We start from the raw sequence: 68989 nt of genomic DNA, 5'->3' as shown, positions 1-68989 counted from the left end.
CAAATATTGAGAGGAATAGATAGAGCAGACAGCCAGCGCCACTTTCCCAGGGCACCAATGCTCAATACAAGAGGGCATGGCTTTAAGGTACTGGGTGGGAAGTTCAAGGGAGATGTCAGAGGGAGGTTTTTCACCCAGAGAGTGGTTGGTGCATGGAATGCGCTGCCTGGGGTGGTGGTGGAGGCTGATATGTTGGTCAAGTTCAAGAGATTGTTAGATAAGCACATGGCGGAATTTAAAATAGAGGGATATGTGGGAGGAAGGGGTTAGATAGTCTTAGGTGTGGTTTGAAGGTCAGCACAACATGGTGGGCCGAAGGGCCTGTATTGTGCTGTATTGTTCTATGGTTCTATGGTTCTTAACATAGCAGCTATTTGTCCTACCCCACCTACACCCCTCACTATTTATGGAGATAAGATAACAAGGAACTAATCTAAGAAGGCTGTGAACCCGCTTACATAGGTGCTAGAGATTTGGCTGCCTGAAACACTGATTTTTAAATGTGTGACATTTGATGAGACTATGTCTCTTCATGTATCAAGGAAATCAAGGGATAAAATGGGAAATAAAATGCCTGTAGTGGATCGGTGGTGATATTGCATTGAGGAGCAGGATAAAGGGGTCTGCACAGCCTACTCTTGCTTAGATTCTTACAACTTCCAGTCTATGACATTAAACAGTCCTGTTATGGCCACTAGCATTGATTTTGGTATTGTTTATTTGATACATAATATTACATAGAAAATGTGTTAGGAAAACCAAAGAACATACAGGAAGTCAGATAAAGGAATTTCCTACCAAAATAAATTGATATAAACTTCATTTTTTTAATTTCTGGGTCACTCCAGTTACATATGATAGCTTCTGAATCTCATTGCAACAGTGACAACTTATATTTATATAATGCTTTTAATGTAGTAAAATGTTCCAAGATACTTATAGGGCTCAATCTTGTCATTTCTAATTATAGTCTGAAGCTAATAATTGCTGTTCATCCATGAAGCCCTTGAGGTGTTAATACCACAAGAAATGATATTGATGTTCCATCTAATCATCAATAATTTTAATAGTGGCCCAGCTAAGTTGACATTTCCCAACTTCAGCCAACAGATTCCAAACTGGAACAGCTCTCCTCATTCTCGCAGCTTTCCACGTATGCTCCCAAGGGTCAAAGCAAAGTTGCTTCAATTGTTACATACAATGGTAGGACATAAGAAATGCAAAGGAACTGTTCAATTCCATCTGATGCTGTACAGATTGTGAGAGTTGTTATGAACCAGCAATAAAAGAAACACACTGAGTCATATATGTGTTAAAAACTATGTTATTAATAACTACTTATGATAATAAGAAAAATAAAAGTAAAAATGTTAGAATGTTAGAAGTAAAAATGTTAGATCTTAAACATTAACCCCAAAAACTAAACTCGAAGTGTGTGTGTGGCAAATTCCCAAACTCCAAGTCCAGGAATAGTTTTCAAAGTTAGTTCAGCAAGTCATAAGGTGAAATGTGAGCAAAGGCTTCTTCAACAACCACCGTTGACTGAAGACAAAACATAGAGAGAAAATAGAGAGTAATTACAAAATCCAAATGTTCCACTTTGGAACTCATAGGACACCTCAGTGTCTACTCAGCAGTGACTACTCCACCACTTTCCACTGGGCTATTCCAAAAATCCATACGTGGATTGTAGTGACAGGCACAGTTATTGTTTTTCATCCATTGATAGAGACCAGCAGGCTGGTCTCTCTCTCTCTCTCTTTCTCTCTCTCTATCTCTCCTCTGACTGACTGCTTCAAAAATGTCATTACGTCCTTTATCTTCTGTTGTCGTAACCACGCCACACACACACACACACACACACACACACACACACACACACACACACACACACACACACACACACACACACACACACACACACACACACACACACCACTATGCTCTATCTTAAAGGGACATTCACCAATAGTAACCTAGTCCGTAACAGAGTCATATGTATGACTTCTCTATATGTACAGTGCACTTAAAGGAAATATTTAATTCTATCCTCGTGGTGTATAACTGGATTGAAGACAGCTCTTGTACATGTACAATATACAGAAAACAAAAGGGATACTAGATAGTTTGTATGTCACAGTGACGACACCTGTATATGTACAGTAACTGCAGAGAAGAAGAATGATTTAAGTCTGCTGGTAATATATATCTTGCCCCGAATGCCAATTCCTGTACAGTTACATACAAAGCAGGTTCAAAAAACTTAAGATCAAAAAGAACTATAGATGCTAGAAATCTGACACAAATACAGAAAAATTGCTGGAAGTGACAGATCAGGCAGCACCTAAGAGAGAGAGGTTTCATATTTAAGGTTGAAGACCCTTCATCAGAATTGGGAAAGAGAAAAATGCAGAGAAGGCGGGAGAGCAATGGATAGGACACAGGGAATATCTGTGGGTGGGTGAGGCCAGTAAAATGGGCAGATGGGGGCTATTAGATGGTGTTGTGTTGTGTTGTGGGACATGTCCAGCAAGTCAGGCTGTACCAGTGGAGAGAAAAAATCTGAGCCAATATCACAGATGGATGGCTTACAGCAGAAATGGCCAGTCAGAGAAGGTGAGTTACCTAAAGTTGAAGAATTGGATAATGAGTCCTGCAGGCTGCAATGCAACTAGATGAAAAATAAGTTGTTCCCTCAAACTTGTGTTAGGCCTTGTTGTAACAGTACAGGAGGCCCGAGACAGATAGGTCAGAGTGAGAGTGGGATGGAGAATTAAAGTGGCGGAGAACCATAAGCTCAGTGTCACTCCTGGGGATCGAGTGCAAGTGTTCTGCAAACTGATGACCCAACTTGTGACTGGTCTCTGCAACTCAGAGACCACACTGTGAACACCAAATGCAGTGCACTAGATTTAAAGAAATGCAAGTGAATCATTGCTTCATCTGGAAAGACTTTCTGGGTCCCTTAATGATGGGAACCAAAGAGGTGAAAGGACAGATATTTTGCATCTCCTGCAGTTGTATGGGAATGCGTCATAAGACAAGAAAGTAGTGGGGATGGAAAAGCTGACTGAGAAGTTGCAAAGGAAACGTCCCTTTGAAATTCTGATGGTAGTATCTTGTTGGAGGTGGGGGAAATGATCTGTGAAGGATGATCTGTTGAAAGTGGAGGCTGATAAAATGGAAGGTGATGACCAAGGGAACTCTGTCCTTACTTTGTCCAGGAGGATAGAGTGTGAAGGCAGAATTGTGGGAAATAGATGGGATCTGATTAAGGGCTCGGTCCACTATGATAGATAGGAAACCATGGCTCAGGATGAAGAAAGATTTTTCAGAGGCACCTGTTTGGAAAATACATATCTGTTCCTCGATGTTACAAGTCATGGATTTGTTTAAGATACTCTGAAATGTTTTATAAGCTGAGTGTAGAAACGCAAATTGATCAAGGTAAAATTTCACACATTCAAGCCAGGCCATTATATAATAAGATGACACTACGCTTTCGTAGCTTGGACTTAACAGCATGGAGGAAGTTTAAGTCCAAACCATGCAGTAAAGTGACAAGGATTAAGAATCGTCATAGTTCCCTTTTTTTTCATCTTTTCTTCAAATATAGAAGCATTGTTTTAGGAGATTTTATCATCCAATCTATAGTAGTGTGGCCATAGGGATGTGGTGCATTCTACATCAGATGTGTACGTGGGTTGTAGTGCATTCTATAGTAGGTATGGTTGAGGGTTTGTGGTGCAGACTGCAGTAGTGTCCAGAAGGATTTTATTTTTAATCTGATTTGTAGAATATGCAGATATGTGCCCCTTCTGTAATGAGTTAAGCTGAGCCACCTTCTCGGGTCATGATGAACATTGTTCTTGGGTGATGATGAGCATTGTTCATGGCTATGATGAGCATCCTTCATCGGTCACTAGTTTGGTAGTTTTGGACCAGATGAGTTGCATGGCCCCATTTCTGTCAGGACAAGTGTTAAATTGTTTTCTCAGTGAAGATTATGTAGTGAATTGGATCCAACACCATTAAAATATATTATGTTATGGATTAGTTCATAGGATACAGCAACACACAATGCTGTTCCCTGTCAGTGCATTGGCCGTGCTTTATCTTAACTGTTCCACAACACCCATTCATGCACAGACCACTGGCTCCCTGGAACATCGACAAGTGTCAACAGGTTGGTGAAGGCGATTTTTCTATCCTTAACTTGGAGTCAACTATGGTTTTCCTGTCATATGTCAAATGATTTTTTCAAGTCACGTGTCGTTGCTTCTGCTCATTATTACACATGATTAGCAATAACACCCAAGGTTCAGCACAGCTGAAATGTGTTCTCCCTTTCTCAAACTTGTTTTTCCACTATTTCCCAATGCAAAATGTTTCTGGCTGACGTCCAGTAAAATCATGCTCATTTTGTACTATTTAATGAAAAACAACATTGAAGTGATTTTAACGAAAATGAAACAAGCAGTCGAATGCTGTGGTTAGAACATGGAACATAGAACAGTACAGCACAGGAGCAGGACATTCGGCCCACCATGTCTGTGCCGACCATGTTGCCAATCGAATCTATTCCCATCTGCCTGCACCTGGTCAATATCCCTCCGTTCCCTGCCTGATTATGTGCCTGTCTAAATGCCTCTTAAATGTTGCTATCATATCTGCCTCCACCACTTCCCCTGGCAGCTCATTCCTGGCACCTACCACCCTCTGCGTAAAAAACTTGCCTTGGAAATTTCCTTTATATTTTCCCCTTCTCACCTTCAAGCTGTGTCTGCTTGCATTTGACATTCTCAACCTGGGGAAGAGACTCAGACGATCAACCCCATCTATGCCTCCCATCATTTTAAATACTTCTATCAGGTCACCCCTTAGTGTCCAGAGGAAACAATCCAAGTTTGTCCAACCTCTCCTGATAACTAATGCTCGCTAATCCAGAAAACATGCTGGTGAACCTGATCTGCACCCTCTGCACAAGCCTCCACATCCTTCCTGTAATACAGTGACTAGAACTGGACACAATAATCCAAATAAGCCCAATCAAAGTTTTATTACAGTTGCAACATGACCTTCTGACTTTTATGCTCAGCATCCTCACCGATGAAGGCTGGTATGCCATATGCCTTCCTTACCACTCTAAATACTTGCATTGTCACTTTCAGGGAGCTATGGACTTGCACCTCAAGATCCCTCTGTACATTAATAGCCTTGAGGGTCCTGCCCTTTACTGTATACTTTCCTTTTACATTTAACCTCCCAAAGTGCAACACCTCACACTTGTCCGGATTAAGCTCCATCTACCATTTTCTGCCCACATTTTCAATTGGTTTATATCCTGGTGAATCCTTTGACTACCTTCATCCCTCTGCTAATTTGTGTGTCATCTGCAAACCTACAAATCAGCCCACCCACATTTTAGTCCAAATTGTTGATATTTTAGCAAATATTTGGTTATTCCAAAGTTTCAAACTATAGCCAGTTAAACCAGGCAGTGGAGGAAGAATGGTCTTCACTGAGCTGGAGATTTAATAAAATGGTTCTGAATGCCCTTGATATTTCTCACAGATACATAACCATCAGAGAGGAGAGAGTGGAAGTGGGAGGGCGATGAGCAGTGGTGTGTGTCAGCAGGCAGAGGGGAGAAAGACAAAAAAGATAGAGAAAAAAGAAAAAAAATGAGAATGCCAGTGGCAATCCAGACAAGCATTCCGGAATATTCCATATTTTGGCCTTCAGGACCCTGCATCCAAACAATATGCAAGATTAGTTAGACCATGGATGGAAGATGTTGAAACAGATGAATATGTGTGTACACTTGAATGTGCTTGACCCAAGCACAAGAAGCAAAGAGGCGTTCACAGCATCATGAGATCCAAGGGCAAAAAGACAGCTTCACTAGTAAGGTACATATCACCAATTATTCACATCATCCTTCAAGAATAAACCCAGAAAATACCTGCAACACTCAACTGGTCAGTTTACATGGTGAAGAGAGAAACAGGTCAAGGCCCTTCATTGATTCCTACTAACAGCACTTCTTTCCCCTTCTGCCTGCCTCACAAAGAGACCTGATGAAATACGTCAGCCCCCGGAGAATCTCAGCCAGACCTCCTTACTTTTGTACTCCAATCCAATAATTACAACTTGTCCAGTATGAACCCGTGCAGCTGGCATTATTTTAGTCTCCATTCTTCATGTGCGAATGTTTGTTTCAACACATGGCCAATGAGATATATCCATGAATGACGACAACTGACCAGAGTATCAATAAAGACTCTTATTTGTCACTCCTGCAAAGTTCTAGAAGGAATGCACTAGATTACAAAGGGTTTGACTTGAATGGGTGAGAACACAACCAGTGTGTGCAGTAGGTGGCTGACCTGCTTCTGTCACTTTACCACCAGTGGAAGGAAAGATCGACACTGATCACGAAAAGACTTCCAAAAAGTAAAAGGACGATAAACTGATGGCTGAATGTACAACGTATTCAAAATAATATCCCTCTGCCAGTGTATATTGGTTTCACAATTTTCCATTACAAGCTTCCAAAGTCAAGATCTTTATGCATTTGGAAAGGCAAGGACTGTTTAGGGAGAGTCAGCATGGCTTTGAGCATAGGAAATCATGAAATCGTGTCTCACGAATTTGGCTGAGTTTTTTGAAGAGGTGACCAAGAAGATAGATGAAGGAAGATGGAGTCTAATTCAGGTGTTGCTATTTGGTAGGACAAACCAGGGCAGGACTTGTACAGTAAACAGTAATGCCCTGGGGAGTGTTGTAAAACGGAGAGACCTTGGGGTGCAGGTACGTAGTTCATTGAACGTGGTGACACAAGTAGAGAGTATGATGAAGAAAGTGTTTGTCACACTTGCCTTAATCAGTCAGTGTACTGAATGCAGGAGTTGGGATGTTATTTTACAGCTGTATGTTACAGATTAGGTTACTATTGGTGAATGCCCCTTTAAGACATAGCACAGTAGTGTGTGTGTGTGTGTGTGTGTGTGTGTGTGTGTGTGTGTGTGTGTGTGTGTGTGTGTGTGTGTGTGTGTGTGTGTGTGTGTGTGTGTGGGGCGTGATTACGACAACAGGAGATAAGGACGTGATGATGTTTTTGGAGCAGACCATCAGAGAAGAGAGATGAGAGAGAGAGACACTGTCTGCTGGTCTCTGTATCGATGGATGAAAAACAGTAACTGTGTCTGTCACTACACTCCACATATGGATTTTTGGAATAATCGAATGGAGTCCACTTTGTGGTTAACCTGTAGAAGGAAACAGGAATTTGTGTGGACAGCCACATCTCGAATGCCTTTTGGGGTGGCAGGTACTTCGGAACAAAGGAATAGAGATGATCAGTGATTGAGGTGTCATTTGAGTTCCATCGTGGAACATTTGGATTTTGTAATTACTCTCTATTTACTCTCTACATTTTCTCTTCAGTCAACGGTGTTTTCGCAGAACACTTTGCTCAGGTTTCACCTTACGGCTTGCTGAACTGAACTTTGAAAACTATTCCTAGACTTGGAGTTTGGGAATTTGCCACACACACACTTTGAGTTTAGTTTTTGGGGTTAATGTTTAAGATCTAACATTTTTACTTCTAACATTCAAACATGTTTACTTTTATTTTTCTTATTATCATAAGCAGTTATTAATAAAATAGTTTTTAACACTTATACATGTCTCAGTGTGTTTCTTTTGTTGCTGGTACGTGACATGTACAAGACATAGATAAGGACACATTTGGAGCATTGCCTGTAGTTCTGGTTCCCCTGCTATAGGAAAGGTCATTACGAGGACGTTACCAGGACAGGAGGGCTTGGGTTATAAGGACAGGCTGGATAGGCTGGAACCTTTTTTGCTGGAGTTTAGAAGTTTGAGGGGCGACTTTAAAGAGGTTTATCAAATCATCAGGGGCATAGATAAGATGAATAGCCAAAGTCTTTTCCCCACGGTCAGGGAGTCTATAACTGGAACGTCTTCAAAATAATATCCATTCATTAGTTGATTATGGTTTAACCATTTTCCATTACAACCTTCCAGATGTCATGTTACCTCTTTTAAATTTATAGTAATGTGCAAAAGTTTCAGATTTGTAGCAATTTAATGAACTGTTACTCTTGCTGTAAGAGATGCCTGACTGAAGCTGATTATGAATCTTACTCGCACTTTTAATTATCACACGTAAACTAAGCAGGGACAGGAAATCAGGGACACTTTGTTCTTTTATTGTCCAATGAAGATCTCGAGAGCTTCTGTGTGACAGCGACTGATGGACAATCATATCTCAAGCTTGGCAATAGCTTGAAGTGAGCTGTAAGCCAGTGAGTTCTCTGACTCTGTGCTCCTCGTCCTTTTCAATCATTTCCCCACATCCCAAAGTTAAAGGTCATCTCTGTTTTATCAGTCTGTTCCTCAGCATTGATATATTTCTTTGACTACAAACAATTTCATTTCTCATGTCATCTCTTTTTTGCACGTGTTCTGTCTTGAATTATGTCATATTGGTCATGGGAATCTTCCTATGTGATTGGTCGTCCTTTACTGTGTCAGCACAAGTGCACAATGATCATGCTTCCAAATACAACAACAATTAACATTTTGACAAAACTAAATGCAGCAAAACAGGATCCCTGATTATCTTTTTCCCTGATCCCTGATTCCCTTGGTCAAGATATTTTCAGCTGAAAGGCCTGTCGAATGCTGGTGCTTTCCTGTTCTACGGTGAGTTGACTGTGGAACAACAACTGCATGTTCACTGCCAACTGCCCTCACTACTAAGATACATCACACAAACCTGAGGGCAGAAATTGGTGTTTGATTCCAGTTGAAATTACACAAGTGAATTGGAGTGTATCCAGATGAGAAAAACAGTTGTTAGAATACTAGGTCTAAAAGTGAATGCATCATGATTTGCAATTGTGCTCAAAGGAGTTTTATTTATTTTTAGACTGTAATTTTGGAAAACCTGTCAATTTAATTTTGTCACTCATTGTACATTTCAGATCCTAAATCAGTCTGTAGTATTGTAGGATTGAATTAAATTTTTTAATTATTTGGACAATGGAACTGGAAAAAATATTCAATTAATGATCCACTCCCAGCAACAACTTTTTTTTCTTGCCAGAATTCATGTAATTCCAGACATGAGCTCCATATGTAGCTGAGATGGTACTCTCTATATCCACCTTTTTCCAGTGAGCATAATACCTTTCCCAAGCCGGATATGGGACTGGGTAGAACCGTTTTGTGATCTATAAAGGGATGCCATTGCATTCCTTGCCAATGAAGGCCCCTGGGGTATCAATGTTGCACCATTTCTTCAGCACATGGGTAATCAGTCAAGGACCTTGTTGACCCCAAAGATCTCCAGTGTAATGGGCCACAAAATCTTCCATGCAATTCCACAGAAAAGGATGGTGCTTATGATGAAAACCCATTGCCCCATTGCTGACAGTTCCAGTGATCTCTGGACATGTAAAGTTATCAAATGGCGTAGACCTCAATGATATTATGTCAGTATCCAGGTAGATACCCCCATATTTCCAGAGCAATGCTAACTTGCAGCCGTCGGCAAGTACGTGGATCCAGTACCTCTCCTTTTCCGGATTTACCTGTGGTATAATGAAGAAAGAAAAGTTTAATTCTTTATCTTAATTTCTACTCTTTCTAAACATTTCTTCTCCAGTCTTTGTGTCTCTTCCCAAAGCTAAAGACCATTTGGCCAGAGGGCCCAGCTTGCAGTTAGTGCAGTCAGCACACAAAGACACTATAACCAGTACTCTAAAGGAGCCCGTGAAATGTTCACTCAACACAATCCCACACTGCAGAAAGGAAATGTTCCTTCCAAAGAACCATGTCATAACCCATCACACTTGTCCTTCAATCCATGTTATTCTTGCAGCTCTACTCCTTGGGAACATAGAACACTACAGCTCAGTACAGGCTCTTTGGCCCACAATGTTGTGACGACATTTTATCCTGCTCTAAGATCTATCTAACCCTTCCCTCCCACATTGTCCCCTATTTTTCCAGCATTCCTGTGTCTATCTAAGAGTCTCTTAAATGTCCTCAGTGTATCTGCCCCGACAAACTCTGCTGGCGGTGCGTTCAACACATTCAACACTCTCTGTGTAAAAAATTTACCCCTGACATCCCCCTTATACCTTAGTCCAATCACCTTAAAATTATGCCCTCTCGTTAATGTCGCCCTGGGAAAAAAATCTCTGACTGTCCAGTCGATAAGCCACTCTAAACTCTCTTCCTCTTTGTTCACTGGATAGAGAGTAATAGTACTGTACAGATAGAAACAAGCCCTTCAGCCCATCCTGTCCATCCCTACATAGCACGCATCGATACTAATCCCATTTGGAGACAATCTGAGAGTCATAGAAAAATACATCACAGCAAGAAGACCTTCACCCAAGTTGTCCATGCCAACCAAAGTACCTACTTGGCAGATTCCCATTTGCCTGCAATTGGCACACATCCCTCTAAACCTTCCCTATGCATGTTACCTGCATTAGCTCCATTGCCTTCCAAACATTGGCAATTCAAGTGCTTGTCTGGATGCCTTTTAAATATTGTGAGAGTTCCTGGCTCCAAGACCTTCTCATTCCAGATTGCAACCACTCTCCAACCTTGAACCTATGCCCTCCTGTCTCAGGGACCCCCACCATGGGAAAGAGAGTTTTATTATCTCCCCAATCTATCTCCCTGATAATGTTGTATAACTCCATTGGTTCACCCATCCTCCACTTCAGGGTGACCAAACAGCCTATCCAATCTCTCCTTGAACTGAAATGTTCCAATCCAGCCTGGTGAATCTCCCCTGCACCCTCTCCAGCACAATCACATCCTTCCTGTAGTGTGGTGACCAGAGCTGTACACAGTACTCCAGGTGTGGCGTCATCCAAATTATGTAAACTTTTTGGGATTTTTGGATTTGTACCCCAAGGTCCCTTTGTTCATCAACGCTCCCTGGCATCCTATTATTAACTGTATTTGTCCTACCCTTGTTTGCCCTCCCAAAATGCATCACCTCACATTTGTCAGGATTAAGTTCCGTTGGCAATAGCTCCGCCCAACTTTCTAGCTGATCCGTACCACGCTGTAGCTTTACACAACCCTGCTCACTATCTACAATACCATTTTCATATCATCAGCAAACTTACTAATCATACCTTCTAAATTCACATCCAAGTCATTAATGTATGTCACAAACATCAAAGGTCCCAGCACTGATTCTTCTCACAGACTATCAATCAGAAAAGCAATCTTCCACCACCAACCTCTGTCTACCATTACAAAGCCAAATTTAAATCTATTTTGCCAGCTTGCCTGCATCCCATGAGCTTGAACCTCTTGGATCAGCCTGCCATGTAGGACCTTGTCAAATGTCTTACTAAAGTCCATGTGGACACAATCTACTGCACTGGCCTTGTCAATATGTTTATCTTTAATAAAATCCTGATAAAATTAATGAGATAGGATTTCCCATCTACAAAGCCTTGTTGACGATCCCAATCAATCCCAATCTCTCCATGTGTAGATATATCATGATCCTCTGAAATTTATTTACAATAGCTGGCCTCTCACTGATGTAAGATTCACTGCCCTTCTTGAACAAAGGAACATTTGTTATCCTCCAGTTATCTCTCATCTCAGCTATGACTAACAAAGATGCAAAAATCTCTATCAGGGCCCCAACATGTGGTGCATAGTCAACAACTCAGTTATGCAATGTAAGAGGAGACAGAAAGCTCTGATAAGCAATGATTTCCCCTCCACCTCCAAACAGGACATTTCTCTCATTGACTGGGTGACTCCACAGCATCCCTCCACCTCTTTCAGCATCCAACAGTGACAACAATGTTCACGGCATCTTCACTCAGTCCACTGCTACTGGGCTCAGAGACACAGATGCTCAAAATGAATCCCTCATCCTCAGAGAGCAGCACCCTCACTTCACTACAGCCCCACTCTCCAAATGAGATGGTTCCAACACACACTTGATGGCAGAAAAATCCACAAAGACAAAATATTTCTTAAGTGCTGGAACTTTTGAAAAACATTGGGATGGATAACTCACCAGGGCTGGATGGGATATATCCAAGGTTATGACAGGAAGCGAGGAAAGAATTTGTTGCGCGCTTGGCAATGATCTTTGCATCCTCACTGGCCACAGGAGTAGTGCCAGATGATTGGAGAGTGGCAAATGTTGTTCCTTTGTTCAAGAAAGGGTGTAGTGATAACCCTGGGAATTACAGGGCAGTGAGTCTTACTTCAGTGCTGGGTAAATTACTGGAAAAGATTCTTAGAGACAGGATTTATGGGCATTTGGAGAAGCAAAGGCTGATTTGGGGCAGTCAGCATGGTTTTGTGAGGGGCAGGTCGTGCCTCACGAGCCTGATTGAATTCTTTGAGGATGTGACAAAGCACATTGATGAAGGTACAGCAGTGGATGTAGTGTACATGGATTTTAGTAAGGCGTTTGATAAGGTTCCTCATGGAAAGCTCATTTAGGAAGTCAGGAGGCATGGGATCCAGGGAAACTTGGCTGTGTGGATTCAGAATTGGCTCGGCCATAGAAGACCCTCTGTGGTTGTAGATGGAGCGTATTCTGCCTGGAGGTCGGTGACCAGTGGTGTTCGGCAGGGATCTGTTGTGGGACCCCTGTTCTTTGTGATTTTTATAAATGACCTGGATGAGGATGTGGATGGGTGGGGTAGTAAGTTTGCAGATGACACAAAGGTTGGTGGTGTTGTGGATAGTGAAGAAGGTTGCTGTAGGTTACAAGAGGACATTGATAGGATGCAGAGCTGGGCTGAGAAGTGGCAGATGGAGTTCAGCCTGGAAAAGTGTGAAGTGATACACTTTGGAAGATCGAATTTGAAGGCAGAATACAAGGTTAAAGGCAAGTCTCTTAGCAGTGTGGAGGACCAGAGGAATCTTGGGGTCCAGGTCCATAGATCCCTCAAGGTTGCCACGCAGGTTGATCAGGTTATTAAGAAGGCGTATGGTGTGTTGTCCTTCATTAGTTGAGGTATTGAGTTAGGCAGGCACATGATACATAGACACTGTCATTCTTTGATAGGCACATGAATGATAGAAAAATGGAGGGCTATGTGGGAGGAAATGGCTAGATGGATCTTAGAGCAGGATAAAATGCCGGTACAACATTGTGGACCAAGGGACTGTACTTCGCTATAATGTTCTATGTTCTATGTAAGTGGTGAGAGGCTAAGAGGAGGTAATCTGTGCAACCCTGGTGTCATTTTAGATGAATTCATTGTCTTCCAGCAATTAAGAAGAAAAATGATCGTTATTGCAAGAAGATTTGAATACAAGAGTAGAATTGTCTAGGATAGGGCTTTAAACAAAACAGCAAGGGCTGGGTTCAACAAATTGGAAGAGCATGGATAAAGTAAAAGGGAAGGAGTGTGCAGGGGAGGTTGCTGAAGGTTCCTTGTCCTCATCTTCCACCTCTTCAGCCTCCACATTCAATGGATCATCCTCCTTAATTTCAGACACATCCAGCGAGATGCCACCACCAGACATCTCTTTCTCTTCCTCACTGTATTCTAAACGGACTGTTGTCTCTGCAATATTCTGGCACAGTCTCTTTTATCACTAGTACTCATTTCCCATCTCAAAGAACTTTTGTACGTAACCCATGCCCTTATAGAATTTCCTTTCCTATCCTCCAGGGACCTAATCATTCCTTCCAGGAGAAACAACAAATTACTTGGATTTCTGTCAATTTAGAACATTGCATTCAGGATGCACCTTCTGTTCTCTACACTGGAGAATCCAAAGCCAGGTTAGATAGAATATCCCTGCTCAGTCTGCAATTCAGACCCAGAGTTTCCAGTTTAATTTCCTATCTGTACAGCACTGCCTTCTGTTAAAATACTCAATGCTCCTCCATCCAATGTGTCTATCAACATGTCTGCGCTGCCTCCAACATCTGGCCTGTAGTTCCAGCTGGTGCCCCACAACCAACTTGACCACCAACTGGTAGCACACCTCTGCAAGTCTTTCCTTTTCTGTAGTTTCCCAGATCCCCAGCAAGCATCTAAAGTTCAGTGTGCAGTGGATACAGTCAGAACTGCCAAGTGACTGAGTTACCCTATGTATAGTACAGCAAAATAATGGAGCATTGTGAATGGCCAGCAATCTTTCTGAGGCAGCAAAATGAGACCAGCTTCAGCAATCCCAGTCAGCATCACAAGGGCTGTCGTCAGTCTGTGTGCACACTTCACGTCTAAGTCTGGTGTGCATGGTATGTATTGTAACCAGCAGTGCTAATTCAAATGACATGAGCTGTGAATTTTTTGTAGCATTACTGTACTCTCACCACTGGGGCACAAAACCACTGAAATTCAAAGACACAGAACTGAATACGCAAGTCTACATCCAATATCTCAGCAGTCATAACATTGTAGGATTGTTATGGCAGAGAAGGAGACTATTCAGCCCATTGTGCCCAGCCCAGTAATCATCTCTGTGAATCTCCTCTGTACCATCTTCAGCACAATCACATCTTTTCTGTAGTGTGGTGACGAGAATTGCATACAGTACTCCAGACACGTGCTCCATAGGTCACTAAGAAGGTCTGCTCTCTATCCATGCTGCATTACTTTATCACCAGCTTATCTATCCATTCTGCAACTTCTAGGATCTGTGGACTGTAGCCCCAGGTCCCTCTGTTTATCAACACTCCCTAGGGCCCTACCATTAACTGTATATGTCCTACCTTTGTTTACCCTCCCAGAAATGCATCACCTCACACTTGTCAGGATTGAACTCCATTTGCAATCGTTCTGCCCAACCTTCCAGCTCCGTCCCATGGTTCCCATCTACCCACCATCCCTCCCTTATTTGGTTCCACACTTTGCCTTCCTGTCTCATCTATCTCTATTACCATCCTCTGCCTTCTATTACCACCAGTACTTATTTTCCTTCTCACAGCACCTTTGCATGTATATAAAGGAGAAACTTGCTTGCTGCACTTTGGTCATACGAGAGGGGAAGTCATTGCTTATACAACTCCCTGGTCTATTCTCCAAGTACCCAATTACTCTTTTCAGTTGAAAGAGCAAATTACTTGTATTTCTGCCAATTTTAGTGCAATCCATTCACAATCCAAAGCCAGGTTAGATGACTGTTACACAAAGCATCTCTGCTCAGTCTGCAATTGAGCCACAGAGTTTTGAGTTTAATTTTTAAGTTACTTTAATTTTTGTCCCCTTGCTCTGTGCAGTACAATAATCAACGCTCTTCCTTCCTTGGTGTCCATGAGCATGTCTGCCCTGCCTCCAATACTCAGCTTGCAGTAAACTGCCCTCAGAAATTTCACACAGGTTTAAGAAAAGTAAGCAAAATGGTGAACAATATTTATCTGTGTGGCTGAGACTTTCACTGCACTCAGTACTTCTGATCAGGTAATGTAGAAAATATTCCATTTCCCATCATTTCCACAGACACACAACATTCATGATGCCATTTATAAAAAGTTAATTTGAGCCAAACACTAAATTTACTAAATGAAATCATTTCTTGTTACTGGTTACCTTTTGATACCAGCCTTTCAATGGAGTGTCTTCAAACAGTTCAGTGGAATTTAAGGGTAGAATGACAATATTCTTCATTGAGGAGAGCAAAGGGATGCCTCTGTACTCAGGCTGTGGATACTGGCTCAAGTTGCCACTGAATCCCTTCAAGAAGTAGTAGTCGGGTTTGTCTGGGTTTAGACGAGCATCAGACTCCACTGAGCATACCATCAACGGCGTCATGAAGTTACATGAGATTTTTCCTAATTTACTGTTGTTCAACATGTAATGTTGTTGTTTCATTGTTACTGATCATGTTGATTTCTTTAGTACTTTTTATGATAAACATGGTTGGAGAAACAAAAGTAAAGCTATGTCTGTTCTGTATTCACTCTCTAGTTGAAGGTATCAAAAGGACTCAAGGTTACGACAAATAAAACGCATTTTCCCAAAATAATATGATACCACAATATAATTACAAAGGAAAGATGTTAAAAATCATTGCCACTCAACTGTAGGAATGTGGCTGAGTCTGTGACGCTGTTCTGTGAGTCTGTTCTGTGAGTCTGGTCGGATGTTCTAGATGAGAGTTACTTAATTTCATGAACTTTGAATTAATTTGCAAAGTTCCTGAGTGTGATACTTCCAGGAAGCATGAAGTAAAAATGAGCAGTCACGTAAAGTGACAATCAGAAGAAAGTAACAAATAACAAAAAACCATTGGAAATAAACAGCAGGTCTGGAAGCAACATTTCCAGTCAATAACATTCCATGAGAATTGGTGATGTGAAAAGAGAAAATGCTGATGAAGGATCATTGACTTCAAACACTAACTCTGTTTCTCTCTCCACGGTAGTTGCCTGACTTGCTGAGGATTTCCAGCATTTTCAGTTTTAAATTTGGATTTCTGGCAGTTCCTCTTGTGAATACACCTGATATTGGACCTTGGTCCTTGACAGCGGTTATGACCCTCCCTTATGGTAAACATTCCACAGTTTCCATTCATATACAAACCAAATTAAATTAGACTCACTTATTAGTATCCTTTTTTACAAAACAAGGCCCTGATTTTAATTCCCACTGCCACCATTCCTTCTGCTTCTCACATCCTCCCAGCCCACCTTTTCCCTCTGTTTTTGTGCTGCAAAAGAGAACCATTCCTAAATTATACTTCACACTGAATACAGGTCCCAAATGCAACCACAATAACTTCTCCAAAAGGATTTGCCTCTGTTTTTGTGCTGCAAAAGAGAACCATTCCTGAAGTATTCTTCACACTGAATACAGGTCCCAAATGCAACCACAATAATTTCTCCAAAAGGATTTGCTCCTTTTAAAGGGAGATGAGTTGAGGAAAAATACCAAATGTATGAATCTATTCTCAGCTGTTTAAACCCTCGGGAAGGAGGTACAGAGGCCTGAACTCCCACACCACCAGGTTCAAGAACAACTACTTATCTTCAACTATTCGGTTCTTGAATCAACCGGGAAAACCTTAGTCACCTCTACAGTTTAGCAACTGTAGAGGTGACTAAAATGGACTTTTTTTTGTTCTAATTGCATCTTTCTTCTTGTAAAATTATGTATAATTTCTGTTTTTGTTTTTCTTGTGAATGCTGCTTATGTGATGCTATGTGCCTGTGATGTTGCTCCAAGTAAGTTTTTCATTCCACCTGTGCATACATGTATTTGTGCATATGACAATAAACTCAACTTTGACCTTGAATAATTCTGGTGAAGGCCAATATGTAATTCTTTTGTTGTGATTCCCAAAATTGAACATTTGCTCCAGATAGGGTCTGACTTTGGCTCTGTACAACTGAAGCATAAATTTATTTGATTATCAGATTTGGGGGTGGGGGGGGGTTGGTTGAGAGGGGGAATAGATCCCAGTCTCATGCATTGACCTATCAATGGATTGGAAACTCATGTTCTTGACTTTCAGGAGCATTGAGACGGGTAGATTTTCATTATAGGATTCTCAAAGCATATCTGATTTGTGGAAGATTTTCTTTTGAAAGTTTAGCCCATTAGTTGATGGAACAGAACCACAAAAAAAGTACATGATCAAAGAGGTGATCTTCTCCTTGTCCACCTTTGTAATTTGTAAACTCAGTGGGAAAGTAAATAAAATGGACTATGAAATGGATTACCCATGAGATATTTTCTGAAAGACTGTGACAGCACTTAAGTGGCATCCATTAACAGTGGAAGCTGAGCCCATGGAGCTGGGTGTGGTTGCCATAACCTCTTCAGTGCAGCTGGAAGCTTTGAGTGTTTCAAGTGAGGTTTGGTAGATAGCAAGTTGAAACAAAACAAAACACGTCAGATGGATGATTAATCCTGTTTACGCCAGGTGAAGCTTTCCATCCTAAATCTTTTCTTATGATTGAAGTGTTTTGTTTTATTTCAACTTAGTGAAGCAAGGCAGTAGATTTTCTGATCAGCTACTCCTCATTGTTAGGTGTTATTTGTAACTCATTAGTAAAAGGGGTTGGTCTCTCAAGAAATTTCTTCTCCACAAAAAAGTGCAGTTGTTGATGTAACAGAAATGAAAGAGGCATAGCTTTTAATATTCCTATATTGACCAAGTCCTTGTACTGTACCATCATTTGGATGGCTATTTAATTTCCTGGAACAGCCAGCCGAATATCAAATTCCTTTGTCGTTCTATGGAAGGTAACAAGGAATATGAGTATATGGAACTGGATTTCCTCCACTGGCACAGGAAATGCCAGCCAGTTCTAAATTTTTTATCTATGTCGGAGACACAAGTTGCAATCCTTTGAGCTGTTGGTCTGGGGTAGACGTTCCAGGATAAAGATGCTGTTCACAGAAAGAAAGAATATGCCTGAGTCAGGATGATGCAATAATATTCCCATCCTTTCCTTTGTGACAACTGAGGCTAATATGTGCATCTGTTGAATTAATCTTGAAATATTACTGCATCAGATTCTGTAGATCATGCACAAAACTAACTCCAACATCCTGATAGTAGATGACCTGAATTGTTATCTTTGGATGTGTCACCAATAAGTGAATTGCTTTGTCCTGATTACAATCAATCATTTTGAGTTGCAGCAGCACCCACTTGGGAATCATATTCATATCCATCATGATGATATCATGATATCCATCCATTCATATCCATCTATGAGGGAATCATAGTCATATCCATCATATTCCTGTCTTAAGCTTAGTAAACAAAGGAAGCCTTAAGGGATCAATCAGTTATTAGCCTCTGCCCTACTGTTGTAGCCACACTGCAGTCACAGCTGGTCCCATTGGGTAGGTAAATCCATGCATTCAACATCACAACCTACCATTATCCCTCTCACCACCCCAATTCTCCAATACCAAGGTAGTTCTAGCAGAAGATTCTGAAATGGTTGTTTACATGTCCAATTGAAAAACTTATAAGTTCTCTGGAAAAAGATACAGCTCTTTTGCTCTGTATGGATCAGTATTACCTGAAAATACCACAGCTTCTGTGTGTGCAAGAAACACTAGTATCAAATGGAACAACCCTACTCAATAAGCAGCATTTTGTTTCAGTCTCTCCTTTAGATTCCTCATCGAGATGGTGCACTGCTGCCTCCAGTCGTCACAGATAAAAATATTTAGCGCTTAAATTACTGACTCAAATGAAGGAAACAAGTTTTTTTTAAAAAAATGACAAGGTAGAAATTCATCTTTGGTTACTAAATAGATTTTATGGTGTTAGCCACCCATTGTACTCTACTCCCAGAATTAATGTTGCTGAAGTATTGGCCACAGACTGTATTCCCCTGGCAAAGTTCTTTTCTATTAACTACAATGAATGACTGACATCATAGCAGTTTTTGCCTCTGTTGACTAAAAATGATTTTCTACCCCAGTTTCTGTAATTTTAGAGTGAAGAGATGAACTAAACATGTTTTTCACATAGTTAAGTCACTTTGTAAGTGATGTGAACTGTGGCAACAAGGGAGTTAACAGGTAGCTGAAGAAATATGCACCACTAAATCCTTGTGTACTGATGTAATGCTCACCGGCCTATGATATCCTGATTCATCCCTATTGCCCTTCTTAAACAAAGGCATTACATCAGAGGTACTCATTTAGTACCTCACCCACTTCCTCAAGCTCCAGGCATAAGTTCCCTCCTTTGTTCTTGAATGGCCCTGCCCTCTCTCAAGTTACCCTCTTGTTTTTAATGTATATGTAAAATGCCTTGGGATTTGGTACAGAGATCAGTAGATGCTTGGATATAAAGGGAATCAAGGGATATCTGATCGTGCAGGAAAGTTGCACTGAGGCAGAAGATCAGTCATGATCTTGATGAATGGCAGAACAGGCTAGAAGGGCTGAATGGCCTACTCCTCCTAGTACATGATACAGACTCGTGAATTTGCTGGAAAATAAGGCCAAGCACCTTTGTAGAACTGGAGTGGTGTTGTATATAGTTCCCACTAACCTTCCATGTCTGGTGGTGTCTGCCTTGTCAATTAAAGGAAAGCATTCTACATCCCTTCTTAATTACCTTATTGATCTGTTCTGTACTGTTTAAAGATCTGTGGACATATTATATATTCCAAGGTCCCTCTATTCCTCCATTCCTCTCAGAATGTTTTCATTTATTGTCTGTTCCCTTCCTTGTTGGACCTCCTCCAATGCATTACCTCACACGTGTCTGGATTAATTCCATTTGTCACTTTTCTGCTCAGGTGATCTCCCCATCCATATATCTACCTGCTCTCTGATATCATCATTCCCTCTCCAACTGCACTCTTTTAATAAGAACAGTGACCACCCCAAAGCTTGCTATCCACAGAACTCTCTTCTCTACAGATGGATCACAATGATAACAGCTATTGCTGAAACTCCGAAATCCAGAGATCTTCCAGCTGGTGATACCTCCTGTGTTCTCCCAGGACACAGGAAACATCCCAGAATTCCCATCTGTCATAGGATAGTCTGTGGTGTGAGGTTGCTGCCCGTGCCTCTGTTTATCAGATAAACTCATCTGGCAGAAATGAACCTTCACAAATGCTCTCAACAACAACCTAAAACCAATGGCTTCCCTTGGAATGACGTCAATCAGATCTTCAACTCATTTTGTGGTCTGGCTCTGTATCCACTCTCAGCTCTCACATTCTCGGCTCTCTCCAGTCTGACTGATCCTTAATGTTTAAAATGCTAGCACTGCACCTCTTCACTGCAGCAAACTAACTGCGTAAATAACGCTGATGGGCAACTTGCCTACTACTGACAAAGAGTGTGAAAGAAACTACAAATTATGAAAGTTAATGAAATAGGACATCGGCAAAAGTAACTACACTGGGAAAACTTCCAAAGATCTGATTAATATACAGCTAACGATATGTATCAAGCAACAGTAGGCTATCTGTCCAAACGACTGAGTAAGTATCATTAAGAATGCAGTCTCAAAGTCAAAAATTATGTGGCAAAATATAATTGAAATGGCTTATTCATTCCCTCTCTCTCTCTCTCTCTCTCTCTTCTTTTTGTATCTTTATCTCTTTCTCTCGATCTTTCTTCCTTTCTCCCTTTCTTTGTCCCCTCTAGTGGCTGACACCCACGACTGCTCATCCCTCCTCCCTTCTCCCACTCTTTGCCCTTTGATGGTTAATGTATCCATGAGGAACATCAGAAGCATTCAGAACCACATTATAAAATCATCAGCTGCTTTCCTGCAGGCTCCCAGCCGATGGTCTCAGTGAAGACCATCCCTTCTGCTCTGTCTGCCTCAGCTGCCTGCAGTTTGAAACTTTGGAACAGCCTCAACATTGAACCACTTGCTTCTCTTTCATCAACCTCACCTGTTAATCTACATTAAATGGCACAAACTGAGCATGATTTCACTGGCATCAGCAGGAAATATTTTGCATTGGAAGATAGTGAAAGAACAAGTTTGAACAAGAGCTTCAAGTATGGAGAACACTATGCTGAACCTTTGGTGTTATTGCAAATCATTCTTAATAATGAACTGTCCTAATGGGATGGGACATGGAAAAATCATTTGACATATGACAGGAAAATCATAGTTGATTCCAAATGCAAAAAGTGCTATCACCCACCTGTTGAAATCTGTCTGTTATTCCGATTTTAAGTTCCCACTCCTGCCTGCTGCAAAGTCACACAGTGCCACAGATTAATTCAGTAAAAACGTGTTTATTTGCAGTGTACCGCCAGGGAGAAGTCTCGTCAACACTCGTTGAGAGTCGTTATTCGAGGTCTCCGCAATACAAAGGAGCAGACAGTAACTTATACAGACATTGTCACGCACACTCAATGAATGTGGCTCCGGGAGTTTTGACCAGGCTCCTGAGATTCAAAGACAGACATTGCACTTACTGTTCAGTATAATTGATTTACAATCAAGAGATTCAAAGACAGGTATCACATTCATTGTTTAGGACAAACCTCCCACTTACTGTTTAATACAACCATCACCCTTATTGTTTAGTATAATTGGCCTGCAATAAAGTTCCGGACACAGTAGTTACCACCTGGTAGAAGAATAAATGGTGTCTTTTGACTCTACTGAGGCTGCTGCATTTTGACTTTGTATAAGAGAACTTTGTTTGCAGTCAACAGTAAATTTTGGCTTGGAGCTAGAAGGTCTGCAGAAGACTGCTGAAATCAGACTTTGAAATAAAACAGGGTGCGAGGTCAGCCTTGAGAAGTCAGCCTTGAAAGGTCAGCCTCTCTCAAACTATATCATGTTTAAACTTGGAAAAAATTAGGAGTGGTACTGTTGATCCTTTGCTTAAATTTGAAGATATTTGGAGTCCATTTATTCAATATTTTCACATGATGTAGATCCCCTTTCAATAACTTTCCAACTTGGAGGAACGGACTTGACGACATAATATTGCTCTGTTTCTACTGAGAAATTTTAGCCCAGTTTTTTTTCTCTTTTTTTTGTTGTTTGTTTTCTTTTTAAAGTTTTTTTTGATTAGTTTATATTGTTTATAATTTTTTTATTGATTTGGGTTTTTTAAAAAATTTATATAATATATCTTTTTCTTTCCTTTCTTTTATATTATATTCATTTACTAAGAGATCATTGGATCTACAGATTTTTTATATTTTATTGTTTTTTATGATTATATATGCTATGATTGTTATCCTGATCTCTTTGTATTACATGTGCAAATATTGATGCCATATATCAATCTGTATTAATTTGAAAACTAATAAAAAGATTGAAAAAGAAAGAAAGGTCAGCCTTGAGCGCACTGATAAAGGGAACTGACTGGTGTTGTTCTTTGTTTTATCTTGATCTGTGTGATACATTAAGTTCTTAAGTGTGTAGCAACCATAACTGGGAATAGTCACGTGATATAGCTGTTGTTTTAACATATAAAATAAGCTTGTAAGCTTCTGTATGTTAGTCTGGGTGACAGTGGAGATTGCTGCCCACTCTCCATGGTACTGTGTTAAATAAAGCCTTTGAATGAAACTTGGAGTTATCTTCTCTTATTGTAGATTAAATTAGAGTGTTTATGACAAATTGGCGTAGTCGGCAGGATCTCTAGTTTAAAAATGGGATCCAAACAATTATTAGAAGTAAGAAAGAATGAAAACGGAGATTGTTCTAGCTGAAATGGGGACAATCCCGAAGCCAAGATGCCAGGAAGGCTGAGGCAAATACGGCAGCCTGAGTAACCCGGCCGGTGACTCAGTCCAACAAAGCAAGACGCTTCCCTCCCTCAGAGAAAGGGAAGGCGAAAGGCCAAGACGCCAGTATTGGAAAAGCTGAGGCCGAATAGTGAGGACTGGGAAGAGTAAAAAAGGTGCCGAAAATAGAATAGAATAGAGATAAGTAAGAGAAACGAGGCCTAACTCCGACAGTCGTGAAGAGGCAACACTGGTGAGCGCTCATTGTATATAAGGTAAAGTTAAGCCGCGGATGATTTTCCTGTTGTGTAATAACTTACGATTACAGAAACCAAGATGGGAACCCGAAGAAGTCGACTGGGCGTTGTTCACCCTGGTCCTGCTTGGCGAGAAACTCCTTCCAAGGTAAAAAGTAGACCGAGGGAGGATGGCCAGCTTCACGTGAGTAAAAAAGTAGATAAGCGAATAAAAAGAATGATAAGATCAAGACAAAAAGTGGGAGATCCGCTTGTTCCACCCGGATCCCCAGCAGACACTGTTATCAAGGAAACTGTAGATGATCGGAATGCGGTAACATTTAGTAGTGACTTATACGGATGGTCCCATGGTAAATGGCCATATGGGGGGAGCTTTAATTTAAAGTTAATTGCCGATTGGGAGGACAGTGTAAGAAGCGAGGCTGGGGACCCCACCTGGGATAAGGACTACATGTTGAGATGTTTCAAAAAATGTATTGAAGTAGCCAAGCACCACCAACCTCCCAAGAAAAAACCCGAAAAGGAGCAACCAAAAATGGGCTCTTATCCTAGACTCACTACCCCGGTGAGCGCCCCTTCGGGCCCTGATAGTGAGATAGATTTGATATTAATGACTGCTGCTCTGCCACGCCCCACACCAGGGATTAACCCACCACACCCAGATCCGAACAGGCAGCCTCCTCCATAGCAGCAACCACCCGGTCCACCAGGACCTGGGGGGGAAGCAGAAGAAGCTGGAGGCCAGCAGGGAGCAGTAGGAAGAGAAGGGGACAGGTATAATCTTAGAGAAAGAGCGAAAAGAGGCGAGAGTGATACTCGAGCCTCAACTCTGGCCTACAAAGTTTGAAAGACAACACCTGCCCAGGGAAGATTCTTTTCTCCTCCCAGGGGTATTAGCAAGGATACCCGAGGACTTATGGGCAAAACATAAGAATCACGTCAGAAAAGTCTGCACTGCCCCTGAACACAAAGTGACCCTTAAGAAAGGTGTCCCACTCCCGTGCATTAGACAATACCGCATGACGCCAGAGGCGGAAAAAGGTATCGCGCCAATGATTGACTCCCTATTGAGACAGGGTGTGCTTATTCTGACACAGAGTCTGTGCAATTCTACCTATTCCCAAGATGGGCCGAGAAAATGAGTGGTGGTTTGTGCAAGATCTGCGAGCTATCAATAAAATCGTCGTTCCAATAGCTCCATTGGTCCCTGATACCAATGTAATACTTACTTCCGTCCCGGCAGAGGCGAGCACGTTTACAGTAGTGGATCTATGTTCAGCTTTCTTTTCCATACCTTTACATAAAGGTAGTCAGTACCTCTTTGCTTTCACATACAAAGACCAACAATACACCTGGACCCGCCTGCCTCAAGGTTATACGGAAGCCCTGCAATTTATGCAGCTGCTGTAAAAAATGACCTAGACGAGTGCCCGCTCCCTGAAGGATCCACTCTGATACGATATGCCGATGATATTCTAATAGCTTCAACAACTGGACCCCAGTGTTTGACAGACTCTTTAACATTGTTTGAACATCTGGCGAAGCGAGGTCATCGTGTGTCATTGGAAAAGATACAGTTTTGTCAGGAAACAGTCCGATATCTGGGATTCCAGCTCAGTAAAGGCAGGTGAAAACTGGGGGCAAGACAGAATAAAAGCAGTCAACCAGGTCCCAATCCCCAGGACAAAAAAGGACGTTCTCTCTTTTCTGGGAATGATAGGATATTGCAGGCAGTGGATCCCTGAGTACCGAGAAAAAGATGCAGTGCTGCAGTTGGCAAAATTGCAGACTGATCTGCCTATCGTTGAGTAGGCACCCAAAAGGGAGATGGCCTTTCATGATTTAAAACAGGCTCTGATCACAGCACCCGCATTGGGGTTGCCTAACTATAACAAGCCTTTTCAATTATACATAAATGAGTCGAGCAGTTTCGCAACAGGCATCTTGTTCCAGGAGCATGGAGGGTGTAAAAGATCTGTAGCCTATTATTCAGCAGCATTGCCAGCCATTATAAAAGGAGTGCCAGCTTGTCTGCGTGCGGTAGCTGCCACTGCTGTAATTGTGGAAAAATCTCTCCCTATTGTGCTGGATCACCCATGTACAGTATGTGTGCCACATGCCGTAATATTATTGCTGAACTCAGCCACAACTCAGCACTTTACCACAGCTAGACGAACGGGATATGAAGTGATACTGCTCTCCCGATCTAATTACACATACAAGCGTTCGCCGGCCATTAACCCAGCTTCGTTCGTCCCGCTACCCTCCTCACAGCACGATATGGACTATCACGACTGCCTGCTGGCAGTGGAGGCCACTACCACCCCTCGGCCCGATCTGAGGAGTGCACCCATCAACAACCCCGATTTAATCCTTTTCACTGATGGTTCCTCGCATGGACCACGCAATAATTTACTGTTAGCTGGATATGCCGTAGTTACACCCTATAAAATAATGGAAGCTTATGCACTGCCAGTTGGGACTTCCGCTCAGGTGGCAGCACTCTTGGTGGTTACCCGTGCCTGCATTTTGGCAGCAGGCAAGACCGCCAATATCTATACTGACTCTTGCTATGCCTTTGGGGTGGTCCATGACTTTGGTCAGATATGGAAAAATGGAGGCTTTATTACCTTCTCTGGGGAAACCATTAAGCGTACCTCTCTGATTCTTAATTTATTAGATGCCATTCAACTCCCACAGGCTTTGGCTGTCATCAAATGTGAGGCTCATACCTCAGCTGATGATGAAGGATCAAAAGGCAACAGATTTGCCAACGTAGTAGCTAGGAGCGTTGCTGCCGAACAATATCTCATGTTGCAGGCAGCTCGCACCGAAATGGGGGGGCAGGGTCTCCCTGAATGTATCAGTAACAAGCTGTTGCAAACAGCCCAAAATCAGGCTACCCAGCAGGAAAAACGCTACTGGCAGAAAAATGGTTGCCACCCTGACCCAACTGTTTGGCGTCACCCTGATGTACGAATCGTCTGCCCCCGCAACTTGTTTTTGCCCCTGGCTCACCTGACCCATGGTCAGGCTCACATGAGCAAAGGAGGGATGCAACATGCCATTACACAACAGTGGGATGCTCCGGGGATAACGGTAACAATAGAAAAAGTCGCTAGAACTTGTTTCTCAACAAAACAATAAAGGAAAAACACCCGCTAAATTTGACCACTTGCCCCAACCTGAGATGCCATTCGAAAATCTGCAAATAGACTTTATGCATATGCCCCCAGTAAAAGGATTTAAGTATATACTTGTCATAGTAGATATGTTCTCTAGACGGGTAGAAGCATACCTCACAAGGAGGGACGATGCTAGAACTGTGGTAAATGCAGTAATGAAGGAAATTATCCCTAGATTTGGAATTCCCTTGGGAATGAATAGTGATAGGGGAACCCAATTTGTAAACAAATTGGTAACAGGACTAACAGAGGTCTTAGGCTTCCAGTGGAAATTACACATCCCCTACCGACCCCAATCGCCAGGAATGGTAGAGCGAGTAAATGGCGAGGTAAAAGCAGCCTTGGAAGAGGTTTGCCAACAACATGGGTTGGGGTGGCCTGAGGTGCTACCTCTTGTAATGTATACCTTGTGCAACCGAAAGAATAGAAATACTGGGTTGAACCCTCATGAGGTTTTAATGGGAAGGCCCATGACAACAGGTACAAAACTCCCTATGACCCCAGAAAAAGTAGCCTTAATCTGGAACGATGAAAAAACGTTGAGATATGCTCAAACCCTGTGCAGGGAAGTAGGTAAGCTACACGAGGGAGTACGACAGGCCCAGGCCCCGCTGACGGAAGGTAATATGCATCAGTTTAAGCCGGGAGACAAAATATATGTAAAAAATATGAACAAAGATTCTTTTTCTCCTTGGTGGAAAGGCCCCTACCTAGTACTGCTAACGACTCAAACAGCTGTCAAAGTGAAAGAGAAACCATACTACGAGTCAGATGAATGACTGAAATGAGATCAACCCAGAAAGTTATTACCACATTGGTCCTTTCGCCAGCTACAGTTGCTCCACGGTGCTTGGCTATGAATATGTTTTTGCGAATGGTGTATGAATATGCTAACAGAAGTAGTGTGTCTATACCAATGCATGGAGGAGGAGAAAGGAGTATCCAGCTGATCTCTATACCTCTGAATGAGACAGAGACGGAGGCATTCAGTTCAATAACGACCCGCTTCCACAGCTGGTTCTTTGGCAAAACCTTGAATTTGACAAGTGGTATAGTTAAGATGGGAGCATACAGTCCGAGCAGCTTGAGGCCAGATAACGGCACGACCCATCACCGTTTCTCTGTGGAAGGAGGAACGAAAGGATGTTTTGAGGGATGGTGGTTTCCGGAGTATAATTTAAGTAAGAGTGATCCGCCTGTATTACATGTGATCCCACGATCAGTGAACACGTGCTGGTGTAAGGAACAGAGGGAAGGAAAAGCAGTAGGGAGAGCAAAGTGCAGGAATCAGAGTACAGAATGGGTATATGGAGAAAGTACAATGAAGGGAGTCCCCTGGGCTTTAAATGGGACCTATTGGATATGTGGAAATAGGGCATATCCCTGGTTGCCACGGAACTGGAAAAGTTGCTGTTACTTGGGGTACGTAGCGCCTCTCATGTATCATGTGATTCAGTTGGGTGAAAAGCCAAAACGCCCAAGAGATAGGAGAGCAATTATGGAACTAGAGCAATTTGGGATGATAGCTTTTCCTAGGTATGGAACTGGAAAAGCGGCCAGGGAATTGATCAATATGGTATCTGCATTAGAAAAACTAGCTAACGATACTGCTGAGGGGTTTGAAGAAACACAGCAGGCCTTATCTGCTGTAACAGCTGAATTGGTTGCTACTAGGACTGAGGCCCTGCAGAATAGGATGGCCTTAGATTTTATCTTGGCTGAGGGAGGAGGCACTTGTGCCATTGTGGGCCAGGAATGCTGCACCTATGTGCCTGATGAGTCAGAAAACATTAGGCACCTGACAGATTATATCAAGGATTCAGCAGAGAAAATTAAGAAAATTGGAAAGCAGTTTCACAACTATAATCCCCCTGGTAGTAGCTGGTGGCCCTTTGGAAGTTTGTGCCAGACCCTGACGCATTATGGAATAATCCAGATTATTGTAGTTATCTGCGTAGTGTCTGTGTGATTTCTATGTGTTCTGTTGCCCTCTTACATGTACCCACGGGTTAGAAGTTCGTGAAAGAGATGATGATAGTTACGATGAGGAGGAATGTTTGAAGATGCAACCGTACCCCCGTAGGGTATGAATCTCCTTTTCAGCAAGAGGAAGAAGACTGTTGATCCAGAGGATCAACAAGGAGGGATTGTAGAAGAATAAATGGTGTCTTTTGACTATACTGAGGCTGATGCATATTTGACTTGGTATAAGAGAACTATTTTTGCAGACAACGGTAAATTTTTGCTTGGAGCCAGAAGGTCTGCAGAAGACTGCTGAAACCAGACTTTGAAATAAAACAGGGTGCGAAGTCAGCCTTGAGAGGTCAGATTTGAGGCACTGATAAGGGAAACTGATTGGTGGTGTTCTTTGTTTTATCTTGATCTATGTGATACATTGATTAAGTTCTTAAGTGTATAGCAACCGTAACTGGAATAGTCACGTGATATAGATGTTGTTTTAACATATAAAATAAGCTTGTAACCTTCTGTATGTTAGTCTGGGTGACAGTGGAGATTGCTGCCCACTCTCCATGGTGCCATATTAATAATGCCTTGGAACAAAACTCGGAGTTATCGTCTCTTATTGTAGATTAGAGTGTTTACGACACACCTAGTCCTGAGTCAGGGGTTTACTTGCGTGGTATTTTTTTCATTAGTTATATGTACAATCACAATTTCTTAACCCTTTACTCCCTCATATCATGATAACCTAGAGGGGTGCCGAGAACGGGGCTGAGAGTTTATTAATAAGGACCTTGCAACAAGTATTTAAACAGGCCAGCACCACACAGCATACTATAATAATAACGATTAACCCTACTGCTCCATGCAGCAGGTATAATGTCCATGATGCTCCTAGTAGCCACCCCAACCAACCCTCCCCTCCTGTCAGTCCCTGCCTAAAGCTATCTACTTGCTTCTGAATGTCTTGAATGGCATGGGAAATGTTGTAGGACTCATCTCTCACATCGGTGACACATTTGTCCCCTACTATGAGATATACTCCTCCTTGCTGAGCCAACTGGTAGTCCACAGCATACTGGGTCTGTTGGGCATAAAGTCGAAGTTCCGCCATTTCCTGGTTCACTGCCTCCAGGCCCTTTATGGTACTCTTTCTCAGCACAGCCAGTCCACAAATAGGGTAGTTCCAGTTCTTTGCAGCTATATTTCCTGCCAAACCCCCCCCCCCCAAAGAGAGAGTACTCAGAAACCCATAGCCTAATGACAATAAGGGAGATCTCATCGTAACAGAATCCCTCCAGTCTTCACAGAACTCCTCAATTACTGACCGCGCCACAAGTCTTCGTCAGACATGAGCCTTCTGGGGGCAGGGGACCATAACCGGCCCGATCGTTCCTATTGCAAACCAGGCTGGCAGAGTGGGGGTGGCAGTAGTATAAGTACCATTGAAAAGGAACATATACCCATCCTTGGCCCGGTAACAGGTTACATTACCCGTTTGCTGTGGACTGGTCATCTGAGAATACCAAGAGATTCCAGCAACATTTCTTCCATGATTTTTCAGGTAATTTTCCCTGGTTAGCCATTCCAAAGAGACATTAGACAATTTTACGTGGGTTCTGTTCTCCTTCCCACAAACCCATCTCTCCCCTGCAAGTAATTTAATACACCTAGTGGTGGCACATTCACACCTAAACCATCCTCCCTAAATTCACATATTCTCTCTGTACAAGTGGTGGTGGCACATGATATCGTGTGCTGTACAATAGCTATCCAACAACCCCATCCTTTACCGTTGAAGTAATGGGGGAAGGACTGGTAGCTAGCCGTGCTACTAAGAGCTGTTATTGTTCTTTGCAAGCATTTACCCAGCAACACCCTCCAGTAAGTTCCTGTTTCTGAGTATTCGTATTTTAAGAGAGACCTGGGGCTCCAACTTGTTGTGGCTACAAAATGACCTTCCACTGATTCTGCCAGGGGGTAGCAAATGGTGCGATTTCCATGTAGTTGCATACGTGCTTTGTAAAACAAATTTTCCTCTAATGCCAATGCAAGAGTACCGGTAATGGTAAGGAGTCCAAATCTAAGAAACATCATTTTCCTTCTGCTGGCCATCGTTTACAGTCACACAGATGAATCCAGCATTCCTGGCCCTGTACTTTCACAGCTGTAGGAGCTTGGATTAGTATCTGGAGGGGGCCTTTCCACCGAGGTCCCAATTTAGGGCGTTCCCAATCTCTTATCAGTACCAAACCTCCAATTTGAAGGTCAGGCAACCCCATATCCTGTCCTTCCAGTGGTTTAAAGGCACTCTCCACCTGTGAATGAAGAAACTTTAAAGAGGACGTAAGCTGTCTGAAGTACCTTTGTAGTTCATTCCCCATGGGTGGGGGGCTGGGTGCCAGCATCCCATGGGGTTCTTCCCGGATGTCCATAGACAATTTTGGCAGCTGACACCCTGGTGGCCGAGTGGGGGGTAATTCTCATGTGGTATAATGCTAATGGGAGAACCTTCAGCCAATTTAGACCTGTCTCTGATACTAATTTAGTTAATTTATTCTTCAGGGTGCCGTTAGCTCATTCCACTATACCTGCTGCCTGAGGGTGGTAGGTGCAATGGAACTGTTGTTTGATATGCAGTGCCTTGCACGACTCCTTATTTATTCTCCCTATGAAGTGGGGACCATTGTCTGAACTTATCTTCGGGGTACCCCAAACCTTGGTATGGTCTCTGTAAGCAATAACTTCACCACCATTGAGGCCTTATGGTTGGTGGTTGGAAAAGCTTCAATCCATCTACTAAATACATCAACAATAATAAGACAGTACGTATAACAATGTACCCGCGATAATTCAATAAAATCAAGTTGTATACATTCAAAAGGACCCCCTGGCAAGGGGTTTTTGCCTGGGGTGCACCTCACCCCTTTCCTGGCATTGGTTTGTTGGCCAATGTCTTGACATACATACTTGACTGACTGGAGTAGTCCAGAGGCCATGTGGTGCAGAGTGCGTACACCCATGTGCCTTCCATACTTGTTTTTCTGAGTCAGGGGCGCCCCCCTGTAAGCGCTGCACAGTGACCATGTCTGGGGTGCCCTGCGTTGTTATTGTTGGCTTACAAGCAGCTGCCTGTTTTTCCGCAGTCGAAACGATATTAGTCCCCTGTTGTGCTGCCAATTTAGCCTCTGCATCTGCCCTGTTATTGCCCTGTGTTACTAGGGAGGCGTCTGAGAGGTGAGCCGAGCATTTAATGATGGCCAGTTTATTAGGGAGGAGGATGGCTTGGAGGAGGTTCTTTATGTAAGCCGTATTCTGTATGCGGCTACCTGTAGAGGTCAGAAATCCCCTGTGTGCCCAGAGTTGGCCAAAATCATGGGCGACTGCAAAAGCATAGCGGGAATCAGTAAAGATATTAGCTACTTTGTCCTTGGCTAAAATACGAACTCTGGTCAGGGAAAAGAGTTCTGCTTTTTGGGCAGAGACTGGGGGCTGCAAAGACGCAGAATCCACAACGTGGGAGTCGTCTACTATGGCGCAGCCGCAAAGGCAGATTCCCTGTCGGAAACGGAGGAACTACTGTTGACATACAGGTTTAAGTCTGCTGACTATAAGGCCTTATCTGAAGTGTCCGGACGGGGTGTAGTCAAAAAGTGGTTACGCATTAAACAGTCACGTGGTGGATTTTCAAGATCCTCAGGTGGGGCCTCTAGAAAGATGGCAGGGTTAATGGTGGTGCAGTATTCAAAAGTGAGGAGTGGGTTATTCAGGAGGTCTACCTCATATCCGCTTAAGTGGGCCTGGGTAAGGTGTTGCACCTGATGGGAGGTCAGGAGTGCTGTTATGGTATGGGAGGAATAAACAACCACTGAACATTGCAAGGTTATATTGGAGGCTGCTGTTACCAGGGAGTAGATCACTGGAAGCATCTGTGAGCATGGCAGAAGTGCCCTAGCAACCAGATCCAGCCAAGTAGAGTAATATGCCACCAGTCATTTTCTATCCCCATGGGTTTGAGTAAGGACGGCTGTAGCGCAGTCCTCCAGGACATTCACAAAAAGCTGAAATGGGCGATCATCTTGAGGGCGTCCCAGGGCCGGGGCGTTGGCAAGGGCCTGTTTGAGCTTATCAAAGACCCCCTTTAGTTCCTCTGTAAGTTCAAAAGGTCCCACGGACTGGCTTGAAGCCAGGGGTGTGAGGTGCTTATTAAGGAGGGCCACGTTAGGTAGCCATTGTCCGCAGAAATTTACTAAACCTAAGAAGGCGCGCATACCCTTCAGTATAGAGGGCAGTGGGGTAGCAATAATGGGTGTAATATGTTCAGGAGTGAGCTGCCGCTCAGTTGCACTTAAAAGGGTGCCCAGAAATTTCACCTGGCACTGGGTTCGTTTTACTTTCTATGGAGGTATTACGTATCCCCAAGAATGGAGTGCATTAAGTAGTCTGTTGGTGTCTGCAATGTTGGCGGGCTCCGAGGGGCTTGCCAATAAAAGGTCATCGACATACTGGACAATGGTGGATTTATCAAAAAGTTGTAACTCTTGGAGTTGTTTATGCAAAACTTGGGAGAAAATAGTCGGGGAGTGTATAAATCCTTGCAGGAGACACGTCCAGGTGTATTGCTGACCTTGGAAGGTGAAAGCAAACAGGTACTGCGACTCAGGAGATAGGGGAATTGCAAAAAATGCATGTTGGAGAGCCACAAGTGTAAAAATACAAGAGTCGGCAGGGATATTGCTGAGAATGGTGGCCGAGTTCGGGACCACGGGATGCAGTGGTTCCACTATATCATTGACCTTACGCAGGTCTTGCATCAGGCGCCATTCCGTCCATCCGGGTTTGGGGACGAGTAAAATGGGGGTGTTGCAGGGTGATTGGCGAGGAACCAGGATGCCCTGTTTGCAGAATGAATCTATTAAACGGGTTATTCCGTCAACCGCCTCTCTCCGAAGGGGGTACTGTGGGACGGAAGGCAATTGTGCTCCCGGCCTTACACAGATTTGGACTGGGGTCACTGGGGTGAACCCTGCCTCAGCTTTCGACATGGCCCATAAATCGGGGGTTGGCTCATCTGAAGGGAGTCGGTGGGGCTGATGGTGGCGTAAACAGCCTGTCACCGAAAAAGGGGTGAGGTACTAAGTCAGGGTCCCTGCTGGCAGTATTTGGGAAACCCCGTAGAGGCCTGTGTCTGCCTGTACCTCAAGTCGGTGGGCTAGGAATCCCAGCTCCTTCAGCTTATGACCCTCATTAACTGACAGGATAATGTGAGGGGACACCAAGCCTGACTGATTCCATAATTCATTAGGCACTTGAACTAAAAGTTCAAGTGCCCTCCTTACCCACTACTTCCCCTAAAATAGTAACAGTCACCATGCTACCCAGGAAGGAGCATACAAAACTTCTAGCTCCCTTGAGACTCCTGAGGGGTCATAAGCTAGCATCACATGTGGGTCAGGGGCCTTTAAGGGTGGGTCAAAATCTCCATTCGTGAAGCCCACTACCACCACTGAGGGGGCTGGTGAATCCAGAGGATCCTATGAGGTTTAGGGCTGTTAATGGTAATTCCTTCATCCAGGCATTGTATTTTGAGTTGGAGGGAACAGAGCAGGGAACAGAGCAGGTCCTTCTCAGCCAAGTTAACCCCTAGGTCTGGGGTTACTGCGAATTGGATCAGACATTCCTGATCTCCAAATCCCACTTGTAAAGGTTCAGTTAATGGGTAGGACCTTTCCAGTCCCTCAAGCCCGCTCAATGAAACTGTGGCCGTGGACAGTTTAAAATCATGCTGGGCAATACAAGGAGCTTCAAGGGTCGAGGTATTGGCCCCGTATCTATCATAAAGGGGATCGGTTTTCCCTCAACTAATAAATTGACAATAGGTTCATCGTCTGGGTTATCGGTGAGGGCAGGGTACATGGAATGGCTCCTTCCCACAGCTAGTCAGGTGGAAAACGGGTTGCTAGTTGAGAAAGGTTGTCATTTACCGGGGGGTCTGGCCTGCCGTTGGTGGTGGGGGCACTCCCACTGCCAATGGTCAAATGCCCCACAAAGGTAGCATCCTGTCAACCTGACGCTCGCCGGTGCAGGTTGTTGGGGTCCCCTGGGTCCTGGGTAATTACAAGGGAACTGTGGTGGTGCGTAAGGGGGTTTGTCTGCTGGGGCTCTTGGGCCGTTGGGGTGCATTGGCTACCCTTTACCAGACCAGTCAACCCCTCCTGGAATGCAAAACTGCGGTTCCATTTGATATCCCATTTTATTGTGGTAGGCAGGTCAGGGCTGAGGGGGTCTTTGGACCATTTCCCGTTTTACCCTTGTGGCTTTTGAATCGTGCCCGTTACTCCAGAAGTGGACCAGGGGCCTCCTCATGGCTTGTTGTGCATGGTCAGGCCAATTCATGTTATTAGTGCGGATAGCTGATGCCACTCCCTCAGGAATACATTGTAGTAAGAAGGTGTTAAACTGAGGGGAGGCATTGCCTCTGTTATAGACATTGTCCTCCGCATAGGTACCGTAAAGTGAATAGAAATGATCCCAAAAATCTGGGCCATTCTCGCCCTGTTTCAGTCGGCATTCTAAAACTTTAGTTATGTCAATAGGCTGTTGGAGGGTTTTGCGAAGAGCAGTTCTATTGGTTGCTACCTGGTCCTGAGGCCAGACAGCCGCTTGAAAGGCTGTCCAATCCGCATAGTTTCCCAGGTGTTCTTTCCATTTTCCACCTCATTAGTTGTAAGGGCTATGCAACAAAGACTGAAAAGGTCTTGGGGTGTGGCCTGGTACATCTGAATTGTCCCAATCACATAATCTATAAATTCTCCAGGTTGGTTTTACGGTTGGGCGCCTGCCTCATGATTAGGCACATCTCCTGAGGCTTTCAAGGGGTGTAAATATAGATTGTAGGATTAGCGCTCGCTTGGGTTGGATCGGGATTGGGAACGTTCCTATTGGGGAGCTGTCTTTTAGCCTTGGCTCCCTTTACTTCATTCACCATAGGTGATGGGTCGGGATATTTAGGGTCATCATTATCAGTGGTAGAATCAGAGCCATAATTGGTGTCCGTCTGAGGATCTACTAAAGGTCTGTCCCCTACCGAAAAGTTCCATTGCTTGTCTGTGGCCTTAGGACCATTCGTATGCCGGCTTTCTCTCCATCTAAGCTGATTTCTAGTTCGGGGCGCAGTAGGGCCCTGGAATTGTCCTTGAGACGGGACTTGTTTAGCAGTCATTGGTGGTGAGAGCGGAACAGTTTGGGGACTAGTATTATATGGGGGCGGCAGTGAAATTGGGGGGTAGATAGGGGCTGTGGGTCGAACCATCCAATCCTCCTCGTTTTCGTCCGTATCATTACTTTGGAACAACAGGGGCATGCCAGACATGTCGGGAGGTACCTCCGCTTTATCCTTATTTTTTCTATTTTTATTCCTATGTTTTTCCTTATTCTTCTGATCTATCCCTTCCCTCCCCCTTCTGCTTCTCTCAGCATCGTGGTCTCCATACTGAGACTTCAGAACTTCCCAACTCATGGGATTTCCTTTTTCATCACATACGCTAATCCCACTTCTACGTGCATTATGTTCCCAACTACTCTGTTTAGATCTTTTTGTTAAGTCTTGGGCCGTTTTTCTCCCATTAGACATTAATATTTTCCATTTTTCCTCAGTATTGCACTCCCAAATCACCTTTTCTGCCTTTAGGCACTTATCCACATCCCAAGTTCCCCGTAATGGCCATATTTCATTTCCCAATTTTTTATTGAGGCATGTCGATAATTTATGGAAGTTACTCTCATTTTTTTGGATCGTCCTTACATAACTTAGATAGTGGGGTATTGGGCCCAGACTTATCGAGAGTCTGCCCCATCTTTCGACCATACGGTACAAATCACTGCGATTATCTATAAGATTGGTCTCTTTCCTTCACCCATTTCAGGTTCCTGACCATCCAGTGGGGGATTTCCCCTCTTAAGAACCGGTCTAAGGCAGGGTGGTAGTACTGGAGAACCGATCTCAAAACTTAAAACTCAAAACCTTGGAATTCACAAACTTAAAACCCAAACCTGGGGACTCGAACCCCAAACCCGAAACCGGGGACTCAAACCCCAAACGCGAAACTAACTGGGGATTCGAACTCCAAACCTGAAACTAACTGGGGACTTGAACCCCAAACCTGAAACTGGGGACTCGAACCTGAAACACGAAACTAACTGGGGACTCGAACTCCAAACCCTAAATTGGCGACTCAAACCCCAAACCCAAAACTCGGGACTCGAACCCCTCTTACCTGTGGCACTCAGACAGGTTCGCGAGGAGTCTGTCAGAGGATATTCGACAAGCGAAGGGATTGATCAGGTGTCCGACTCCCTGAGAGGGATCAAGGTGAATCTTACCTTGTGGGCCCTTCTGTCTCAAGCAGTTGTTATCCCCATTGATCGCTCACGCCACTTCCGAAACCTCGTCTTGGACTCCTGGCTGGCTCGCCAAATTGTTGTCCCGATTTTAAGTTCCCACTCCTGTTTGCTGCAAAGTCACACAGTGCCACAGATTAATTCTGTTAAAACGTGTTTATTAGCAGTATACTACTGGAGAATTCTCCTCAAACTCTCATGCAGGGTCTTTATCAGAGGTCTCCACAATACAGAGGGGCAGACATTAACTTATACAGTCCTTGTCACACGCTTAAACAATGCAGCTGCACCAGTTTCAACTGGGGACCCTAAGATTGAAAGACAACCATCACACTCATTGTTTAAGACAAACCTTAAACTCATTGTTTAATACAAACCTCACACTCTTTGATTTAAGACAAACTTCACACTCATTGTTTAGGACAACCACCTGGTCTTGAGTCAGGGGCTTGCTGTGTGTGGTATTTTTTCATCAGTTATATGTACAGTCACAGTTTCTTAACCCTTTACTTCCTCATCTGGCTGTCCATTTGATCTATGCCTCTTATCATCTTGTACACCTCTATCAGGTCACCTCTCATCGTCCTTCGCTCCAAAGAGAAAAGCCCCATATCACTCAACTTATCCTCATAAGACATGCTCTCCAATCCAAGCAGCAAACTGCTAAATCTCCCCTGCACCCTCTCTAAAGCTTCCACATCATTCCTATAATGAGGCGACCAGAACTGAACACAATACTCCAAGTGTGGTCTAACCAGAGTGTTATAGAGCTGCAACATTAGCTCGCAGTTCTTGAACCCAATCCAAGTTATTTATAAAAATCACAAAGAGCAGGGGTCCCACAACAGATTCCTGCAGAACACCATTGGTCACCCACCTCCAGGCAGAATACGATCCATCTACAACCAGCCTCTGTCTTCCATGGCTGAGACAATTCTGAATCCACACAGCCAAGTTTCCCTGATTCCCTTGCCTCCTGACTTTCTGAATAAGCCTTCCATGAGGAACATCTCAAACGCCTTAATAAAATCCATGTACACTGCATCCACTGCTATACCTTCATCAATGTGCTTTGTCACATCCTCAAAGAATTCAATCAGGCTCGTGAAGCATGACCTGCCCCTCACAAAGCCATGCTGACTGTGCCAAATCAGCCTATGCTTCTCCAAATGCCCATAAACCCTGTCTCTAAGAATATTCTCCATTAATTTGCCAAGCCATGAAATAAGACTCACTGACCTGTAATTCCCAGGGTTATCCTAACTCTCTTTCTTGAACAAAGGAACAACATTTGTCACCCTCCAATCATTTGGCACTACTCCTGTGGCCAGTGAGAAGCAAATATCATTGCCAAGGGCACAGTAATCTCTTTCCTCGCATCCCATAGTAACCTTGGATATATCCTGTCCGGCCCCAGTGACTTATCTATCCTAATGTTTTTCAAAAGTTCCAGCACTTAAGAGATATTTTGCCATTGTGTTTTTTACTGCCATCAGAGGTGTGTTGGAACCATATCATTTGGAAAGTGAGGCTATAGTGAAGTGATGGTGCTACACTCTGAGGATGAGGGGTTCATTTTGAGCATCTGTGTCTTTAAGTCCAGTAGCAGTGGACTGAGTGAAGATGCCGTGAACATTGTTGTCACTGTTGGATGCTGAAGGAGGTGGAGGGATACCGTGGAGTCACCTGGTCAATGAGAGAGAAGTCCAGTCATTTATTTGTTTGGGAGGGGAAATCATTGCTTATCAGAGCTTTCTGTCTGCTCTTACATTGCATGACCTAGTTGTTGACTATGCGCCAGATGCTGGGGCTGTGACAGAGATTTTTGAATCTTTGTTAGTCATAGATGAGATGAGAGATAACTGGAGTATAACAAATGTTCCTTTGTTCAAGAAGGGCAGTGAAATTTACATCAGTGGGAGGCCAGCTATTGAAAATGAATTTCAGAGGATCATGATATATCTACACATGGAGAGATTGGGATTGATTGGGATCGTCAACAAGGCTTTGTAGATGGGAAATCCTATCTCATTAATTTTATCAGGATTTTATTAAAGATAAACATATTGACAAGGCCAGTGCAGTAGATTGTGTCCACATGGACTTTAGTAAGACATTTGACAAGGTCCTACATGGCAGGCTAATCCAAGAGGTTCAAGCTCATGGGATGCAGGCAAGCTGGCAAAATGGATTTAAATTTGGCTTTGTAATGGTAGACAGAGGTTGGTGGTGGAAGATTGCTTTTCTGATTGATAGTCTGTGAGAAGAATCAGTGCTGGGACCTTTGATGTTTGTGACATACATTAATGACTTGGATGTGAATTTAGAAGGTGTGATTAGTAAGTTTGCTGATGATATGAAAATGGTATTGTAGATAGTGAGCAGGGTTGTGTAAAGCTACAGCGTGGTACAGATCAGCTAGAAAGTTGGGCGGAGCTATTGCCAACGGAGCTTAATCCTGACAAGTGTGAGGTGATGCATTTTGGGAGGGCAAACAAGGGTAGGACAAAGGGACCTTGGGGTACAAATCCAAAAATCCCAAAAAGTTTACATAATTTGGATGAGGCCACACTTGGAGTACTGTGTGCAGTTCTGGTCACCACACTGCAGGAAGGATGTGATTGTGCTGGAGAGGGTGCAGGGGAGATTCACCAGGCTGGATTGGAACTTTTCAGTTCAAGGAGAGATTGGATAGGCTGTTTGGTCACCCTGAAGTGGAGGATGGGTGACCTGATGGAGCTATACAACATTATCAGGGAGATAGATTGGGGAGATAATGAAAATCTCTTTTCCATGGTGGGGGTCCCTGAGACAGGAGGGCATAGGTTCAAGGTTGGAGGGTGGTTGCAATCTGGAATGAGGAGGTCGTGGAGCCAGGAACTCTCACAATATTTAAAAGGCATCTAGACAAGCATTTGAATTGCCAATGTTTGGAAGGCAATGGAGCTAATGCAGGTAACATGCATAGGGAAGGTTTAGAGGGACGTGTGCCAAATGCAGGCAAATGGGAATCAGCCAAGTAGGTACTTTGGTTGGCATGGACAACTTGGGTGAAGGTCTTTCTGTGCTGTATTTTTCTATGACTCTCAGATTGTCTCCAAATGGGATTAGTATCAATGCGTGCAGTGAAGGAATGCACAGGATGGGCTGAAGGGCTTGTTTCTATCTGTACAACACTATGATGCTCTATCCAGTGAGCAAAGAGGAAGAGAGTTTAGAGTGGCTTATCGAGTGGACAGTCAGAGACTTTTTCCCAGGGTGACATTAACGAGAGGGCATAATTTTAAGGTGATTGGAGTAAGGTATAAGGGGGATGTCGGGGTAAATTTTTTACACAGAGAGTGTTGTGTGTGTTGAACGCACCACCGGCAGAGTTTTTCGGGGCAGATACATTAGGGACATTTAAGAGACTCCTAGATAGACACAGGAATGCTGGAAAAATAGGGGACAATGTGGGAGGGAAGGGTTAGATAGATCTTAGAGCAGGATAAAATGTCATCACAACATTGTGGGCCAAAGGGCCTGTACTGAGCTGTAGTGTTCTATGTTCTATGTTCCCAAGGAGTAGAGCTGCAAGAATAACATGGATTGAAGGACAAGTGTGATGGTTTATGACATGGTTCTTTGGAAGGAACATTTCCTTTCTGCAGAGTGGGATTGTGTGGATTTCACGTGCTCCCTTAGAGTACTGGTTATAGTGTCTTTGTGTGCTGACTGCAGCCACAGCAAGCTGGGCCCCCTGGCCGGATGGTCTTTAGCTTTTGGAAGAGACACAAAGACTGGAGAAGAAATGTTTAGAAAGAATAGAAATTAAGATAATGAATTAAACTTTTCTTTGTCCATTATACCACAGCTAAATTCAGAAAAGGAGAGGTATTGGATCCACGTACTTGCCGATGGCTGCAGATTAGCTTTGCTCTGGAAATCGGGGACAGCTACCTGGATACTGACATAATATCATTGATGTCTATGCATTTTGATAACTTTACATGTCCAGAGAACACAGGAACTGTCAGTAATGGGGCAATGGGTTTTCATCACAAGCACCATTCTTTTTTATGGAATTTGCATGGGAGATATTGTGGCCCATTACATTGGAGATCTTTGGGCTCAACAAGGTCCTTGGCTGATTGCCCGTGTACCAAAGAAATGGTGCAACATTGATAACCCAGGGGTCTTCATTGGTAAGGCTCTTAATGGATCACAAAACAGTTCTACCCAATCCCATATCCGGCTTGGGAAAGGTATTATGCTCACTGGAAAAAGAAGGATATAGAGTGGACCTTTTCAGCTACATATGGAGCTCATGTCTGGAATTACATGAATTCTGGCAAGAAAAAAAAGTTGTTGCTGGAAGTGGATCATTAATTAAATATTTTTTTCCAGTTGCATTGTCCAAATAGTTACAAAAATTTAATTCATTCCTACAATAGTACAGAGTGATTAAGGACCTGATAATGTACAATGAGTGACAAAATTAAATTGACAGATTTTGCAAAATTACAGTCTAAAAATAAATAAAACTCCTTTGAGCACAATTGCAAATCATGATGCATTCACTTTGAGACTTAGTTTTCTGACAACTGTTTCTCTAATCTGGATATACTCCAATTCACTTGTGTAATTTCAACTGGAATCAAACAACATTTTCTGCCCTCAGGTTTGTATGATGTATCTTGGTAGTGAGGGCAGTTGGCAGTGAACATGCAGCTGTTGTTCCACAGTCAACTCACTGTAGAACAGGAAAGCACCAGCATTTGACAGGCCTTTCAGTTGAAAATATGTTGTCAAAGGGAACCCTTCAGATAATCAGGGATCCTGTTTTGCTACATTTAGATTTGTCAAAATGTTAATTGTTGCTGTATTTGGAAGCATGATCATTGTGCACTTGTGCTGACACAGTAAAGGACGGCCAATCACATAGGAAGATGCCCATGACCAATATGACATAATTCTAGACAGAACACAAGGAAAAAAGAGATGACATAACAAATGAAATTGTTTGTAGTCAAAGAAATATATCGATGCTGAGGAAAAGCCTGATAAAACAGAGATGACCTTTAACTTTGGGATGTGAGGAAATGATTGAAAAGGATGAGGAGCACAGAGTCAGAGAACTCACTGGCTTACAGCTCACTTCAAACTATTGCCATCAGTCGCTGTCACACAGAAGCTCTTGAGATCTTCATTGGACAATAAAAGAACAAAGTGTCCCTGATTTCCTGTCCCTGCTTCGTTTATGTGTGATAATTAAAAGTGAGAGTAAGATTGACAATCAGCTTCAGTCAGGCATCTCTTACAGCAAGAGTAACAGTTCATTAAATTGCTACAAATCTGAAACTTTTGCACATTACTATAAACTTAAAAGAGGTAACATGGCATCTGGAAGCTTGTAATAGAAAATGATGAAACCAAAATCAACTTGAGAATGGATATTATTTTGAAGACATTCCAGTTTTAGACTCCCCAACCGTGGAGAAAAGACTTTAGCTATTCATCTTATCTATGCCCGTGGTGATTTGATAAACCTCTTTAAAGTCACCCCTCAAACTTCTATGCTCCAGCGAAAAAGGTCCCGGTCTATCCAGCCTCTCCTTCTAACCCAAGCCCTCCTGTCCCGGTAACATCCTCAGAATGACCTTTCCTATAGCAGGGGAACTAGAGCTACAGCCAATGCTCCAAATGTGTCATAGATGTCTTGTACAGCTGTAAAGTAACTTCCCAACTCCTGCACTCAGTACACTGACTGATTAAGGCAAGTGTGACAAACACTTTCTTCATCACACTCTCTACTTGTGTCACCACGTTCAGTGAACTATGTACTTGCACCCCAAGGTCTCTCCGTTCTACAACACTCCCCAGGGCATTACTGTTTACTGTACAAGTCCTGCCCTGGTTTGTCCTACCAAATAGCAACACCTGAATTAGACTCCATCTTCCTTCATCTATCTTCTTGGTCACCTCTTCAAAAAACTCAGCCAAATTCGTGAGACACGATTTCATGATTTCCTATGCTCAAACAGTCCTTGCCTTTCCAAATGCATATAGATCTTGACTCTCCAGCATCTGGAAGCTTGTAATGGAAAATTGTGAAACCAATATACACTGGCAGATGGATATTATTTTGAATACATTGTACACTCAGCCATCAATTTATTGCCCTACTTTTTGGAAGTCTTTAGCTGATCTGTGTCAATCTTTCCTTCCACTGGTGGTAGTGACAGAAGCAGCTAGGCCACTCAGGATACAGGAGCCCGAGGGCACGTACCACCAGACATAAGGACAGCTTCTACCCAACTGTGATAAGTCTATTGAATGGTTCCCTTATACAATGAGATGGACTATGACCTCACGATCTACCTTGTTGTGACCTTGCACCTCATTACACTGCACTTTCTCTGTAGCTGTGACACTTTACTCTGTACTGTTATAGTTTTTACCTGTACTACATCAATGGACTCTGTACTAACTCTATGTAACTGCACCGTGTAATGAATTGACATGTATGATCGGTATGCAAGACAAGTTTTTCACTGTACCTCGGTACAAGTGACAATTATAAACCAATACCAATACCAATACCCACTGCACACTCTTGCTGTGTTCTCACTCATTCAAGTCAAACCTTTTGTAATTTAGTGCATTCGTTCTTGAAATTTGCAGAAGGGACACATAAGAGTCTTTATTGATACTCTGGTCAGTTGTCGTCATTCATGGATATATTTCATTGGCCATGTGTTGAAACAAACATTCTGCACATGAAGAATGGAGACTAAAATATTGTCAGCTGCATTGGTTCATACTGGACAAGTTGTAGTTATTGGATTGGAGTACAAAAGTAAGGAGGTCTCGCTGAGATTCTCCAAGGGCTGACATATTTCATCAGCTGTCTTTGTGAGGCAGAAGGGGAAAGAAGTCCTGTTAGTAGGAATCAATGAAGGGCCTTGACCCATTTCTCTCTTCACAGATGCTATCTGACCAGTTGAGTGTTTCATGTATTTTCTGGGTTTATTATTGCAGGATGATGTGAATAATTGGTGATATGTACCTTACCTGTGAAGCTGTCTTTTTGCCCTTGGATCTCATGATGCTGTGAATGCCTCTTTGCTTCTTGTGTTTGGGTCTAGCACAGTCAAGTGTCCCCACATATTCATGTGTTTCAACATCTTCCATCCTTGGTCTAACTAATCTTGCATATTGTTTGGATGCAGGGTCCTGAAGGCCAAAATATGGAATATTCCGGAATGCTTGTCTGGATCGCCACTGGCATTCTCATTTTTTTTCATTTTTCTCTAACTTTTGTTCCTGCTGACACACACCACTGCTCATCGCCCTCCCTCTTCCACTCTCTCCTCTCTGATGGTTATGTATCTGTGAGAAATATCAAGGGCATTCAGAACCATTTTATTAAATCTCCAGCTCAGTGAAGACCATTCTTCCTCCACTGCCTGGCTTAACTGGCTATAGTTTGAAACTTTGGAATAACCAAATATTTGCTAAAATATAAACAATTTGGACTAAAATGAAGGTGGGCTGATTTGTAGGTTTTCAGATGACACGCAAATTAGCAGAGCGATGAAGGTAGTCAAAGGATTCACCAGGATATAAACCAATTGAAAATGTGGGCAGAAAATGGTAGATGAAGCTTAATCCGGCCAAGTGTGAGGTGTTGCACTTTGGGAGGTCAACTGTAAAGGGAAAGTATACAGTAAAGGGCAGGACCCTCAAGACCATTAATGTACAGAGGGATCTTGAGATGCAAATCCATAGCTCCCTGAAAGTGACAACACAAGTATTTAGAGTGGTAAAGAAGGCATATGGCATACCAGCCTTCATCCATGAGGGTGCTGAGTATAAAAGACAGAAAGTCATGTTGCAGCTGTATAAAACTGTAGTTGGGCTTATTTGGAGTATTGTGTCCAGTTCTAGTCGCTGTATTACAGGAGGGATGTGGAGGCTGTGCAGAGGGTGCAGATCAGGTTCACCAGGATGTTTTCTGGATTAGCGAGTATTAGTTATCAGGAGAGGTAGGACAAACTTGGATTGTTTCCTCTGGACATTAAGGGGTGCCCTGATAGAAGTATTTAAAATGATGGGAGGCATAGATAGGGTAGATCATCAGAGTCTTTTCCCCAGGTTGGAAATGTCAAATGCTGGCGGGTATAGCTTGAATATGAGACGGGGAAAATATAAAGGAAATTTCCAAGGCAAGTTATTTACACAGAGGGTGGTAGGTGTCAGGAATGAGCTGCCAAGTGAAGTGGTGGAGGCAGATATGATAGCAACATTTAAGAGGCATTTAGACAGGCACATAATCAGGCAGGGAACAGAGGGATATTGACCTGGTGCAGGCAGATGGGAATAGATTCGATTGGCAACACGGTCAGCACAGACTTGGTGGGCCGAAGGGCCTGCTCCTGTGCTGTACTGTTCCATGTTCCATGTTCTAACCACATCATTCAACTGCTTGTTTCATTTTCATTAAAATCACTTGAACCTTAAATGCTTTTCATTAAATAGTACAAAATGAGCATGATTTTACTGGGCGTCAGCTAGAAACATTTCGTATTGAGAAATAGTGGAAAAACAAGTTTGAGAAAGGGCCCTGAGTAGGGAGAACACATTTCAGCTGTGCTGAACCTTGGGTGTTATTGCTAATGAGCGGTTAATAATGAGCGGTAGCAACGACATGTGTCATGAAAAAAATCATTTGACATATGACAGGAAAACCATAGTTGACTCCAAATGAAGGATAGAAAAATCGCCTTCACCAACCTGTTGAAGCTTGTCAATGTTCCAGGGAGCCGGTAGTTTGTGCATGAATGGGAGTTATGGAACAGATAAGATAAAGCACAGCCGATGCACTGACAAGGAACAACATTGTGTGTTGTTGTATCCTATGAACTAATCCATGACATAATATGTTTTAATGGTGTTGGATCCAATTCACTACATAATCCTCACTGAGAAAACAATTTAACACTTGACAAACTTTGGCATTTCCAGGTCACATGCTGACCCCCTCATTTCTCAAATGAATGTTGCAAGTAACATACACAGAGTAAAATAATGACAATGCAAAAATCTAAAATTTTTCTGTCTATATCTTAATGTATTGTGCCAAAAGATGATCATGACAAAGTATTACCTTTTCTGAGCCTTCAACCATCCCAATCTCAACACAACATACCGCAAAGTGTCTGGAGATCTTTCCCTCTCTCGGTATCTCAGTAACTCAGGCAGCAGTTAGGTTATTTACATATGCCAAGTCACAAAATTCTCCAAGTGAAAGTAATTACTTAATTATTGTTAATTACATCATTTCTGACAGACTTAATATCAATCTACGGGTCCTCCCCAGGTTGCAAACGCCCACCTTATGTACATCACACACCTATGAATGAGCCTTTTGGAGACCAGCAGGATGGATTTGCCGGCTGCTGTGGGGCTGCAGATATCTTCTGCCGTGTGCGAACTCGGTTTGTGAATGAGATTGATGATGACAATATGAATGAAGTTATTATTTCATCTTATTCCGAAGCTCTGGAAAAATTTACTGTCCAATCTTTCATTAACACCTTAAAAACATGAATCAGATATTCCCACAAGGTCAAAGTTATTAGCAAATTCTTGATTAAGTTACATCCGGGGAATGTCCCAGAAATTGCACAGAATATTGTATGGTTCTTCCTCTCTGAAATCCTCAAAGATTGGAGTGACAGACTTTGTTAAAGTTCTGTTTGGTTTCTCCCATTAAAACCCTATACCTTTTACAGAGAGAAAACACCAATTCTCCACTTCTCTTTCCAGTCAAGTTTTTATCATTCATTTAGATTTCAGATAAACTTCTCGGTTTCACTTGTTTTGGAAATTATGAGAAAAAATATCTGTGAAAATAAAAAAACCCTGCAGATATGGAAAATTTGAAATAAAAACAGAAAATCCTGGAAATTATGCCCCTCGCATAATTGGTCACATAAGTGATCTGCAGGCTCTTGCTTATTCATACATTCTTTCTTCAGTAAATCTCGAAGCATCACAGCAAAGCTCATAATCCCCTCACAGAAACAACATTGTTGTGTATCTGATGCCTGTGATGCTGCTGCAGGTAAGTTTTTCATTGCACTGTGCAAACATGTACTTGTGCATTTGACAATAAACTTGACTTTGACTTTGACTTTGAGAACAAAGGTCCCCCTACAAGTCCCACAGTATCTAAACGTGTTTCATATTTCTCCTGTTCTTTCTCCCCCTCTATCACTCTCCCCTTTCTCCCTGCCCAAAGGTCCTCAAACACTAAAAGCTGTCAACTTTCATAAACTGACATCACATCACCAACTCCAATTTCTCTTCCTGTGAATCCCACTGCTGCTGTCAATGGAATTTCCCAAAGATCACAACGTTCTGAAAGGAGTAAGAAATTGATTGTTTTTATTCGTTCCTATAGAAATGACTTACATAATTATCACAGAGCAGCCAAATCATCTGCAATAGATGTGACAATTCGTTTGTGTTGGTTAAACAGTGAATAGCAAGGTGTCTCCCATTGGATCTGGGCAACATCATGGTTTGACTTTTCTTCTTGATTTATATTTTCTCAAGATAATTAAGCTGTTAAATCAAGGCTAGCATGAAGGTTCTACCATGAAGTAGTCTCAATTTACTGCCCAATTTTTACTCTTTCTTAACACATTTAAATATCCTTTTTCAAGAGGTTGGCAAATGCTCCCTATGCATCACTATTCTATTTATTTCAGCCCATCAAAATACCAATCACAAGCAGGCACAAACCCATCTCTCCTCGATTGAGCAGTGCAGTTGTCACACGTTCTCATCTCAGGCTTTACACATTGTCATGGTGTTTGGACAACTATTTCCATGAAGCCCATGTTAATAACATCAACTTAATGTAGGTTTGAGATTTAATTTTAAAGATATGAGGCATTGTTGATGTTCTGAGGATGTTCTCCCAGTGGGACAGTGTAGAACTGGATGAGGAAAGTTAAATGGGGTAATCTCAGGATAGGGGATTACCATGGGAGACTGAGATAGCTGAAACTGGAATTCTCCGGTCCAGCGAGATGTAGTTGTTAGGTCATGGAATATATTAAAATCTAAACCAGACTTATGCTGGAATCTAGATGAAAAACACCATGATGCTGGAAGAACTCAGCAGGCCAGGCAGCATCCGTAGAGAAAAGCAGGTGGTCAATGTTTCGGGTCAGGACTCTTCTTCAGGACTGAAGATAGGAAAAGGGGAAGCCCAATATATACGAGGGAAAAGCAGAACAGTGATAGTTGGACAAAACAGGGGAGGCAGGGTGGGTACAGGGAGGTGATAGGTAGATGCAAGTAATTGACAGTGTGGCAGATGCAGGGGAAGGATAAAAGTTAAGAAGAGAGAGAGAAAAAAGGGCTAGGAAAGGGAAGAAGAGAAGAGGCATGGTGGGGCGGGGGGTTTGTGGGGGAGGCGGGTGGGGATGACCTAAAGTGGGAGAATTCAGCATCTATGCCGTTAGGCTGCAAGGTTCCAAGATGGAAAATGAGGTGATGTTCCTCCAGTTTGTGCTTGGAATTCTCCTGGCAGTGGAGGAGGCCGAGGACTGACATATCATAATAGTGTGGGAGGGGGAGTTGAAATGACTGGCAACGGGAAGAAGCAGGTCGCAGTTACAGACAGAGCGCAGGTGTTCTGCGAAACGGTCACCTAGTCTGCATTTGGTCTCACCAATACAGAGGAGGCCACACTTGGAGCTCTGAATGCAGTAGATGATATTAAGAGAGGTGCAGGTGAATCTCTGTCTCACCTGATAGGACTGTTTGGGTCCCTGGATGGAAATTATGGAAGTGATGTAGGGGCAGGTGTTGCACCTATGGTGGTGGAAACGGAAAGTTCCTGGGGTGGGAGCGGGGTGGGTGTGGGGGAGGAGTGAATGAGGGAGTCATGGAGAGCATGGTCCCTGCGAAAGGCAGAAAGGGGTGGGGAGGGGAAGATGTGCTTGTGGGTCCTGTTGGAGCTGGTGGAAGTGGTGGAGAATGATCTGTTGGATACGTAGGCTGGTGGGATGAATTGTGAGGACAAAGGGAACCCTATCCCAGTTGGGTCTGGGAGGGGAGGGGGTGAGAGCAGAGGCGCGGGAAATGGCAAGGATACGGGTGCGAGCTCTCTCGACCACAGTCGGGGGTAGCCCCAGTTAGAAAAGAAGTTGGACATCTCGGATGTCCTGGAGTGGAACGCCTCATCGTGGGAGCAGATGGGGCAGAGCCGGAGAAATTGAGAAAAAAGGATAGCGTCCTTGCAAGAGACAGCGTGGGAGGAGCTGTAATCCAGGTAGTTGTGGGCATCAGTGGGTTTGTAGATGATGTTGGTGGATACAGAATCTCCTGAGATGGAGACGGAAAGATTGAGGAAGGAGAGAAAGGGGTCAGAGATAGTCCAATTGAATGGGAGAGCTGGGTGACAATCAGTGGCGAAATTTATGAATCTGTCGAGTTCTGCACCAGGAGGTGGCACCAAAGCGGTTGTTGATATAGCAGAGAAAGAGTTGAGGGATGGGGCCGGAATAGGCTCGGAACAGAGACAGTTCAACGTAGCCAACGAAGAGACAGGCATAGCTGGGGCCCATACGACTGTCCATTGCTACACCCTTGGTCTGCAGAAAGTGAGAGGAATCAAAAGTGAAGTTGTTCAGGGTGAGGACAAGTTCAGCCAGGCGGAGGAGAGTGTTTAGTGGAAGGGGACTGGTTCTGTCTCTGGTCAAGAAAGAAGCGGAGAGCAGTGAGGCCGTCATGATGGGGAATGGAGGTATATAGGGAGTGGGCGTCCATGGTGCAGATGAGGTTGTGCATGCCGGAGAACTATAAGCTATGGAAGAGTTGGACAGCGTGTGATGTGTCACACGTGGGTGGGAAGGGATAACATTGGAGTACAACGTTGGTAAATTTGAGATGCCAAAAAATCCAAATTTAAAACTGAAAATACTGGAAATCCTCAGCAAGTCAGGCAACTTCCATGGAGAGAGAAACAGAGTTAGTGTTTGAAGTCAATGATCTTTCATCAGCATTTTCTCTTTTCACATCACCAATTCTCATGGAATGTTATTGACTGGAAATGTTGCTTCCAGACCTGCTGTTTATTTCCAACAGTTTTTTGTTATTTTATAAATTTACTTTCTTGTGATGGTCACTTTACGTGACTGCTCATTTTTACTTCATGCTTCCTTGTAGTATCACACCCAGGCACTTTGCAAATTATATCAAAGTTCATGAAATTAAGTAACTCCCATCTAGAACATCCAACCAGACTCGCAGAACAGACTCACAGAACAGACTCACAGACTCAGCCACATTGCTACAGGTGGGTAGCAATGATTTTTAACATCTTTCCTTTGTAATTATATTGTACTATCATATTATTTTGGGAAAATGTGTTCTATTTGTCATAACCTTGATTCCTTTTGATACCATCAACTAGAGAGTGAATACAAAACAAACATAGCTTTAATTTCGTTTCTCCAAGCATGTTTATCGTAAAAAGTACGAAAGAAATCATCATGATCAGTAACACTGAAACAACATGTAACAACAAGAGTAAACTAGAATAAAACTCATGTAACTTCATATCCTCGAATAGGTTTGGGACATTGTGAGTCTATTTAAAACTAATCTTGGAGATAGTTTACTCCCGCTCAATCAGTTGAGTGAGGCAGATCAGAAGTGGCTGTCACTGCAGCAAAGTGTCGTAAACTAGTCAGGGACAATAAGCAAGTGATGTCTCAGATAACTTAAGATAACTAAGGCTGCTTCTGATGTCCCTCACAGACAGAGTCACCTTCAAAGGCAAGGAGTTAGAAGAAAAGGAAGTTGTTTTTAAATTGTAACTTCCTTGGTCTCAGAACATTCCAAGTGATTACGAGCAATGGGCTGCTCTGAAGTGAAGTCACTGGTGGTTGTAGGGAAACAGAGTAAAGTTCCAAAAACAAACTCTGTCCTTGTAACTCATTAGTTGAGAGCACAAAGGACTGAGCTAAGGGTGACACTTGATTCAGCACCAACAACGGCTAAAGGTTGAGAAGTCTGACGGCAAAATGAATGTGAAACCTTTGCTGGGAAATAGTTTCTGTTTTCACTATTTTATATCCAGGCTGATCCAATTATATTCCCTTTGCTGAATTCTGCCTGTTCTCCATTTCGTGTCACAAATGGAACAGAAGTGATCACAGCATGAAATCACCACACTGAAACCAGTTTTGCCATTTGGTTTGCATTGCATCTGTAGATGGAACAACAGAGTAAATATTTCAGAACTAAGAACTGGTGGAAATCTGATATGTTTGAAATTGCGGTGAAGTAGAAGGGGTAAAAAGAACAAAGGAAATGTCTGTGGTTGGGTGGAGACAGAGAAACTGAACAACATGCATTGTGCCAGTGGTGAGGGCTTGTTAATTGCAATGGATCTGACTGGACGAGATGTAACTGGGAGGAAATATGTGAAGCTGGGAATGCACCACAAGTCTTGCAGCATCTGTGGAGAGAGAAAGGACAAACAAATGTTATAGGCTGATCACCATGAGGACTGGCCATTTCTGAAACAACGATGGAAAGGCTGAGGATCTGAAATTGTTGAGTTTACTGTTCAGTTGCAAGGGCTGAAATGTGACACATCAGAAAAGGAAACCATGCATACTCCTGATGTCTCCCTAATGCAGCATCTTCACCAGCAACAACACAACAGCTGCCCTGTCCCCTGCGTTCCATGTTTCCCTTCTTCCTTCAAAGTCGAGTTTATTGTCATGTGCACAAGTACATGTATGCACAGGTGCAATGAAAAATTTACTTGCAGCAGCATCACAGACACATAGCATCAGAAACACAGCATTCACAAGAAAAACGTAAATTAAACATAAATTATACACATATTTTACAATGCCCGATGTTAGTTTTATAAGTTTTTCTAACTAGTCGAGTGGGGGCTGGACTGCGCAGGCGCGGCGCAAGCAGCTTAAAAAGGAGATAAAAAAAAACTTCGGAGGACTTGGGCTTCGGTTCGGAGGACTTCAGAGCAGCTAAGTGTTTTCTCTGTTTTCACTTTTCTTAGGGTTTTTAAGTGTAAGGGTTAGTTTTTCTTAGGGTTTTTAATGTAAGGGTTAGATTTTTATAAGTTTTTTCTAACTAGTCGAGTGGGGGCTGGACTGCGCAGGTGCGGCGTGGGCAGCTTAAAAAAGGAAACAGCCTATAGAGCGGGCAGCATCGGAGCGGGCAGCGGAGTGAGAGCCAGCAGAGTGGTTAGGCTTTGGCTCAAGGGGCTTTGGCGTGAAGGGGCAAGGAGGGTAAGTAGCTGGTAAGTAGGTAAAGGAAAGGTTTACCTGTTGTCGACTATAGATTTGTAGGTGGGACTAACTAGGGAAAAAAGAAAGGTAGTCAGATGGAGGACATGGTCATATGCTGCAGATGTTTGATGTGGGAACTTGTGGACCTTGCTGTGGTCCAAGATGGCCACATCTGCAGTAAGTGCTTGAGGCTGGATGAACTTCAGATCAGAGTTGATGAACTGGAGTTGCAGCTACAAACAGTGCGCAGCATAAGGGAGGGAGAGAGTTATGTAGACACGGTCCATCAGGTGGCAGTCACCCCCCTTAGAGCAGGTACATCTGAGGTTCAGGAGGCAGACAGAATGATGACTGTCAGGGGAGGGAAGAGGAAGAAGAAGTCAGGCAGGCAGACAGAGCAGGGAACCCCGGAGGCTGTTCCCCTCAGTATCAGGTTTTCTGCCTTGGAAGCTGTTGAGGGGGATGACCTGCAGGGGCCTAGCTGCAGTTACTAGGTCGCTAGCACTGGGACTGGTACTGCTGCTCAGAAGGGAAGGGTGGGAAAGAGACATGCGGTAGTGATAGGGGATTCGATAGTCAGGGAAACAGACAGGAGGTTCTGTGGCAGTGAGCATGAATCCCAGATGATATGTTGCCTCCCAGGTGCCAGGGTCTGGGATGTCACTGATCGGGTCCGCAGGATTCTTGAGCGGGAGGGAGAGCAGCCAGAAGTTGTGGTCCATGTTGGCACCAACGACATAGGTAGGAAGGGGGATGAGGTCCTGAAGAGCGAGTTCAGGGAGCTAGGCAGAAGATTGAGGAACAGGACCTCAAGGGTAGCAATCTCGGGATTGCTGCCGGTGCCACGCGATAGTGAAGGCAGGAATAGGAAGAGGTGGCAGATAAATGCGTGGCTGAGAAGTTGGTGCAGGAGGGAAGGTTTTAGATTTCTGGATCATTGGGATCTCTTCTCGGGAAGGTGGGACCTGTACAAAGAGGACGGGTTACACCCGAACCAGAAGGGGGCCAATATCCTTGCGGCGAGATTTGCTAGGGTGGTTCGGGAGGGTTTAAACTAGTTTGTGAGGGGGAAGGGAACCGGAGGAGTAGGTCAGAGGAAGAAGGGGATGGGGAAAAGTTGGATCAAACAGGTAGAGAGGCTTTGGGGAAGGAGAAGCAGAATACAGGCTATAAAAGTAGTAAGGTAGATGGACTGAAGTGTGTTTACTTAAATGCAAGAAGTGTCAGGAATAAGGGGGATGAACTGAGGGCTTAGATAAGTATGGGGGACTATGATATCGTGGCTATTACTGAGACATGGCTGACGTCAGGACAGGAGTGGATATTGAATATTCCTGGTTTTTGTTGTTTTAAGAGGGATAGGGAAGGGGGGAGAAGAGGAGGAGGGGTGGCGATACTGGTCAGGGACACTGTTATGGCTGTGGAAAAGATGGATGTTGTAGAAGGATCATCTCTAGAGTCTCTATGGGTGGAATTAAGGAACAAGAAAGGAGCAGTTACTCTACTAGGAGTATTCTATAGGCCCCCCAGTAGCAGTAGAGATATAGAGGAGCAGATTGGCAGGCAGTGTTTGGAAAGAAGCAAAAATAACAGGGTTGTTATAGTGGGAGACTTCAACTTCCCAAATATAGACTGGAACCTGCTTAGTGCCAAAGGTTTAGGTGGGACGGAATTTGTTAAATGTGTCCAGGAGGGATTCCTGACGCAGTATGTTGACAGGCCGACTAGAGGGAATGCCATGTTAGATCTAGTTTTAGGAAATGAACTGGGACAGGTGAAGGATCTATTGGTGGGTGAGCATTTGGGGGACAGTGACCATTGCTCCATAACCTTTAAAATTGTCATGGACAGGGACAGGTGCAGAGAGGACAAGAGGATTTTTAATTGGGGAAGGGCGAAATATGAGGCTATAAGGAGAGAACTTGGGAGTGTAAATTGGGATGTCCTTTCTGAAGGAAAATGTACCATGGAGATGTGGTCGATGTTCAGGGATCTTATGCAGGATGTTAGGGATAAATATGTCCCGGTGAGGCAGAGAAGGAATGGCAGGGTGAAGGAACTGTGGGTAACGAGAAAGGTGGAACGACTTGTTAGGGAGAAGAAGGTAGCGTACATGAGGTATAAGCAGCGAGGTTCAGACAGGGCCCGTGAGGAATATAGGGTAGCGAGGAAGGAACTTAAGAAAGGGCTGAGGAGAGCTAGAAGGGGACATGAAAAGGCGTTGGCTAGTAGGGTTAAGAAAAATCCCAAGGCCTTTTTCAAGTACGTGAAAGGTAGGAGGATGGCTAGGGTAAAGATAGGTCCGATTAAAGACAAAGGCGGGAGAATGTGCCTGGAGGGCGGGAGTGGGAGAAGTTCTCAATGAGTACTTCTCTTCAGTATTCACCAAGGAGAGGGGTCTTGATGACGTAGAAGGGAGTGTTGGTAGCGGTAATATTCTCGAGATTGTAGATATCAAGAGAGAGGATGTGTTGAAGTTGTTAAATAATATTAAGACAGATAAATCTCCAGGGCCTGATGGGATTTTCCCCAGACTGCTTCGAGAGGCTAGGGAGGAGATTGTTGAACTGCTGGTAAGGATCTTTGAGTCCTCGTTGTCCACGGGGATGGTGGGTTGCGAATGTTGTCCCCTTTTTCAAAAAAGGTAATAGGGATAGTCCAGGGAATTATAGACCGGTGAGTCTCACATCTGTGGTGGGTAAGCTGTTAGAAATGATACTAAAGGATAGGATTTATGAACACCTAGAGAATCATGGACTGATTAGGGACAGCCAGCATGGCTTTGTGAAGGGAAGATCTTGCCTCACAAGCCTGATAGAGTTCTTTGAGGAAGTGACTAGGAAGATTGATGATGGTAGTGCGGTGGATGTGGTCTACATGGATTTTAGTAAGGTGTTTGATAAGGTTCCTCATGGTAGGCTTCTTCAGAAGGTCAGAGGCCAAGGGATCCAGGGAAGCTTGGCTGTGTGGATTAGGAATTGGCTTGCATGTAGAAAGCAGAGGGTTGTGGTGGAAGGTGTGCCCTTGGATTGGAGGGCAGTGACTAGTGGTGTCCCGCAGGGATCGGTTCTGGGACCCCTACTTTTTGTGATATTTATAGATGACTTAGATGAGGGGGTGGAAGGCTGGGTTAGTAAGTTTGCGGACGACACTAAGATCCGCGGTGTTGTGGATAGTGTGGAGGGCTGTCGGAGCTTACAGAGGGATATTGATAGGATGCAGAGCTGGGCTGACAAGTGTCAGATGGAGTTCAATCTGGAGAAGTGTGAGGTGGTACACTTTGGAAGGACAAACTCCAGGGCAGAGTACAGGGTAAACAGCAAGGTACTTGGCAGTGTGGAGGAGCAGAGGGATCTGAGGGTTAATATCCACAGTTCATTGAAAGTTGCCTCACAGGTGGAAAGAGCAGTTAAGAAGGCCAATGGGATGTTGGCTTTCATAAATTGCGGGATTGAGTTTAAGAGCCGCGAAGTGATGATGCAGCTTTACAAAACTCTAGTTAGGCCACACTTGGAGTACTGTGTTCAGTTCTGGTTGCCTCATTATAGGAAGGATGTGGAGGCGTTGGAGAGGGTGCAGAGGAGATTAACCAGGATACTGCCTGGATTAGAGCGTATTGAATATGAGGAGAGGCTTAAGGTGCTAGGGCTTTATTCACTGGAAAGGAGGAGGATGAGAGGAGACATGATAGAGGTATATAAAATATTGAGAGGAATAGATAGAGTAGACAGTCAGCGCCTCCTTCCCAGGGCACCAATGCTCAAGACGAGAGGGCATGGCTTTAAGGTTATGGGTGGGAGGTTCAGAGGAGATGTCAGGAGGAGATTTTTCACCCAGAGAGTGGTTGGTGCATGGAATGCACTGCCTGGGGTGGTGGTGGAGGCAGATACATTGAACAGGTTCAAGAGCTTGTTGGATAGGCATATTGAGGAATGTGAGATAGAGGGATATGCGGGAGGAAGGGGTTAGGTAGTGTGAAGGTGGTTTGATGGACGGCACAACATGGTGGGCCAAAGGGCCTGTTTTGTGCTGTATGGTTCTATGGTTCTATGGTTTAGTTGTGAGAAGATGGCATGGCCCGGATGGTGGGGATCTTTGTTGATAGATGTTGCCTTCTTGAGGCTGCGCATTGTGTGGATACTTTTGATGGTGGATAGGGATGTGCCTGTGATGTATCGGGCTGAGTCCACTGTTGTGCTGGTAAACACTAATACGTTGCCCTCAATGATGTGATTATTTTGTACTCCTTTTCTATAAAAATATTTTAACGAATAAGGTCAATGCTGAAAAAAACTTGCATCTTTGTTTCCCAGGAGCATTTGAGGAAATATCTCAGCTCCCCACCATGATCTCCATGCAGAAGGGATGTCTCCTTGTCTTAATATTTACAATTGCTGGCGTGATGTACAGATGCTGGGATTTGGACAGATATTATTACTTTCAAAGCTACGTCTTCGGAATATCCCAGGTGATAAACGATTCTGGTACAGATGTTTCTGATCCTGAAACACCAGACACCAAAGCCGGTATTATATTTGTGGAGTCGACTGACAATGTAGAGCCGACGCCGTTGATGGTATGCTCAGTGGAGTCTGCTGCTCGTCTAAACCCAGACAAACCAGTCTACTATTTCATGAAGGGGTTCAGTGGCAACTTGAGCCAGTATCCACAGCCTGAGTACAGAGGCATCCCTTTGCTCTCCTCAATGAAGAATGTTGTCATTCTACCCTTAAATCCCACTGAACTGTTTGAAGACACTCCATTAAAAGGCTGGTATCAAAAGGTAACCAGTAACAAGAAATGATTTCATTTAGTAAATTAGTTTGACTGAAATTAACTTTTTATAAATGGCACCATGAATGTCGTGTATCTGTGGAAATGATGTGAAGTGGAATATTTTTTACATTACCTGGTCAGAAGTACTGAGTGAAGTGAAAGTCTCAGCCACATGGACAAATATTTCTCACCGTTTTGTTTACTTTTCTTAAACCTGTGTGAAATTACTGAGGGCAGTTTACTGCAGGCTAAGTATTGGAGGCAGGGCAGACATGCTCATGGACACCAAGAAAGGAAGAGCGTTGATTATTGTGCTGCACAGAGCAAGGGGACAAAAATTAAAGTAACTTAAAAATTAAACTCAAAACTCTGGGTCTCAATTGCAGACTGAGCAGAGATGCTCTGTGTAACAGTCACCAAGACTGGTTTAGATTCTGAATGCATTGCACTAAAATTGGCAGAAATACAAGTAATGTGTTGTTTCACATGAAAGGAGTAATTGGGTACTTGGAGGATAGACAAAGGAGTTGTATAAGCAATGACTTCCCCTCTCGTATGACCAAAGTGCAGCAAGCAAGTTTCTCCTTTATATACATGCAAAGGTGCTGTGAGAAGGAAAATAAGTACTGGTGGTAATAGAAGGCAGAGGATGGTAATAGAGATAGATGAGAGAGGAAGGCAAAGTGTGGAACCAAATAAGGGAGGGATGGTAGGTAGATGGGAACCATGGGACGGAGCTGGAAGGTTGGGCAGAGCGATTGCAAATGGAATTCAATCCTGACAAGTGTGAGGTGATGCATTTCTGGTTGGGTAAACAAAGGTAGGACATATACAGTTAATGGTAGGGCCCTAGGTAGTGTTGATGAACAGAGGGACCTGGGGCTACAGTCCACAGATCCTAAAATTTGCAGAATGGATAGATAAGCTGGTGATAAAGTAATGCAGCATGGATAGAGAGCAGACCTTCTTAGTGACTTATGGAGCACGTGTCTGGAGTACTGTATGCCGTTCTTGTCACCACACTACAGAAAAGATGTGATTGTGCTGAAGATGGTACAGAGGAGATTCACAGAGATGATCACTGGGCTGGGCACAATGGGCTGAATAGTCTCCTTCTCTGCCATAACAATTCTACAATGTTATGACTGCTGAGAGATTGGACGTAGACGTGCGTATTCAGTTCTGTGTCTTTGAATTTCAGTGGTTTTGTGCCCCAGTGGTGAGAGTACAGTAATGCTACATAAAATTCACAGCTCATGTCATTTGAATTACCACTGTTGGTTACAATACATACCATGCACGCCAGACTTAGACAGGCCCTTTGGCCCACAGTGTTGTGCTGACATTTTATCCTGCTCTAAGATCTATCTAACCCTTCCCTCCCACATAGCCATCCACTTTTCTGTCATTCATGTGGCTGTCTAGGAGACTCTTAAATGTCCCTAATGTATGGGCCTCCACCACCTCAGCCGGCAGTACATTCCACGCACCCACCACATTCTGTGTAAAAAAATTACCTCTGATAGTCCCCCAGTACCTTCCTCCAATCACCTTAAGATTATGCCCCCTCCTGATAGCCATTTTTGCCCTGGCAAAATGTCTCTGACTGTCCACTCGATCTATGCGTCTTATCATCTTGTACACCTCCATCAGGTCACCTCTCATCCTCCTTCTCTCCAAAGAGAAAAGGTCTCGTTCACTCAACCTATCCTCATAAGACATGCTCTCCAATCCAGGCAGCAAACTGGTAAATTTCCTCTAAAGCTTCCATATCCTTCCTATAATGAGGTGACCAGAACTGAACACAATACTCCAAGTGTGGTCTAACCAGAGTATTATAGAGCTGCAACATTACCTTGCAGTTCTTGAACTCAATACCCCAACTAATGAAGGCCAACACACCACAGGCCTTGTTAACAACCTGATCAACCTGAGCGGTAACCTTGAGGATCTATGGACCTGGACCCCAAGATCACTCTAGTCCTCCACACTGCTAAGAGACCTGCCTTTAACCTTGTATTCTGCCTTCAAATTTGATCTTCTAAAGTGTATCACTTCACACTTTTCGGATTGAATTCCATCTGCCACTTCTCAGCCCAGCTCTGCATCCTATCAATGTCCTCTTGTAACCTACAGCAACCTTCCTCACTATCCACAACACCACCAACATTTGTGTCATCTGCAAACTTACTAACCCACCCTTCCACATCCTCATCCAAGTCATTTATAAAAATCACAAACAACAGGGGTCCGCAACAGATCCCTGCAGAACACCACTGGTCACCGAACTCCAGGCAGAATACACTCCATTTATATCATCCTCTGTCTTCTATGGGCGAGCCAAATCTGAATCCACACAGCCAAGTTTCCCTGGATCCAATGCTTCCTGAATTTCTGAATGAGACATCCATGAGGAACCTTATCAAATGTCGTATTAAAGTCCATGTACACTGCATCCACTTCTGTACCTTCATCAATGTACTTTGTCACATCCTCAAAGAATACAGTCAGGCATGTGAGGCATGACCTGCCCCTCACAAAGCCATGCTGCCTGTTCCTAATCAGCCTTTGCTTCTCCAAATACTCATAAATCCTGTCTCTAAGAATACTCCCCAGTAATTTGCCCAGCACTGAAGTAAGACTCACTGGCCTGTAATTCCCAGGGTTATCCCCACTCCCTTTCTTGAACAAAGGAACAACATTTGCCACCCTCCAATCATTTGGTGTTACTCCTGTGACCACAGAGGATGCAAGGCCAGTGAGGCCAAGGGCGCAGCAATCTCTTTCCTCGCTTCCCGTAATAACCCTGGATATATACCGTCCGGCCCCAGTGACTAATCTATCCCAATGTTTTTTAATAGTTCCAGCACTTAAAAGATATTTTGCCGTTGTGTTTTTTTCTGCCATCAGAAGTGTGTTGGAACCATCTCATTTGGAAAGTGGGGCTATAGTGAAGTGATGATGCTGCTCTCTGAGGATGAGGGATTCATTTTGAGCATCTGTGTCTTTAAGCCCAGTAGCAGTGGACTGAATGAGGGTGCTGTGATTATTGTTGTCACTGTTGGATGCGGAGGGAGGTGGAGGGATGCTGTGGAGTCACCTGGTCAATGGGAGAAACGTCCTATCATTTATTCGTTTGGGAGGGGAAGTTATTGCTTATCAGAGCTTTCTGTCTCCTCTTACATTGCATGACCTAGTTGTTGACTATGCGCCACATGCTGGGGCCCTGATAGAGATTTTTGCATCTTTGTTAGCCATAGATGAGATGAGAGATGACTGGAGTATGTTCCTTTGTTCAAGAAGGGCAGTGAATCATACATCAGTGGGAGGCCAGCTATTGAAAATGAATTTCAGGGGATCATGGTATATCTACACTTGGAGAGATTGGAATTGATTGGGATCATCAACAAGGCTTTGTAGATGGGAAATCCTATCTCATTAATTTTATCAGGCTTTTATTAAAGATAAACATATTGACAAGGCCAGTGCAGTACATTTTGTTTACATGGACTTTAGTAAGGCATTTGACAAAGTCCTACGTGGCAGACTGATCCAAGAGGTTCAAGCTCATGAGATGCAGGCAAGCTGGCAAAGTGGATTTAAATTTGGCTTTGTAATGGTAGACAGAGGTTGGTGGTGGAAGATTGTTTTTCTGATTGATAGTCTGTGAGAAGAATCAGTGCTGGGACCTTTGATTTTGTGACATACATTAATGACTTAGGGATGAATGTAGAAGGTACGATTAGTAAGTTTGCAGCTGATATGAAAATGGTATTGTAGATAGTGAGCAGGGTTGTGTAAAGCTACAGTGTGGTATGGATCAGCTAGAAAGTTGGGCGGAGATAAGATAAGATATCTTTATTAGTCACATGTTCATCGAAACACACAGTGAAATATATCTTTTGCGTCGAATTTGGGGTACAAATCCAAAAATCCCTAAAAGTTTACAAAATTTGGATGAGGCCACACCTGGAGTACTGTGTGCAATTCTGGTCACCACACTACAGGAAGGATGTGATTGTGCTGAAGAGGGTGCAGAGGAGATTCACCAGGCTGAATTGGAACTTTTCAGTCCAAGGAGAGATTGGATAGGCTGTTTGGTCACCCTGAAGTGGAGGATGGGTGAGCTGATGGAGTTATACAATATTATCAGGGAGATAGATTGAGGAGATAATAAAAGTCTCTTTCTCATTGTGTGGGTCCCTGAGACAGGAGGGCATAGGTACAAGGTTGGAGCGTGGTTGCAATCTGGAATGAGGAGGTCGTGGAGCCAGGAACTCTCACAATGTTTAAAAGGCATCTAGACAAGCTCTTGAATTGCCAATGTTTAGAAGACTATGGAGCTAATGCAGGTAACATGCATAGGGAAGGTTTAGAGGGATGTGTGCTAAATGCTGGCAAATGGGAATCAGCCAAGTAGGTACCTTGGTTCGAATAGTCTTTAGCTTTGGGAAGAGACACAAACACTGGAGAAGAAATATTTTGAAAGAATAGAAATTAAGATAATGAATTAAACTTTTCTTTGTCCATTATACCATAGGTAAATCCAGAAAAGGAAAGGTATTGGATCCACATACTTGCCGACGGCTGCAGGTTAGCATTGCTCTGGAAATATGGGGGCATCTACCTGGATTCTGACATAATATCATTGAGGTCTATGCCATTTGGTAACTTTACATGTGCAGCAACCACAGAAATGGTCAGTAATGGGGTAATAGGTTTTCATCACAAGCACCATCCATTTTTGTGGAATTGCATGGAAGATTTTGTGGCCCATTACATTGGAGATCTTTGGGCTCAACAAGGTCCTCGACTGATTACTCGTGTGCTGAAGAAATGGTGCAACATTGATAACCCAGGGGCCTTCATTGGCAAGGAATGCAATGGCATCTCTTTATGGATCACAAAACGGTTCTACCCAGTCCCATTTCCGGCTTGGGAAAGGTATTATGCTCACTGGCAAAAGGAGGATATCGATCAGGTCTTCTCAGCTACATATGGAGCTCATGTCTGGAATTACATGAATTCTGGCAAGAAAAAAAAAGTTGTTGCTGGAAGTGGATCATTAATTGAATACTTTTTCCAGTTGCATTGTCCAAATAGTTACAAAACTTTAATTCAATCCTAAAATGGTACAGACTGATTCAGGACCTGATAATGTACAATGAGTGACAAAATTCAATTGACAGATATTCCAAAACTACAGTATAAAAATAAATAAAACTCCTTTGAGCGTGTTTGCAAATCATCATGCGTTCACTTTTAGACTTCACTTTCTGACAACTGTTTCTCTAATCTGGATGCACTCCAATTCACTTGTGTAATCTCAACTGGAATCAAACACCAATTCTTGCCCTCAGGTTTGTGTGATGTATCTTGGTAGTGAGGGCCGTTGGCAGTGAACATGCAGGTGTTGTTCCACAGTCAACTCACTGTAGAACAGGAAAGCACCAGCATTTGACAGGCCTTTCAGTTGAAAATATGTTGTCAAAGGGAACCTTTGAGATAATCAAGGATCCTGTTCTGCTACACTTAGATTTGTCAAAATATTAATTGTTGCTGTATTTGGAAGCATGATCATTGTGCACTTGTGCTGACACAGTAAAGGACGGCCAATCATATAGGAAGATGCCCATGACCAATATGACATATTCTAGACAGAACACAAGGAAAAAAGAGATGACATAACAAATGAAATTGTTTGTAGTCTGAGAAATATATCGATGCTGAGGAAAAGCCTGATAAAACAGACATGACCTTTAACTTTGGGATGTGGGGAAATGATTGAAAAGGACGAGGAGCACAGAGTCAGAGAACTCACTGGCTTACAGCTCACTTCAAACTATTGCCAAGCTTGAGATATGATTGTCCATCAGTCGCTGTCACACAGAAGCTCTTGAGATCTTCGTTGGACAATAAAGAACAAAGTGTCCCTGATTTCCTGCCCCTGTTTTGTTTATGTGTGATTATTAAAAGTGAGAGTAAGATTGACAATCAGCTTCAGTCAGGCACCTCTCACAGGAAGAGTAACAGTTCATTAAATTGCAACAAATCTGAAACTTTTGCACATTACTGTAAATTTAAAAGAGGTAACATGGCATCTGGAAGGTTGTAATGGAAAATGGTGAAACCAAAATCAACAAATGAACTGATATTATTTTGAAGACATTCCAGTTATAGACTCCCCAACCGTGGGGAAAAGACTTTGGCTATTCATCTTATCTATGCCCCTGATGATTTGATAAACCTCTTTAAAGTCACCCCTCAAACTTCTATGCTGCAGCGAAAAAGGTCCCAGTCTATCCAGCCTCTAGCCTATCCAGCTATCTAGCCTGGATATGCTATTCAGGCCATAATATGGAACATTTCCAGAATGCTTCACAAGATCACAAGACAAGGGAGCAGAAGCAGGCCATTTGGCCCATCGAGTCTGCTCCAAGGAAAGGGAAATAGAAATGAGAAATGGGGAATGGGGAAGAGAAAAAAAAAACTATTCTAATCCCAATTTCCAGCCTTATCCCCATATCCCTTGATATCCTGACTATTTAGATATCTATCTATCTCCTCCTTGAATGCCCCCACTGATCTGGCCTCCACTGCTGTACGTGGCAAGGAGTTCCACAAATTCACCACCCTCTGGCTAAAGAAATTTTTCCTCATCTCTGTTTTGAAACTGTACCCTCTAATTCTAAGATTGTGCCCTCTGGTCCTGGACTCACCCACCAAGGGAAACAGCCTAGCCACATTTACTCTGTCCTTTCCTATCAATATTTTAAATGTCTCTATGAGGTCCCCTCTCATTCTTCTGTACTCCAGTGAGTAGAGTCCAAGAGCCGACAAACGCTCCTCATACGTAAGCCCTTTCATTCCTGGAATCATCCTCGTAAATCTCCTCTGAACCCTCTCCAACGTCAACACATCCTTCCTAAGATGTGGGGCCCAAAACTGCGCACAATATTCCAAATGAGGCCTCTCTTGTGCCCCGTAGAGCCTCATCAACACTTCCTTACTTTTATACACTATACCTCTCGAAATGAATGCCAACATAGCATTCGCTTTCTTTACCACCGATCCGACCTAGTGGTTAACCTTTAAGGTATCCTGCACGAGTACCCCCAAGTCCCTTTGTACTTCCGTGCTTTGGATTTTCTCTCCTCCTAGATAATAATCTGCCCGCTTATTTCTGCTTCCAAAGTGTACAACTGCACATTTCTCTACATTGAATCTCATCTGCCATTTCCTTGCCCATTCTCCTAAACTGTCTTGGTCCCTCTGCAACCTTCCTATCTCTTCAATACTCCCTGCTCCTCCCCCTATCTTGGTGTCATCCGCAAACTTAGCCACTAAACCATTTATTCCATCATCCAAATCGTTAATGTACAAGGTAAAAAGGAGCGGTCCCAACACCGACCCCTGCGGCACACCACTAGTAACCAGTAACCAACCAGAACGAGATCCTTTTATTTCCACTCTTTGCTTCCTGTCAACCAGCCAATGCTCCACCCATTCTGTTATCCTACCCGTAATTCCATGACCTCTCATCTTATTAATCAGTCTCTTGTGAGGCACCTTATCAAAGGCCTTTTGAAAGTCTAAATACACAACATCTACCACCTCTCCCTTATCCACCCTACCTGTGATTTCTTCAAAAAACTCGAATAGGTTGGTCAGGCAGGATCTTCCCTTCACAAAACCATATTGGTTAGGACCTATCTTGCCTTGCCCCTCTAGGTATTCCGTAACCCCATCCTTGAGGATAGATTCCAATAACTTTCCCACCACTGACGTCAGACTAATAGGTCTGTAATTTCCTTTATGCTGCCTCCCACCTTTCTTATACAACGGAACTACATTTGCGACCCTCCAGTCCTCCGGAACCACGCCGGAATCTATCGATTTCTGGAAAATTATCGCCAATGCCTCCGCTATCTCTAAAGCCACCTCCTTCAGAACCCGGGGATGCACCTCATCCGGTCCGGGAGACTTATCAGTCTTTAGCCCATTTAGTTTTCCTAGCACCTTCTCCCTAGTAATCTTAACTGAACTCAATTCCATTTCATGAGACTCCTGACTAACCAGCACATTGCTGATGTCCTCCACGGGGAAGACCGATGTAAAATATTCATTCAATTCCTCTGGCATCTCTCTATCATCCATTATAATGGCTCCTGCACCGTTATCAATTGGTCCTATATCAACCCGTGTCTCTCTTTTACACCTTATGTATTTGAAAAAACTCTTAGTATCCTTTCGAATGTTATCCGCCAACTTCCTTTCATAATTCATCTTTTCTTTCCTAATGACCTTCTTAGTTTCTCTCTGCAGGTTTTTAAAAGCTTCCCAGTCTTCTGTTTTCCCACTAATTTTTGCTTCTTTGTACGCCGCCCCTTTTGCTTTTGTTTTAGCTTTCACCTCTCTCGTTATCCACATTTGTGCCTTTTTTCCATTCAAAACCTTTTTTCTTGGAATATATCTATCCTACAATTTCCTTATTTCCTGTAGAAATTCCTTCCATTTCTCCTCTGCCGTCCCTCCAACCAGCTTACTCTTCCAATCAATTAGGGCCAACTCCTCTCTCATACCCTTGTAATTTCCTTTGTTCCACTGCAATATCGATACACCAGTTATCAGCTTTTCCTTCTCAAACTTGAAACTGAACTCAATCATATTGTGAACGCTGGTTCCCAATGGTTCCTTTATCTTTAGTTCCCTAATCACCTCCGGTTCATTACACAGCACCCAATCCAAAACAGCCGATCCCCTGGTGGGCTCATCAACAAGTTGCTCTAGAAAAACGTCCCTTAGACATTCCACAAACTCCCTCTCCTGAGTACTACCGCCATTCTGGATTTCCCAGTCCACCTTCATGTTAAAATCCCCCATAATTATCTTCACATTGTCACTCTGGCATGCTTTTTCTACCTCAAACTGCAACTTATCGTCCACTTGCTGACTGCTATTTGGGGGCCTATATATGACTGCTACTATTGTCCTTTTACCCTTGCTATTTCTTAGCTCCACCCACAAGGATTCCACCTCCTCTGACCCAATATCCTTCCTTTCTATTGATTTTATATCACTACTAACCATCATGGCCACACCTCCCCCTCTGCCTACCCGCCTATCCTTCCTATACACTGTGTACCCCTGGACATTCAGTTCCCAATCACATCCATCATAAAGCCATGACTCGGTGATTGCCACAATGTCGTATTTATTAACCTGTAGTTGTGCCACTAGGTCATCTACTTTATTCCTAATGCTACATGCATTTAAATATAGTACGTTTAGTCTGGTATCTGCTATTAATTTTGTTGTACTTCTATTGTTCAGCAGATTATCCTGGCTTTCCACCTGTCTATCCTTCTTACCTTCTTCACTACATACTACCGTAGACATGTTCCTATATACCTCATCCCCTATCCTAACATTCTGTATCCCAACATCCTGACCTAAATGCTTGTCCGGATTGCCACTGGCACTCTCATTTTTATTCATTCTTCTATATCTTTCTTTTTTTTTCTCTTTCTTTCTTGAACCTTGAACATTGTTTTTCGTTAAATGGTACAAAATGAGCATGATTTTACTGGGCGTCAGCCAGAAACATCTTGCATTGGGAAATAGTGAAAAAACAAGTTTGAGAAAGGGCCCTGAGTAGGGAGAACACATTTCAGCTGTGCTGAACCTTGGGTGTTATTGCTAATCATATGTAATAATGAGCGGTAGCAACGACACGTCATGAAAGAATTCACGACACGTGTCATGAAAGAATTATTTGACATATGACAGAAAAACCATAGTTGACTCCAAACAAAGGATAGAAAATTGCCTTCGGCGACCTGTTGAAACTTGCTGATGTTCCAGGGAACCTTCTTCCTACCAAGACAAGTTTATTGTCATTTGCACAAGTACATGTATGCACAGGTGCAATGAAAAATTTACTTGCAGCAGCAACACAGACACACAGCATCAGATACACAGCATTCACAAGAAGAACATAAATTAAACATAAATTACACAAACTTTGCAATGTCCAGTTTTAGTTGAGAGAGGATGGCATGGCCCGGATGGTGGGGATTTTTGATGATAGATATTGCCTTCTTGAGGCTGCGCACTGTGTGGATACTTTTGATGGTGGACAGGGATGTGCCTGTGATTTACTGGGCTGAGTCCATGACTGTGCTGGTAAACACTAATTTGTGGCCCTCAATGATGTGATTATTTTGTACTCCGTTCTATACAGGGAGCCGGAACATTTTGTGCATAAGTGGGAGCTGTGGAACAGTTAAGATAAAGCACGGCCAATGCACTGACAAGGAGCAAAGTCCAACATTAGGCGTGAATGCATGAGGAACTCTGAATGAAATTGAGACACAAGAGAGACCGCAGATGCTGGAATATTGAATTTTCCAATATCAGGGAACACACACTCCCTGTGCTTCTTTCTCTCTCCTTCTGGTTCTCACCCCAACCCTGTCCTCCGCTCCCCCACCCCCCAACACCTGTCACATAGCCCCACTTGGTTCCATCTGCATATCACGCACCCACACACACACCTTCTGTTTCTGCTGACTCCTTCCCCAATGTGCTCCATCTGCCCATCACCCCTCCCTTATCTGGTTCCACGTATCACCTTCCTTACCTGTCAGTTTCCAGCATCTGCAGCCTCTTGTGTTTCCACATCACCTGTCAGACTCTGTCTCCAGCTCCACCCTCCCTTCCCTTTAACTGGCTCCATCTGCCCCTCTTCCTCTCTCCTTATCTGTCTCGACCTATCACCCACCAGACACTGAATCCCAGCTCCACTCTTCCTCCTCCCCCACTTGGCTCCATCTGCCCATCATCTCCCTCTTCACCTGGTTCCACCAATCGCCTGCCTCAACCTTCCCTCTAAACCCTTTATACTGGCTACCTCCCTCTCAGTCCTGATGCAGGGTCATGACCTAAAATGCCGACTGTCCTTTTGTCTTCATAGATGCTCCTGAAACCTGTTGAGTTCCTCTCGCAGTCTGTTTTTGCTCTAAATGAAATTGTTGCCTTAATATTACAGGAGGATGGTCAGAGAAACTTGTTTTGTGAAGTGGTTGAATACAGGTACGGAGTAGGTTGGGGACACAAGAGAATGCAGATACTGGAATCTGGAGCAAGAAACATACTGCTGGAAGAACTCAGTGGGCCAGGCAGCATCTGTGGAGAGATCTGCCTCCACCGCCTCCTTTCACAGCATGTTCCAGAACCACTGTCTGTGTCAAAATTTTTCCCTCAAATCCCCTTCAAAACTCCAATCTCTCCCCTGAAATCTATGCCCTCTTGTTTTTGAAACCTCCACCATGCAAAAAATATTCTGACTCTTCCCTATTATAATTTTATATATCTCTCTCAGGTCACCCTTCAGCCTCCTTCACTCCAGAGGAAACAGACCCTCTCAGTCCCATCTCTGTTACAACTGATATGATACAATCCAGGCAACAGCCTGATGAATCTGCTCTGCATTCTCTCCAGTGCAACCACATCCATCCTGTAGTCTGGCAACCTGAACTGCACAAGGTACTCCAAGTTCAGATAAATGAGTGTTTTGTTAAGTTGGAACATAATGTCTCAACATTTATCTTCTATGTTCCAACCTATGCAGGCAAGCATGGCATATGTCTTCTTCACCACTCTATTGACCTGTGTTACCACTTATAATTTTATATAATTGCCAATGTCCTGTCCAATTTTCCAAGTGATCTATATCCTGTTGTAGACTTATCAACTTATCTCACCATCCACAAAAATTGTGTGTTGCTCTATCCTCTGAACTAATCCATAACATAATATGTTAACAGTATTGGATCCAATTCACTCATTGAGAGAACAATTTAACACTTGACAAACTTTGCCATTTCTAG

The 68989-nt window shown here is 43.3% G+C and overlaps 3 protein-coding genes across 3 annotated transcripts; 2 read left to right on the top strand and 1 right to left on the bottom strand.

Moving 5' to 3' along the window:
• Nucleotides 1–9057: 9057 nt before the first annotated feature.
• LOC127571838 (alpha-1,4-N-acetylglucosaminyltransferase-like) lies at nucleotides 9058–15806 on the bottom strand. Its single transcript, XM_052018585.1, is given in 3 exon segments — nucleotides 9058–9131; nucleotides 9134–9623; nucleotides 15585–15806. Coding segments are annotated over 3 exon segments (786 nt in total).
• Nucleotides 15807–24465: 8659 nt separating this feature from the next.
• LOC127571837 (alpha-1,4-N-acetylglucosaminyltransferase-like) lies at nucleotides 24466–41396 on the top strand. The gene is given in 7 exon segments (XM_052018584.1): nucleotides 24466–24487; nucleotides 26127–26545; nucleotides 40847–40916; nucleotides 40919–41058; nucleotides 41060–41192; nucleotides 41195–41323; nucleotides 41326–41396. Coding segments are annotated over 7 exon segments (984 nt in total).
• An 8909-nt stretch (nucleotides 41397–50305) lies between these two features.
• LOC127571146 (alpha-1,4-N-acetylglucosaminyltransferase-like) lies at nucleotides 50306–68395 on the top strand. The gene is made up of 4 exons (XM_052017234.1): nucleotides 50306–50350; nucleotides 56636–57105; nucleotides 61639–61691; nucleotides 67342–68395. Exons 2-4 carry the CDS (start codon nucleotides 56668–56670, stop codon nucleotides 67385–67387), a joined length of 537 nt encoding a protein of 178 aa, XP_051873194.1. The 5' UTR covers nucleotides 50306–50350; nucleotides 56636–56667; the 3' UTR covers nucleotides 67388–68395.
• Nucleotides 68396–68989: the final 594 nt, after the last annotated feature.

Source organism: Pristis pectinata, chromosome 6 (genome assembly GCF_009764475.1).
Source record: "Pristis pectinata isolate sPriPec2 chromosome 6, sPriPec2.1.pri, whole genome shotgun sequence".
NCBI lineage: Eukaryota > Metazoa > Chordata > Chondrichthyes > Rhinopristiformes > Pristidae > Pristis > Pristis pectinata.
The sequence above is the reverse complement of the archived record's forward strand: the minus strand, read 5'-3'. Positions and strand labels throughout refer to the sequence as shown.

Coding starts and splice junctions, on each gene's coding strand:
- LOC127571146 (XM_052017234.1), top strand. CDS start 56,668: ATGATCTCCATGCAGAAGGGATGTCTCCTTGTCTTAATATTTACAATT. Junction 57,106..61,638: donor TAAAAGGCTGGTATCAAAAG/GTAACCAGTAAC, acceptor ATTATACCATAG/GTAAATCCAGAAAAGGAAAG. Junction 61,692..67,341: donor ATACTTGCCGACGGCTGCAG/GTTAGCATTGCT, acceptor CGTTCTATACAG/GGAGCCGGAACATTTTGTGC.